Source organism: Bubalus kerabau, chromosome 11 (assembly GCF_029407905.1).
Source record: "Bubalus kerabau isolate K-KA32 ecotype Philippines breed swamp buffalo chromosome 11, PCC_UOA_SB_1v2, whole genome shotgun sequence".
NCBI classification, from domain to species: Eukaryota; Metazoa; Chordata; class Mammalia; order Artiodactyla; family Bovidae; genus Bubalus; species Bubalus kerabau.
In genome coordinates, this window is record NC_073634.1 from 96,636,513 (window position 1) to 96,704,690 (window position 68,178).

The window sequence follows — 68,178 nt, forward strand, 5'->3', positions numbered from 1 at the left end:
CAGGCTAGAGGACTTCCAAAGGAGTTTGTAGGTTGAAACACTATCACACCCAGGAACTTTATTAACTGGAGCTGTAAGCTAACTGTTTTTTCAGAGAGAGGTAATGGGGGACAGCCCCCTGTAAAGTCAGAGGTGTAGGTGAGAGCACAAAGCAGAAAGTAGGCAGACTCTGGTTTTGGGGGTAGATGCTCGAGAATTTCCAGGGGGACTCCTGAGGCTCGATCCCGCCTTTGCATATGCCAAGCCTCCTTCCTCATGACCTTTGCCACGGGCAGAGCTCCTGCTCCCAGTAGTCCCAGTGCACCAGCCCCAAGCATCCAGTATCGTGCATCGAACCTGGACTGGCGACTTGTTTCATATATGACATTATACATATTTCAATGCCATGCTCCCAAATCATCCCACCCTCTCCCTCTCCCACAGAGTCCACAAGACTGTTCTATACATCAGTGTCTCTTTTGCTGTCTCGTATACAGGGTTATTGTTACCATCTTTCTAAATTCCATATATATGCGTTAGTATACTGTATTGGTGTTTTTCTTTCTGGCTTACTTCACTCTGTATAATAGGCTCCAGTTTCATCCACCTCATTAGAACTGATTCAAATGTATTCTTTTTCATGGCTGAGTAATACTCCATTGTGTATATGTACCACTGCTTTCTTATCCATTCATCTGCTGATGGACATCTAGGTTGCTTCCATGTCCTGGCTATTATAAACAGTGCTGCGATGAACATTGGGGTACACGTGTCTCTTTCCCTTCTGGTTTCCTCAGTGTGTATGCCCAGCAGTGGGATTGCTGGATCATAGGCAGTTCTATTTCCAGTTTTTTAAGGAATCTCCACACTGTTCTCCATAGTGGCTGTACTAGTTTGCATTCCCACCAACAGTGTAAGAGGGTTCCCTTTTCTCCACACCCTCTCCAGCATTTATTGCTTGTAGACTTTTGGATTGCAGCCATTCTGACTGGTTTGAAATGGTACCTCATAGTGGTTTTGATTTGCATTTCTCTGATAATGAGTAATGTTGAGCATCTTTTCATGTGTTTGTTAGCCATCTGTATGTCTTCTTTGGAGAAATGTCTATTTAGTTCTTTGGCCCATTTTTTGATTGGGTCATTTATTTTTCTGGAATTGAGCTGTAGGAGTTGCTTGTATATTTTTGAGATTAGTTTTTTGTCTGTTGCTTCATTTGCTATTATTTTCTCCCATTCTGAAGGCTGTCTTTTCACCTTGCTTATAGTTTCCTTTGTTGTGCAGAAGCTTCTAAGTTTAATTAGGTCCCATTTGTTTATTTTTGCTTTTACTTCCAATATTCTGGAAGGTGGGTCACAGAGGATCCTGCTGTGATGTATGTCAGAGAGTGTTTTGCCTATGTTCTTCTCTAGGAGTTTTATAGTTTCTGGTCTTATGTGTAGATTTAATCCATTTTGAGTTTATTTTTGTGTATGGTGTTAGAAAGTGCTCTAGTTTCATTCTTTTACAAGTGGTTGACCAGTTTTCCCAGCACCACTTGTTAAAAGAGATTGTCTTTAATCCATTGTATATTCTTGCCTCCTTTGTCAAAGATAAGGTGTCCATATGTGCGTGGATTTACCTCTGGGCTTTCTATTTTGTTCCATTGATCTATATTTCTGTCTTTGTGCCAGTACCATACTGTCTTGATAACTGTGGCTTTGTAGTAGAGCCTGAAGTCAGGTAGGTTGATTCCTCCAGTTCCATTCTTCTTTCTCAAGATCGCTTTGGCTATTCGAGGTTTTTTGTATTTCCATACAAATTGTGAAATTATTTGTTCTAGCTCTGTGAAGAATACCGTTGGTAGCTTGATAGGGATTGCATTGAATTTATAAATTGCTTTGGGTAGTATACTCATTTTCATTATATTGATTCTTCCAATCCATGAACATGGCATATTTCTCCATCTATTAGTGTCCTCTTTGATTTCTTTCATCAGAGTTTTATAGTTTTCTATATATAGGTCTTTAGTTTCTTTAGGTAGATATATTCCTAAATATTTTATTCTTTTCGTTGCAATGGTGAATGGAATTGTTTCCTTAATTTCTCTTTCTGTTTTCTCATTATTAGTGTATAGGAATGCAAGGGATTTCTGTGTGTTGGTTTTATATTCTACAACTTTACTATATTCATTGATTAGTTCTAGTAATTTTCTGGTGGAGTCTTTAGGGTTTTCTATGTAAAGATCATGTCATCTGCAAACAGTGAGAGTTTTACTTCTTCTTTTCCAATTTGGATTCTTTTTCTGTTCTGATTGCTGTGGCCAAAACTTCCAAAACTATGTTGAATAGTAGTGGTGAAAGTGGGCACCCTTGTCTTGTTCCTGACTTTAGAGGAAATGCTTTCAATTTTTCACCATTGAGGATAACGTTTGCTGTGGGTTTGTCATATATAGCTTTTATTATGTTGAGGTATGTTCCTTCTATTCCTGTTTTCTGGAGAGTTTTTATCATAAATGGATGTTGAATTTTGTCAAAGGCTTTCTCTGCATCTATTGAGATAATCATATGGTTTGTATTTTTCAATTTGTTTATGTGGTGTATTACATTGATTGATTTGGATATTGAAGAATCCTTGCATCCCTGGGATAAAGCCCACTTGGTCATGGCGTATGATCTTTTTAATGTGTTGTTGGATTCTGATTGCTAGGATTTTGTTAAGGATTTTTGCATCTATGTTCATCAGTGATATTGGCCTGTAGTTTTCTTTTTTTGTGGGATCTTTGTCAGGTTTTGGTATTAGGGTGATGGTGGCCTCATAGAATGAGTTTGGAAGTTTACCTTCCTCTGCAATTTTCTGGAGGAGTTTGAGGAGGATAGGTGTTAGCTCTTCTCTAAATTTTTGGTAGAATTCAGCTGTGAAGCCCTCTGGACCTGGGCTTTTGTTTGCTGGAAGATTTCTGATTACAGTTTCAATTTCCGTGCTTGTGATGGATCTGTTAAGATTTTCTATTTCTTCCTGGTCCAGTTTTGGAAAGTTGTACTTTTCTAAGAATTTGTCCGTTTCTTCCACGTTGACCATTTTATTGGTATATAATTGCTGATAGTAGTCTCTTATGATCCTTTGTATTTCTGTGTTGTCTGTTGTGATCTCTCCATTTTCATTTCTAATTTTATTGATTTGACTTTTCTCTCTTTGTTTCTTGATGAGTCTGGCTAATGGTTTGTCAATTTTATTTATCCTTTCAAAGAACCAGCTTTTGGCTTTGTTGATTTTTGCTATGGTCTCTTTTGTTTCTTTTGCATTTATTTCTGCTCTAAGTTTTAAGATTTCTTTCCTTCTACTAACCCTGGGGTTCTTCATTTCTTCCTTTTCTAGTTGCTTCTGGTGTAGAGTTAGGTTATTGATTTGACTTTTTTCTTGTTTCTTGAGGTGTGCCTGTATTGCTATGAACTTTTCCCTTAGGACTGCTTTTACAGTATCCCACGGGTTTTGGGTTGTCGTGTTTTCATTTTCATTCGTTTCTATGCATATTGTGATTTCTTTTTTTATTTCTTCTGTGATTTGTTGGTTATTCAGCAGCGTGTTGTTCAGCCTCCATATGTTGGCATTTTTAATAGTTTTTCTCCTGTAATTGAGATCTAATCTTACTGCATTGTGGTCAGAAAAGATGCTTGGAATGATTTCAACTTTTCCAAATTTACCAAGGCTAGATTTATGGCCCAGGATGTGATCTATCCTGGAGAAGGTTCCATGTGCGCTTGAGAAAAAGGTGAAATTCATTGTTTTGGGATGAAATGTCCTATAGATATCAATTAGGTCTAACTGGTCTATTGTATCATTTAAAGTTTGTTTCCTTGTTAATTTTCTGTTTAGTTGATCTATCCATAGGTGTGAGTGGGGTATTAAAGTCTCCCACTATTATTATGTTATTGTTATTTTCTCCTTTTATACTTGTTAGCATCTGTCTTACATATTGTGGTGCTCCTATGTTGGGTGCATATATATTTATAATTGTTATATCTTCTTCTTGGATTGATCCTTTGATCATTATGTAGTGACCATCTTTGTCTCTTTTCACAGCCTTTGTTTTAAAGTCTATTTTATCTGATATGAGTATTGCTACTCCTGCTTTCTTTTGGTCCCTATTTGCATGGAAAATCTTTTTCCAGCCCTTCACTTTCAGTCTGTATGTGTCCCCTGTTTCGAGGTGGGGCTCTTGTAGACAACATATGTAGGGGTCTTGTTTTTGTATCCATTCAGCCAGTCTTTGTCTTTTGGTTGGGGCATTCAACCCATTTACGTTTAAGGTAATTATTGATAAGCATGATCCCGTTGCCATTTACTTTATTGTTTGGGGTTCGAATTTATACACCCTTTTTGTGTTTCCTGTCTAGAGAATATCCTTTAGTATTTGTTGGAGAGCTGGTTTGGTGGTGCAGAATTCTCTCAGCTTTTGCTTGTCTGGAAAGCTTTTGATTTCTCCTTCATACTTGAATGAGATCCTTGCTGGGTACAATAATCTGGGCTGTAGGTTATTTTCTTTCATCACTTTAAGTATGTCTTGCCATTCCCTCCTGGCTTGAAGAGTTTCTATTGAAAGATCAGCTGTTATCCTTATGGGAATTCCCTTGTGTGTTATTTGTTGTTTTTCCCTTGCTGCTTTTAATATTTGTTCTTTGTGTTTGATCTTTGTTAATTTGATTAATATGTGTCTTGGGGTGTTTTGCCTTGGGTTTATCCTATTTGGGACTCTCTGGGTTTCTTGGACTTGGGTGATTATTTCCTTCCCCATTTTAGGGAAGTTTTCAATTATTATCTCCTCAAGTATTTTCTCATGGTCTTTCTTTTTGTCTTCTTCTTCTGGGACCCCTATTATTCGAATGTTGTAGCGTTTAATATTGTCTTGGAGGTCTCTGAGATTGTCCTCATTTCTTTTAATTTGTTTTTCTTTTTTCCTCTCTGATTCATTTATTTCAACCATTCTATCTTCTAATTCACTAATCCTATCTTCTGCCTCTGTTATTCTACTATTTGTTGCCTCCAAAGTGGTTTTGATCTCATTTATTGCATTATTCATTATATATTGACTCTTTTTTATTTCTTCTAGGTCCTTGTTAAACCTTTCTTGCATCTTCTCAATCCTTGTCTACAGGCTATTTATCTATTTATCTGTGATTCCATTTTGATTTCAAGATTTTGGATCAATTTCACTATCATTATTTGGAATTCTTTATCAGGTAGATTCCCTATCTCTTCCTCTTTTGTTTGGTTTGGTGGGCATTTATCCTGTTCCTTTGCCTGCTGGGAATTCCTCTGTCTCTTTATCTTGTTTAAATTGCTGAGTTTGGGGTGTCCTTTCTGAATTCTGGCAGTTTGTGGAGTTCTCTTTATTGTGGCATTTCCTCGCTGTGTGTGGGTTTGTACAGGTGGCTTGTCAAGGTTTCTTGGTTAGGGAAGCTTGTGTTGGTGTTCTGGTGGGTGGAGCTGGATTTCTTCTCTCTGGAGTGCAATGAAGTGTCCAGTAATGAGTTATGAGATGTCTATGGTTTTGGGGTGACTTTGGGCAGCCTGTATATTGGAGCTCAGGGCTGTGTTCCTATGTTGCTGGAGAATTTGCTTGGTATGTCTTGCCCTGGAATTTTTGGCCCTTGTGTGGTGCTTGGTTTCAGTGTTTGTATGGAGGCATTTGATGAGCTCCTGTCAATTAATGTTCCCTGGAGTCAGGGTTTGGACTTAAGCCTCCTGCTTCCAGTTATCAGTCTTATTTTTACAGTAGTCTCAAAACTTCTCCTTCTATGCAGCACCATTGATAAAACATCATGGGGTTTTAATCTATTGCCTGTGGCTTCCAAGGCGGTTCCCTCTGTTATAGCTTCTTCTGTTTGCTGGTCTCTTCAGTGTCTGATTTCCACCCTGATATAAAGGGGGCGGTGGTGGATACCTTTTTTTAAATTTTTTTAAGGCTCACTTGTTCAGTCGTGCTGTGGGGAGGGAGGGATGCTGCAAATAAATAAGATTGGTGTGTGCTCGCAGTGCCTCAGCCACACTGGGCCTGCCCCCACTCACGGCACGTGTAGCCTCCCCGCCCACACTGCTCAAGCTCTAGATTGCTCTGCCGGAACCATTCGAGGCCGGCCCTGGGCTGCTTGCACCTCCCAGGTCTAAGCCGCTCAGGTTCAGGCACTTGGGTAGTCCTCAGAGGCACAGACTCGGTTGGGCCTGCGTTTTGTGCCCTTCCCAAGTCCGAGCAGCTCAGACAAGAAACACAAGACATATAGTTGTCTTTCAATGATGAGGTGTTTGGCAAGTGTGGTTGCTGCGACTTATCGCCTCCCCGCCACTCAGTTATCTGGGTGTACAACCAGCATACCTTCTCAGGCGGATGTTGACTGTCCAGAACCCCAAGAAGTTTTAGTTAGCAAAGAAGCCTGCTTACAGTTTTGTAGATAATGTCTCTCTGGGGCTGTGATTGCCCCCTTCCGGGTCTGGCTGCCTGTCACCAGAGGGGGACGGTCTGCAGCCGGCTATCTCTGTCCAGTCCTTTGTTCCATGCACGGGCCTGGCGGTGTCTTAGGTTAGGGCTGGCTTTTTGCGTGGTAGATATCCCACAGTCTGGTTTGCTAGCCCAAATTATTTCGCTCAGGTAGCACTTGGGGTATTCAGGCCAGATCCTTACTCTAAGCGATGCAGCCCGCGCGGCGCCTCCCTGCCCAGCCCCTCCCTGCCCAGCCCCCACTTGCTATCAGGATTATCTTTCTAACAGTTTGTTGTTAGTGTACAGAGAAGATACAGATTTCTGCATATTGATTTTGTATTTAAGATAAACTCAGTTTGGTTTTAGTACTTTTATGGTTTTATTAATTTTGTTTATATACCATATAATCTCTCTAACCTCATTATCATCTAATAAATTGTTGTTTTGAAATCCGGTATTTTTGTTGCCCGTATATGGAAACCCAGTAAGAAGGAAGTACACTTTACCTTGTTTGATAATAATGTTAGTATTTTTTAATTTTTCAAAACTTCTCTGTTTCAAAATCTTATTGAAATCTCTAAGCATTTTATAATTTAAGTTTTAAAAAATATTTGTTAGATTTTAATATTCTATTTACATTTTTCTTATATTTTCTTATACTTAACAGTTGGCTGAAATTGGACCATTGGCTCAAAAGAAGGAGATACAAGAAAATTCACTTTCTCAGCCCACACTGCACTATCTACATTTAAAACTACTAAAACAAATGAAACTGGCATATTAGAAGTTTTCTGAATCATGAAAGGGAGAAGTCTACCCCAGAGAAATTGGGTAACCCTGTAAATAAGAAATTTAAAAACGATAAAGCTATCTGTTCTTTGACTTTATAAATATTAATGACTTACATTTTTGTGCCATATAAAGCAAATAGTATTTTGATGTCAGTTAAGTTGTAACATTGTTTTAAGTCCAAATGTTTGGCATTTAAAGAACAAGGAAGTGAATATTTTAAACATGAATATTAGGAGCACTCTGGGTTAAAAATTGTATTATGTATAATTCACTACAATAAAAAAAATAAAAATTGCTTTTTCTAGTCCTTCAAATTGGAAATGAGGAAGCTATCAAGGCATCTTACAGGCTAACTAAGCTTCTTCCTGGGTAAGTACACACAGCAGTTGAGAAACAAATCCTGTTCCAGTTGACATGGCTGAATGCCTGCTGGATGAAAAGCCAGTAAAAAGAACCTCAGCTCTGTCATTCTCTGATACAGTAACTCATCAAATTAAAGATTCTGCTGCAAACATTAAGACTGAGGTTCTATCTGGACTGCAGAATTGCACTTTAGCCTTAAAAATGGATGAAACAAATATGCTACAAGATGGATGAACCTTGAAGACTCAAGTGAAATAAGCCAGATGCAAAAGGACAAATACTCTATGATTCCACTTCTAAGAGATACTTAGAATCATCAAATTCATACACAAATGGTAGAACAATAGTTTCCAGGGGCTGGAGAGAGGGAGCAATGGAGAGTTCTTGCTCAATGGGTACAGAGTTTCCATATAGAATAAAAAAGCTCTGGAGATGATGGTGATGATGGTTGCATCACAGTGTGAATGTACTTACTGCCACTTAATACATTTTAAAATGGTTACAATAGTAAACTTTAAGTAATATATAGCTTTTTAAGTGTTTGTTTTAATGGACGGATTGATAAGTGTGGTTATATTAGCACCAACTACTCTGCAAAGAACTTTTATATGAAGACCTGAACTCTTCTCTTGATACATTCTCCTCCGCATCTCGGGAGAGGCCCCAGGCTTTCTCTATGCATTTGCCTGTCTCCTTAAAAATCACTAGAACAATAAGCAGCTAATTATCTGGAACACTAAGAAAAACACTGCCATGGTAGCCTGAGTTTCCTTGGTTTCCACTGAGAGGTCCTACTTCTCTCCAAACATAGTGTTTAATGAGCTCCCTGGGGTTGATAACTGGGGAGGCTGCCTGGCCTCTTGGGATGAAGTCACGTGCAGGACAGTCAGGTACTCCCAGGTCCGCATCCTATCCCTTAATATCTGAGGAGCCTGAAGGAGTCAGGTGGTGGATAGTTGGGGATGGAAGAAAGGTTCATGATTCCAGTGCCAGGGGCTACACAGAGGAGTCACCTCTCAGGAAGGAGAAGAGTATCCACTTCAGGAATTCATAACTTCATCTCTAGGCTGAGGCAACCATCACAGGCACTCAGTATTGCCGGTCTTGACACCTCTTTCCAGAATATGGGGCTTTTTCCTTTTATTAACCTGATATGAGCATTCCTTCTATGCCTCAAGCCCTCCAATCCACCTCTAGACATCATGGTCAAGAGGACTAAGGAGAAGCTACTGAGACCTCCCACACGCACACATAAAGACCACCCTGGAGGTCACCATCCCTTACCTGAGTAAGTAGCTTGTATCTTCAACCATATTCAACCTAGAATAGGTCTACCTTAGAGGGTCAGAAACATTAAAGCCCTCCTATCTGATACACTCATTTTTACAGAGAAGGAAAACAAGTTGCCCAATTACATGCAGCAAGATAATGCCATAGCTGGGCTACAAGACAGGTCATCTGCTCCTCATCAACTTGCATCCCTTATTTCTTTATCTGAGAACCTCAAACTCCTCCACACACCTCTGTCTCCCTTCTCCATTCACAAAAAAGGAGGACTGGCTATGAATGAGTGAAACTCCAAGCAAAGGGATCAACTCTTTCAGAGGAAGAGTGTAGCTGTGCTAAAGCTGATGGGCCAAAGTTCAGCTTCCATCATTCCAGCCTGCCTTCAGAATGTCCCCAAAGCAGTCTTGTATCAAAGAAAAGTCTACCTCAATGGCTTTACCACAGCCTCAGAGCAGCACGGGGACACCACCTCAAGAGCTTCCTGGGTGAAATCTGAAACCAGCCCTGCCCCCACCCCCACCCATACACAGAGGGCAGGGAGAGAAGAAAGAGGCAGATGGGTAGGAGGGATGGGTAGGTGGCGGTTTTAGTAAGCCAGGGAACTTACAAGGTTTTCTTGCATGGCCTTAAGAGGAGGAGATCTCCACAACTGCCTGCCAGAATCTTAACAGTTTATACAGAGGCCTTAACTGGTTCAGTCCATGTATCAACAGATGATCCCAACATATCTTACTCTCTAAGGCTGTCTCCTTGGAACAGCTCCTATTGTGGGAACAGTAGGCAGAGTGTAATTGCCAAGGAAAGGTTGGGGGAGGAGCCTTTGATTGCCCAGGTTCAGCTCCAAGAGCCAAGCAGCAGTCATATCCTCCCAATGACCTTTTCCAACTCCTGGACTGTCACACTAGTCCTGCAGCTCACTGATGGTACAGCACTAAATGACCAACTTTGTTCTTGAGGCTTCAACTGTTGTTGTTCAGTCACTAAGTAATGTGTGACTCTTTGCGATCCCATGGACTATAGCAGGCCAGGCTTCCCTGTCCTTCACCATCTCCCAGAGTTTGCTCAAGCTCATGTCCATTGATTCAATGATGCCATCCAACTATCTCATCCTCTGTCGTCCCCTTCTCCTCCTGCCCTCAGCCTTTCCCGGCATCGGGGTCTTTTCCAGTGAGTGGGCTCTTCACATCAGGTGGCCAAAGTATTGGAGCTTCATCTTCAGCATCAATCCTAGCATCAATTTGCAGAGGCTTCAATTGGCTGTCTGCAAATTGATCATGTAGAGTAGAATTTGATTTTGAAACTTTTCTTTAGCACTGAAAGCTTATCTTCAAAACTATCTATCCTTTGTAAAAGAATCTGTAAAACACGTGAAGGCAGAAATTTTCTAATTAAAGAGGTAGAATCCTCAGACCCCTGGGTCTGTCTGTTCATACTATGCCTCACCAGTGACCTATCTGTTGACATGGGAGTGTCAACCATGGGGTAAAGGAAGAACAGGATGGGAGGTGGAGGGGGGGGTTGAAGCTGTGTCCTGGGGAGGGCCAGAGGAGGCAAGAGACAAATGACATGGAAATGGAAAGCTGTCCTCTTCCCCATCCCTCCCACTGTCTCAGCTCAGAAACAGCCTAACTTGGTATCAAGGGGGATGCATAGAAATAATGAGAAGAGCTGGGGAACTGATAGTCTATTACACCACATCAGACGGCTTTTGAATAAGTGAAAAATATTGCATGAAGAAAGGTCATCTGGCTTTGCTGAGCTATCTGAATCCACACTCAGTGACCATCTGATCCTGGGCTGGCTGTCAGTACCAGGCCCCTTAATTTATCTGTCACTGCAGCAGGAAAGACTCTACAAAGCAGGAAGCCCACTAGAATCTCTGTTCCTTCCCTTTCTCTGACCAGGAAATTCTCATACATCCCCATTCTGCAGCTCTCCGTGCTTTGATCTTGCTCCCCTTTCAGTGGTCATCTCATTATTTTACACACAATTACACTCTTCCTCACTTTCTTTTACCTTAACCAGCTTAACCAGTTATTATATATTAAGTATGAGAATTATTGGGCTTCACTGGTGCTTCAGTGGTGAAGAATTCACCTGCCAATGCAGGAGAAGCAGCTTCAATCTGTGAGACAGAAAGATCCCTTGGAGAAGGAAATGGAAGCCCACTCCAATATTCTTGCCTGGAAAATCCCATGGACAGAGGAACCTGGTGGGCTACAGTCCATGGGGTCACAAAAACAGTCACATATGACTTAGCAACTGAACAACTTGAGAATTATGATTTTTCATTGTTTTTTATATTACTTCTATCATTATATATGATTTATATAATACAAATTTTATAGCACACACTCTTTAACAAAGCACTTTTCACTCCTTTTCAAAGACATGTTCACCCATTTGATGCCCACGACATTCTGATGGAATAGGCATTGTACTTCCATATTTTCATGAGAAAAATAAACTAGACACAAAGACTTTTCAGGGGAAGCAACTGGTAAGTAACTAAACCAGGAGTAGAACCCAAATCCTGTACTATTTCCACTAATTCTCCTATCCAAAGAATCTGATTCAGGTCCCTATGCAACACGTCCCAGTCATTCAAGTGGCTGTCAAAGTTGCTTATTCTAATTTTGTGTGCACTCAGTCACCAAGTTGTGTCAGAGTCTTTTGGGACGCCATGGACTGTAGCCCACCAGGCTCCAATGTCCATGGGACTTCCCAGGCAAGAATACTGGAGTGAGTTGCCATTTCCTTCTCCGTGGGATCTTCCCAACCCTTGGATCAAACCCGTGTCTCTTACGTCTCCTGCATTGGCAGGCAGTCTTTATCACTGAGCCACCCGGGAAACCCATTCTGAGTTTACTCTGCAAATGAAGTCTGCAAGTACTTCATAGGGAGAGAATTAGTATAGTTTAATAGCTAAGAACAGGACCCTGAAACAAAACTGCTCTGGGTTGGAATTATAACCACTTACTCAGTGTATAATCTTGGGCAAGTTATTGAACATCTCTTAATGGTTGTGTAATTGCTTCTTCATCTGTATAGTGTGGGAGTTCTTAGGTGGATTAAATCATCGTACAGTGCCTAGCACATGGTAAATACTTTCATTGTGTTCAGTATTTTTTTTCTTTTAAAATCTGTTTTTTTTTTTTTTTGGAATGATAATTGCTTTATAAGATTTTGTCATTTTCTGTCAAACCTCAACATGAATCAGCCATAGGTATACATATATCCCCTCCCTTTTGAACGTCCCTCCCATCTCCCTCCCCATCCCACCCCCCTAGGTTGATACCGAGCCCTGTTTGAGTTTCCTGAGCCATATAGCAAATTCCCATTGGCTATCTATTTTACATATGGTAATGTAAGTTTCCATGTTACTCTTTCCATGCATCTCATCCTCTCCTCCCCTCTCCCTACATCCATAGGTCTATTCTCTAGGTCTGTTTCTCCACTGCTGCCCTGTAAATAAGTTCTTCAGTACCATTCTTCTAGTTCCATATATGTGTGTTAGAATATACTTATCTTTCTCTTTCTGACTCACTTCACTCTGTATAATAGGTTCTAGGTTCATCCACCCATGAGAACTGACTCAAAGGCATTCCTTTTTATGGCTGAGTAATATTCCATTGTGTATATGTACCACAGCTTCTTTATCTATTCATCTGTTGATGCACATCCAGGTTGCTTCCATGTTCTAGCTATTGTAAGTAGTACTGCAATGAACAATGGGATATATGTATCTTTTTTCAATTTTGGTTTCCTCAGGGTATAAGCCTAGGAGTGGGATTGCTGGGTCATACTGTGGATTTATTCCTAGTTTTTTAAGTAATCTCCATACCATCTTCCATAATGGCTGTATCAATTTACATTCCCACCAACAGTGTAAGAGCGTTACCTTTTCTCCACACCCTCTCCAGCATTTATTGTTTGTAGACTTTTTGATGATGGCCATTCTGACTGGTGTGAGGTGATATCTCATTGTGGTTTTGATTTGCATTTCTCCAATAATGAGCTATGTTGAGCATCTTTTCATGTGTTTGTTAGCCATCTGTATGTCTTCTTTGGAGAAATGTCTGGAGAAATGTTTTTCCCGCTTTTTCATTGGGTTGTTTGTTTTTCTGGCATTGAGTTATATGAGCTGATTGTATATTTTGGAAATTAATCCTTTGTTAGTTGTTTCATTTGCTATTATTTTCTCCCATTCTGAGGATTGTCTTTTCACCTCGCTTATAGTTTCCTTTGCTGTGCAAAAGCTTTTAAGTTTAATCAGTACTTTTTAACCACAAGGATACAATGGTGAACTGGGGATTACAGTGTTGAATAGCCAATAAGATCCCTGGAAGATGTCCTTGGAGAAGTAATACCCTGGCCTTCTCCTATGTCAATCAGGTCTCCTAATAGAGAAATCATCTTGATCCAAAGCACATTGGGGAGAAAAAGATGCTACAGGAACCTATGCCATTGTATCTTAGGAAAGTGCCAAGATGCAGACTGTGGGGATCCTTTCCAATGATGCAGAGATCCTTTCCAATGATGCAGAGAATTTCATTTAAGGGCTTGAAACATTTTTAAAAAATTAGTTCTCAGTGTCCTTGAGTGTAGACTTCTTCTCACTCATCTTTTATATATCTTTTTCACTCTATATCAGCAATCACTGAGAGACATCTGCAGATTACTTCCTGTGTTCGCTTCTGGAAATAATTCTGATTGTAGGAAAGGTGGACAGTAGGAACCCAAGTCCAGGCACAGAATGACTGACTCAGCCTCAGGTAGTTCTGGCTGATAACCAGGATCTGATCCTGGGTGTGAGGGCTGATAGTTGATTTCTGATCTTATTCCACTGCAGCTGAGTCTCCACCTTTATAATTGCTGAGCAGAGAGACAATTCCTTTCTGACAGGGGTCCTGCTTTGTTCTCTGGATCCTCTGTGCCAGTTTTCAGATTAGAATCCAGCTTCTGAAGCCCAGAACCTTGGTATCCAGTCCTCTCACTGTTACCTGCCAGTCTGCTTACTCCATTTATATAGTTCTTATGCTCAGATTACAATTTATGACTCAGCTCTGATCTACTGTCAATACACTCACCTGTTACTTCCATGATAACTTCCTAATTACCACCCACCTGAATGAAATAAAATAACCCAACCAAACAGGTGCTCTCTCCTGATGCCAGAAAGTGGTCTTCCCTTATGCCACACAACTCCAGAAACTGGTTCTGTCCCCGTACCAAAAAGTTTCATCTCCTGGAGGGTTGTAGACTTTCCAATTTCATGACACTCATAAACTGATTGTTACTCAAACCCCCAAATGCATTTCACAAACTTTTTCCAAAGAGAGTGGAGCTAGGAAAACCATCTGTAGGATGTATATGTTTTCTCATGGAGAAGTTAAGGTATTCTGATATTTGTTTTGAGGAAACGAAAAAGAATTCCTGTCCAAAACAGAATAGCCTGAGGAGGTAAATTTCATACTTTCTGTCTTTATGGATTAAGGTAATGAAAGTTCAGGAGGTGACTTTGTGCTGTGTGTCAGTCAGTGGCAGAGCCAAGATGGAAAGCCAGACATGTGTGACGCTAAAATCCATGTGCTTATCAACTATACCAGCCACTCATCAGAATTCAGAACTGGAGATTCCAAGCCAGGACTCATGCCTAGCATTCCCTTAGATTTTCCACTTGGGGGACAACAATGACAAGAGGAAATCAGAGTCACATCACTGAATTCCTCCTTCTGGGACTGACCAGTGACCACAAACAGCAGGTGTGGCTCTTTGCCAGCTTTCTGGTAATGTACCTGGTCAATGTGGGAGGCAACTCAGTCATCATTGCAGCCATCCAAGGGGATGTCCGCCTCCACACCCCCATGTACTTCTTCCTCTCCAACCTATCTTTTGTGGACATCTGCTTTACAAATGTCATTGTGCCAAGGATGCTGGCAAACATGCAGAGCAAGAGCAAGAAGGTCCCCTTCACCCAGTGCCTGACGCAGATGTATTTCTTTGTGGCCTGTGCAGTCACTGACAGCTTCCTCCTGGCTGCCATGGCCTTGGACCGCTACGTGGCCATCTGCCACCCCCTATGTTACACCACCACCATGAACCCCAGACGCTGCTTCCAGCTCGTGACAGCATCCTGGCTGGTGTCCCACCTCCACTCCCTCACCCACACCATCCTTATGGCCCGCCTCTCCTTCTGTGGGCCCAACGTCATCCACCACTTCTTCTGTGATGTCCAGCCTCTGCTGACGCTCTCCTGCTCTGACACCTCTCTCAATGAGCTCTTGGCCTTCACAGAGGGCTCCTTTGTGATCATGAGTCCCTTCATCTTCATTACTGTCTCTTATGTCTATATCACCCGTGCTGTCCTGAGAGTCCCTTCTGGGAGAGGCAGGTACAAGGTCTTCTCCACCTGTGGGTCCCACCTCACGGTTGTGGCATTATACTATGGGACTGCCATCTCAGTGTACATCCGCCCCTCATCCACCTACTCAGTGACAAAGGACCGGGTGGTCACTGTCATTTACACTGTGGTAATCCCCATGCTGAACCCTTTTATCTATAGCCTCAGGAACAGGGACATGAAGCAAGCCTTGAGAAAGCTGACTAGGAGAAAAGAACAGAATAAGCATTGAAGACAGAATGGGAAGGTAGTCTGAAATTGCATAAATAGCTCATCCCTCATCAAACTTCTTCCCATCTATTCATTTACTTATATTGGTATAGAGTTACAGTTTCCTGCTTTGTCCAGTGAGTTATAAGCTATTACTTCTGTGCCTGTTGATGTTTCCACCATTCTCTGAACACTTTCTTGCCTTCTGTCACATCAAGATATTCCAGACTCATCTTGCACTTTCTCTGCTCCAGTCCTGAAATCAGCTGTTTCTCTAAAAGCCAGGTTTCCCAACATGGATGTCAGCTTCACTCTGTGAAGACTCTCATAGTGAGGCAGGGGATAAATGGACCCCAGGATGAGCTGCTGAAATCTATCCCTTGTGGACAGATACTCAAAGATAAAGATAATGGCGGGAGTAGTTCAGTTCCATTCAGTTGCTCAGTTGTGTCTGGCTCTTTGTGACCCCACGGACTGAAGCACACCAGGCTTCCTTGTCCATCACCAACTCCCAGAGCTTACTCAAACTCATGTCCATCAAGTCAGTGATGGCATCCATACAACCATCTCATCTTCTGTCATCCCCTTCTCCTCCTGCCTTCAATCTCCTGTCTTCAATCAAAAGACCAGCATCAGGGTCATTTCCAAGGAGTCAGTTCCTCACATCAGGTGGCCAAAGTATTGAAGCTTCAGCATCAGTCTTCCAATGAATATTCAGGACTGATCTCCTTTAGGATCGACTGGTTGGATCTTCATGCAGTCCAAGGGACTCTCAAGAGTCTCAAGAGGAAGGAGAAGCTGAATCCTGCTTTGATAAGAGATAAAGAGACCAAACATTTCTCATTCTTGAGGTCAAGGAGACCTTCCAAATTACACATGTGCAGAAAGGTTCCTCAGGGGTCTGATATGTTTTGTTAACGTCCCAGAAACCCTTGTGCTGGAACCATCTTGGCTAAAAGACGCATGTACACACAGAAGAGGACCCTGAGTCAGACCAAATATGGACTCAAAGCCAGATAAAGCAAGATGAATGGCCAGAGGAAATGTGAAGAACTGCCCCCATATAAGTGATTTAAACCACCCCAAAGTCACAAAACTCTCCGATCCAATCTGTGTGTCTCTCCACAGCCACTTTTTTCTCCTAATAAACACTTTACTTGTTTCACTACTTTCCATCTCTTTGCGGAATTCCTTCCTCAATGCAGACAAAGAGCCAGGGCCCTAGTCCTATCTATTGATTCTAGTCCCTGGTGATATAGTGACTAAGATTCACCCTCAAGGCCTTTCTGCTTCTCCCACTTCTTGATTATATGAAATAGGCTTCATTCAGCATCCCTGACCTTCCCTGATTTCTAAGGAGCCGGTTCTAACAGTTGCTAATCAGGGAAGGGAGGGGATGCAGAGACAAGGGAGGAATAGTCAAGAAAAACAATAGTGCAGCCTTGGGGCAAAGTCCTGGTTTCCCGTAAAGGGCTATCCATAACAATTATTGCCAAATTCAGACTGAAATTGAAGACAGTAGGGAAAACCACTAGACCATTCAGGTATGACCTAAATCAAATCCCTTATGGTTATACAGTGGAAGTGAGAAATAGATTTAAGGGCCTAGATCTGATAGACAGAGTGCCTGATGAACTATGGATGGAGGTTCGTGACATTGTACAGGAGACAGGGATCAAGACCATCCCCATAGAAAAGAAATGCATAAAAAGCAAAATGGCTGTCTGGGGAGGCCTTACAAATAGCTGTGAAAAGAAGAGACGTGAAAAGCAAAGGAGAAAAGGAAAGATATAAGCACCTGAATGCAGAGTTCCAAAGAATAGCAAGGAGAGAAAATAAAGCCTGCCTCGGTGATCAATGCAAAGAAATAGAGTAAAACAACAGGATGGGAAAGATTAGAGATCTCTTCAAGAAAATTAGAGATACCAAGGGATAATATTTCATGCAAAGATGGGCTCTATAAAGGACAGAAATGGTATGGACCTAACAAAGCAGAAGATATTAAGAAGAGGTGGCAGGAATACACAGAAGAACTGTACAAAAAAGATCTTCATGACCCAGATGATCACGAGGGTGTGATCACTCACCTAGAGCCAGACATCCTGGAATGTGAAGTCAAGTGGTCCTTAGAAAGCATCACTATGAACAAAGCTAGTGGAGGTGATGGAATTCCAGTTGAGCTATTTCAAATCCTGAAAGATGATGCTGTGAAAGTGCTGCACTCAATATGCCAGCAAATTTGGAAAACTCAGCAGTGGCCACAGGACTGGAAAAGGTCAGTTTTCATTCCAATCCCAAAGAAAGGCAATGCCAAAGAATGCTAAAACTACTGGACAATTGCACTCATCTCACACACTAGTAAAGTGATGCCTTCTATCAAAATTCTCCAAGCCAGGCTTCAGCAGTACATGAACCGTGAACTTCCAGCTGTTCAAGCTGGTTTTAGAAAAGGTAGAGGAACCAGAGATCAAATTGCCAACATCTACTGGAACATCAAAAAACCAAGAGAGTCCCAGAAAAACATCTATTTCTGCTTTATTGACTATGCCAAAGCCTTTGACTGTGTGGATCACAAGAAACTGTGGAAAATTCTGAAAGAGATGGGAATACCAGACCACCTGACCTGCCTCTTGAGAAACCTATATGCAGGTCAGGAAGCAACAGTTAGAACTGGACATGGAACAACAGACTGGTTCCCAATAGGAAAAGGAGTACGTCAAGGCTGTATATTGTCACCCTGCTTATTTAACTTCTATGCAGAGTACATCATGAGAAACGCTGGACTGGAAGAAACACAAGCTGGAATCAAGATTGCTGGGAGAAATATCAATAACCTCAGATATGCAGATGACACCAACCTTATGGCAGAAAGTGAAGAGGAACTAAAAAGCCTCTTGATGAAAGTGAAAGAGGAGAGTGAAAAAGTTGACTTAAAGCTCAACATTCAGAAAACTAAGATCATGGCATCTGATCCCATCGCTTCATGGGAAATAGATGGGGAAACAGTGGAAACAGTGGCAGACTTTATTTTGGGGGGGGCTCCAAAATCACTGCAGATGGTGATTGCAGTCATGAAATTAAAAGACGCTTACTCCTTGGAAGGAAAGTTATGACCAACCTAGATAGCATATTCAAAAGCAGAGACATTACTTTGCCAACAAAGGTCCATCTAGTCAAGGCTATGGTTTTTCCAGTGGTCATGTATGGATGTGAGAGTTGGACTGTGAAGAAAGCTGAGTGCCGAAGAATTGATGCTTTTGAACTGTGATGTTGGAGAAGACTCTTGAGAGTCCCCTGGACTGTAAGAAGATATAACCAGTCCATCCTAAAGGAGACCAGTCCCGGTTGTTCATTGGAAGGACTGATGCTAAAGCTGAAACTCCAGTACTTTGGCCACCTCATGCGAAGAGTTGACTCATTGGAAAAGACTCTGATGCTAGGAGGAATTGGGGGCAGGAGGATAAGGGGACGACAGAGGATGAGATGGCTGGATGGCATCACCGACTCAATGGACATGAGTTTGAGTGAACTCCGGGAGTTGGTGATGGACAGGGAAGCCTGTCATGCTGCGATTCATGGGGTCGCAAAGAGTTGGACATGACTGAGTGACTGAACTGAACTGATAACAATATCTGAGCTCTTTTACAGATACTGAAACCTCCACCAGGTAAGAGAAGTTAACAGTATACTGCTCACAAGCAGTTAGACCCCAGGCCAGTTGAAACCAGAAGGTTGATGACACTGTCATTTACCTCACTACCAACCAATCAGAAGAATTTCCATGAGTTGATCACCTCCTCTTTGAATTGTCAGCTTAAAAACAATTGCAACCTAAAAGCTGAGAGTTATGTTTCATTCAGTGGACATTTTTAGGACTCCAGGCCTGGAAGACAGCATCTCAGGTAACCCTGAGAGCACTGCTCCAAGGAGGCAGGTGGAGGAATCAGGTTATATAGAAGTTTGCATCAAAGGGAAGGTAGTCTGATCAAAAGAATATTGCTAATTAAGGAAAACCAGATATCTCAAGTTAAGGAATGTAGCACTTTCTATGTATGGGAAGATGCAAGAGTCTGGGCTCACTGAAATCATTCCTTACATATGCCTCTCAGATATCTGGGGCCAGTATCCTGTTTTTCACACCCCCTCCCCACAAGCTCCTCAGTGCTCACCACAGGAAATGGCTGCAGCCTGATAACTCCCAGATAACAGGTATTATTCTCCTTCCTGGGTGCTCATGGGGCTCAGAAATTCAAGTTTGGAGGACTGGAAGTGCTGATATCTGTGACAGCCTAGTTTACTGATATAACAGGAAATACTCTATTTCTCAGAACCATTACTATAAAACTCCTCACTACCCCTTCCAGGTTGACACACAGTCCTGAGGGCCTTATCCCACTGTGACCCCTTTTGCCTGGCAAAGCAATAAAGCTATTCTTACCAACTTCACTCAAAATTCTGTCTCTGAGATATAGTTCAGTGTCGAGTACAGAGACCAGATTCCGCTTCAGAAAAGTGAAGTTGCTCAGTCATGTCTGACTCTTTGTGACCCCATGTGTAGCCTACCAGGCTTCTCTGTCCATGGGATTTTCCAGGCAAGAGTACTGGAGTGGGTTGCCATTTCCTTCTCCAGGGGATCATCCCAACCCAGGGATCAAACCTGGGTCTCCCACATTGTAGGCAGATGCTTTACCCTCTGAGCCACCAGGGAAGCCACTGCTTCTCCTGGGAAACCTCTGCTTCAGAAGCAAGACATTAGTGTGAGAAGAGGAAAGGGCCAGAAATTAAGAAATACAGGTGGTCTCTGGGAACTGAAAAAGGCAAGGAAACAAATTCTCCTCAGAAGATTCCAGAAGGAATGCAGCCTTACTCTTACATTAAATTTAGACTTCTGACTTTCATAAGTATATAAGAGAATACATTTGTATCACTTTAAACCACTAATTTGTTAGAACAACATCAAGAAAGTAATAAAGTAGTCAAGAGCCTGAGCTCTGGCTAAAAAGCTCTACTTTTGAATCTTAGCTCTACCATTGACCAGCACTTTGATCTAAGGAATGTCACTTCATGTCTCTGACCTTCAGTCTCTTCACAAGTAATATGGGTAAAATATGCAAATGAAATGATTGATTCAGGCAAGAGTCTTTCACCTAAAACTAAGATATAACCATTAAGTAGAAAGGTGTTAGGGGGAAAAAATGGATAGTCACACAGTTTCAAATACCCACCATTGCTGCTGCTGCTGCTAAGTCACTTCAGTCGTGTCTGACTGTGTGCGACCCCATAGACGGCAGCCCACCAGGCTCCCCCGTCCCTGGGATTCTCCAGGCAAGAACACTGGAGTGGGCTGCCATTTCCTTCTCCAATGCACGAAAGTGAAAAGTGAAAAGTGAAAGTGAAGTCGCTCAGTCATGTCCTACTCTTAGCAACCCCATGGACTGCAGCCTACCAGGCTCCTCTGTCCATGGGATTTTCCAGGCAAGAGTACTGGAGTGGGTTGCCATTTCCTTCTCTGATACCCACCACTGACTTCTTACTAATTAGAAAAGAGAAACTTTGCATTTACAATGAAACATCTGCTGGTCAGTAACTTAACAAAGTAATCAAACTTTCTTGAACAATAGTGGACCTGACCCTCTTTCCCGACTGATGCGATGGAACCAGAGATACACAATATCTCCCTTGTAGTATTCTGATCAAATATTAAATATAAATCTAATCATGTGCAAACAAATAGATAGTTAGACATTCAGCAAAGCAACTGACCTGGACTCTGCAATGTCAGGAAAAATGAATAAACCAAAAAAAGAAAATGTAGGAGGGGGGGATGTTTTCCCATTATTAAAAGAGACAAAAGAAATATAACCATCAAATGCAACACATTTACCTTGATTGGGGACTAGATTGAAAAAATTGGACCACAGGTTGGATATCAAGTAGGATCTATGTTTATTTTCTCTTATACGATTATTATTCTGGGGTTTTGTGGAAGATGCCTGCTGAAGTATTTAAAGGAGAAGGGCATGTTGTCTTCAATTTACTTTCAGCTAGTTCACCAAAAAATAAATTGTAGAAATTTATAGAAAGGGATAAAACAAGTGTGGGGAAAAAAGTTAACAATCTGTGGACCTATGTGAAGGATAGATAAGAATTCATTGCTATCTTCTCTCCATTTTTATGTGAATTTGAAAGTTTTCAACCTAGAATTTTGGAAGCAAAAATATAAGTTAGATCATGCTCTTCCACTGCTAAAACCTGTGCAATGACCCAAGGCTTCCTACTGCACTCAGAGAAATAGCCAAAGCCTTGTAACAGCACCAGATCCTACATGATCTGGCCCCTAGCTTTCTGCCTTCACATATTGTTGTTTGCTCTCTAATGTACTCCTGCACAGAAACATTGATCTCTGGTATTCGTTAAATAAACATGGATTGCTCCCACCTCAGGACCTTTAAATTGACTATTTTCACTGTCTGAAATGCTTTCCCTCAGACACTTGGGCATAGCTACACTTCTGTTTCTCTCCATGTTCAGGCTTTAATGAAATGACACTCAAAACCCATGACCTTTTCATCTTGAGTACACAAATAGCCCATATTTCCCAGCTTTTCTTATAGTTAAGTGTGGCCACGTAACTGAGCTCTAATCAAAAGAATGTGGATGGAAAGTATACACACCACTTTTCAGCCTAATCCATTCAAGTCTCCTCACCTGCAACCCTCTCTCTTAATACAAATATCAGCTGAAGAGATGCCCCTGAGGAAATAGATGGGGTAGAGCTGCAAGAAAGAGGAATCCTGGGACCCTGAAGGACTGCATGGAAGTCACATTCACATTGAACTTTGTATCAACAAGAAGTAAACATTTATTGTAGAAATAAAAAATAAATAAGTGTAATTCCCTGATGGCTCAGTGGTAAAGAATTTGCCTGCCAATGCAGGAGATGCAGGTTTGATACTTGGGTCAGGAAGATCCCCTGGAGAAGGAAATGGCAACCCACTGCAGTATTCTTGCCTGGGAAATCCCACGGACAGAGAAGCCTGGTGGGCTACAGTTTGTGGGGTTGCAAAAGGGCCGTACATGACTTAAACACAAAAATAAATAAATAACAGGACATCCCTCAGTGTGCTATTGTAGAGACTGAAAGCAGTGATGACTAGAAAGCAATCAGCACAAAACCTCAGAATGTACTCAATGCATATTATTTGTGGTAGTGAAAGATAGTGTATGAAATTATGAGAAAATAATATCTGATATGCATTAAAAGTGCCTCAATTGGTAATGTCTTAATTGTTAAGAATTATGCAAAGTTGGCCAAAGAGTACTAAGTTTCAGTTAACAAAGTGAACTCACTCAGTCGTATCCTACTCTTTGCGATCCTGTGGACTGTAGCCTACCAGTCTCCTCCGTCCATGGGATTCTCCAGGCAAGAATACTGGAGTGGGTTGCCATTTCCTTCTCCAGGGGATCTTCCTGACCCAGGGATCGAACCTGGGTCTCCTGCATTGCAGGCAGATGCTTTACCCTCTGAGTCACCAGGGAAGCCCAAGTTTCAGTTATGTCAGCAAATAACTTGCTGACATCTAATGTAGAGCATGGTGACTAAAGTTAATGGTACTGTCTTGTATACTTGAAATCTGCTAAGAAGGTAAATCTTAACTGTTCTCACCACACACGCATACACACAAACACACACAGGCACTAAAAGTAACTATATATGAGGTGATGAATGTTAATTAGCTTGATTGTGGTGATCATTTCACAACATACACATAAATCACAAAATCAAATAATATAACTTAAACATACAGTTTGTATTTGTCAAGTATAACTCAATAAAGCTAAAAAAATATGCATCTTAGATCAGTCTCCCAAGGAAATAGAAATAAAAGCAAGAATAAACCAATGATACCTAATCAAACTTAAAGCCTTCTCACAGAATGTGCTGTGTGCTAAGTCAGCTTCAGTCGTGTCTGACTATGTGACCCTATGGACTGTAGCCCACCAGGCTCCTCTGTCCATGGAAGTCTCCAGGAAAGAATACTGGAGTGGGCTGCCATTTCCTTCTCCAGGGGATCTTCCTGACCCAGGGATCAGACCAGCATCTCTTATGTCTCCTGCTTTGGCAGGCATATTCTTTACCTCTAGCACCACCCAGGAGGCCCTGGTCAGTCACATCTTTGGCATTTTCTCCCAGTTATTTTGGTATTTTCTCCCAGTTGCCATAAACAAAATGAAAGACAATCTATGGACTGGGAGAAAATGCCAATGAAGTGATTGACAAGGGCTTAATTTCCAAAATATACAAACATTTCATACAACTCAACAATAGTAACAACAACAAAAAAACAACTCAATAAAAAAAAATGGGCAGAATTCCTAAATAGACCTTTCTTCAATGAAGACATATAGATGGCCAACACATATAGACACATGAAAAGATGCTCAATGTCACTAATTACTAGAGAAATGCAAATCAAAACTATAATGGGATACCACTTCACAACAGTGAGATGGAGTGATCACAGACATTCTCAGGTGTAGTTTCTGCATGACAAAGTAGAGGAAGTGTGGAATTTAGGAGCAGGACACCCTTGAATTTGAACTTAGCTGCAGTACTTCTAACCTATGTGACTTTGGGCAAATTATCTGGTGAGATAGAGTCTCATTTCCCTCATTTGTTAAAACAAGGGCACTGCACTTGAAGAGCTGTATATAAAATGCCACATAATTGTTCAATACGTGGTTATTACTATGTGAACATATTCTCATTCTTGAACTTATGTAATTCTCCAGTCAATGCTCTCTGGTACACAAGTACTAAAAAACCCATAAATAACGAATCTAAAATTCAGAGAGGCTAAGAGTTTGCCCCAAATCACAACTAATTGGCTGATGAAAGCCCAGGAATCTGCACTCTCAAGATCCTTTCTATGGTACCACACATCATTCCTCCATCCCAGGGATGGCCCCAGGTCCAAGCCCTCTCTAGTTATCTACCTCCACACCCTTAAAATCATAATAATAATAAGCCATTAATTATCAAAGATTCGAAGAAACTTGTCACCCCAGAATCCTAAGTTTCCATAGTCTTTACTCTTCTCCCAAGCCTTCCTTCTTAATGAGCTCCCTGGGGGTGGTAGATTGGTAGATGGAATGCCTGTGTGTCTCCGTGGGGTGAAGTCATATAAAGGACAATCACCTCCTTTTGGGTCCCCACTCTTACTCATCATTGGAGTAAATCTTCAGAGGCCAGTGGTGGTAGCTAAGGAGGGGAGACAGCCTTGGGTCCCAGATGCCTGGGGCTACATTGAAAGATTACTTCTCTAAAGGGAGAGAGAGAGGTGTCTGAGATGACAACCACACTCACAACAACTCTCAGGGTCTAGTGAGTCCCATCAGCTCCCGCATGAAGCCTGGAAATTTTCTTTCCTCACTTCATATGGGCGCTCTACTGACTTCCATACCTCCGTCTTCCTCCCCTAATCACCAAGGCCAATGAGACTGAAGAGAAAATGCCTGGACTCGTTAATGGCCACCCCCAAGATCATCATCCCTTTTCTGAGTAAGTAGCCATTATATTGAGCCTCATCATTATGCCTAAATCCTACAAATTCTCATGTATTAGAAACTGAGAGATCATCTTGCAAAACACCCTCTTTTTACAAGGACATAATATGAAGCTCAGCATGGCTGAGACCACAAACCAGGTCCAATGTTCTCCACACTTCTCTGTTTCTCCTTCCCCATTTATATAAACACAAGAAGGATTTGTTCTTGGTGGGTAAGACCCCAAGGAAAGAAGCTCTGTACTTAAGATGGGATAGATGTAACTGCCCTGATGCTGTCAGGTAGAACCCAGCTACTGTTGGCCTAGCCTAGCCCCTGGTTGTCCCCAAAACCAGGGCTACTGAGGAAGACTCCAGATGCTATGGTCTCTGATATCTTCTGAATAGCATGGGCCATAAGTTGACCCATGACACTAGTAAGGGGATATTGAGCAGTGTTAGTCTCTCAGTCATGTCCGACTTTGTGACCCCATGAACTGTAGCCCACCAGGCTCCTCTGTCCATGGGATTCTCCAGGCAAGAATACTGGAGTGGGTTGCCATGCCCTTCTCCAGAGGATCTTCCTGACCCAAGGCTTGAACCCAGGATTGAGGTATTGGGTGAATCACTCCTTTCTAAGCCTCAAGTTCTGCCTACATAAAGTGAGTATGTTGTTTTCAAATACATCTTCCTAATGTTTCTTGAAGTAATGCAGTGTGTAAAACACTAGATAGAAGAATTTCTCCAGTAAAAGAGGAAGAGACCTAGAGTCTCTCCCATTCAGAATTCCGTTCAGCTTCTCAGCCCCTCCTGGTGTGGCCTCTGAGTCCCCCAAGAAAGCACAGTTCAGAAACCTATGAACTGCATAACTTCTTAAGATCATTTTCATCATCAGCAACCTAAAATTTTACAAATATCCCCCAGAAATTTACAGTCTAAAAGGAAATACTTGGCCATCATATAGGGAGCTTCAGCCATGCCAACCAGTAGTTCAAAAAGGTGACTATAGGCAGTGGAATGATGCCAAGTCCTACTGGGTAAGGTTTGGAAGAGACTGGGGAAAATTTCACCCAGAGAATAAGCCTGGGGACATGTTGCTATTTTCAAACATCAGAATGGCCATACTGGTTCTTCTGAGCTCCTTGGTTGGCATGCAGTGAAAATGTGCTGAGTGAATTATGAATTGGTGAAGCAAACCATGAAGGAAAAGCATAACTAACATCACTAGCAAAGAGTCAAGTCAGCTAACAGAGGATGCTGGTACTGCCAGGCTTAGTAGAATCCTTGGCTCTGGCATTTCAATCCAAGACATAGACACAATCCAGTTTTGTTTACAAAGGATCAAGGGACACAGTTTAGGAGGTGGTGGGCACTGTTTACCAGAAATGCTGCAGTTGGATAAACTGGCATCTGTGTTCCTGATGGGTTCATGCTCCAAGAAGTAGAAGGAAAAGAAGTCCCCTGAGTTCAAGTTAAGACTTGATACAGTATTCTCTTCCTACGATACAGTATTCATAGAGTTCAGATGCAAAAGAGTAAATTAACCACACACCTCAGTTCATATTGCCAACACTGGGCCCCTTTCTTATTTTATTTGCTTCCTCAATCACACATGAATTTATATACCAACACCCCACTCCCCCTGCCCTCATCCATGGTGACATGCTTAATGTTTAACTTTGTGTATAGACAGACTTCCTGATTTGTTGCATTTTTAAATATTTTAAGCTACATCATGTGATATTTTGGTATACACTATGAAATGACTATCACAGTGTTGCATTTTTAATGTATATAAACCATTTTGTGTTATAGATCTCATTTATTGTCTTACTTTTTCACTCAGATTATGTTTTCAAAATATACCAGTGTTGCTATCAATACTTCTCCTCAGTTGCTTCTAAACAGCTGCACTGGGGACTTCCTTCGTGGCACAGTGGTTAAGACTTCACCTTTCAATGCAGGGGACACAGGTTCCATCCCTGATGGGGGAGCTAAGATCCCACCTGCCCCGTGGCCTGGCCAATAAATAAAATTAAAGAAATAAATAAACAGGTGTATTGTACCCCTCAGTACTCTTCTGTCACATTTGCCATCCCAGTGATGGACACCCAGATTGCCATGAGCTCCCCATGACCTCGAATGAGTGTACAAGAATATCTTCATCCATAAGCTTTTATCTGCCTGGATGGAAATTTCTCTGGGATATCCATGTAGGAGCAGGATTACTGTAACATGAAATGTTCTTGAAACTTTGGTATAATTTACCTTAAAACCATTTGGGACTGAGGTTTTTTGAGAGGAAAATGGTTTTGATTACCATTTCTATTTTTTCAATTAATTAATACCTTGTTTCCCTGGAAAGACCAGTTTAGTCCTAGGTATGCACTCTGTTGTTCCTTCCTCATCTCCTTAGCACTTACCTGCCTTCCGATGACCACTTCAATCTCCTCCCCCTACACACACTAGCCCCTTTACCTTCTGCCTGGCTCCCTCTAGACTGCATCTACTATTTTTTAGCTGTACCCACTTTGGTACAGAATACTAGAAAGAAATATTAATAGTAGTATAAATAATATTTGCATAGAACCTTGTAGATTTCGCTCAGTCATGTCTGACTCTTTGCAACCCCATGGATTATAGTGCACCAGGCTCCTCTGCCTATGGGACTTGAGTGTAGATCTCACTTTTCAAATACGCCATTTTTTTTTTGTAACAATATATTCTTTTTTATTATGGTAAGATACATGTAGCATAAAATGGCCATTTTAACCATTTTTAAGTGTGCAGTTTAGTGGTATTCAGTACATTCATAATGTTGTACAACCTCACCACTATCAAATATGCCATCTTATTTGAACTGAATAATAAACTTCTAGAAATGATATTTTATTTTTCCCATTTTTCAGGTGAGAAAATAGATGGAAACAGAAATATTCCCAGGGGAAGTAGCAAGTATCTGAACCAGAACCAATTCCCAAATCTCCAAATTTTCCCATCAACACTCCTGATCCCTGGAGACTAGTCTCCAAGTTGCTAGTGTAAAACCCACAATCTTGCAAGGGGTGATCAGGGGTGATGTACCTGGTTCAACCTGTCAGGATTCATTATGCAGCTACCATTAGCCAAGTCCTATGCAAGTCACTTAAAACAATGGGGAGTGAAACAGACTTGAACCCTGCCTTGGTAGTGCTTTCATCATAAAACTCTCCAGGTGGCGTCCATGTCCTTGTGGTCCCTTTCAATTTGGACCAAGCACTAAGTATCTCAGAGAGAAAGGAAATGCTTCAGAAAACAATGCTACTGTATGCACCCACGTGTTAGTGTACTAAAGGAGAAATTAAAAGTCTGAGTTCTCCTAAGCAGGGCAGGGACTTTTATTCAAGATGGCTAAGCATCAAAAATGTATCATTAGTACTTCAGTTTGCTTTTGACCCTTCAAAAGGATCAGAAAGATTCTGAGGACACAAGGCATACAGGATGTGCCATACATGCACACTAATTCGCCTCAGTCGTGTCCAACTCTTTGTGACCCCATGGACTGTAGCCGGTCAGGTTCCTCTGGCTATGGGGATTCTCCAGGCAAGAATACTGGACTGGGTTGCCACACCATCCTTCAGGGGATTTTCCCAATCCAAGGATCAAACCCACCCCTCTTACCTGCATTGACAGGCGAGTTCCTTACCACTAGCACCACCTGGGAAGCCCACAGGATGTAGACTTCCTCTAACTCAAAATCTGCATCTCTAACTCTATCCTCTCTTTTCTGGGAGTATTTGACCACCACTTGTAGGCTTTCCATTCTGCTGTTTTCTATGAAGATAATCCTGTCCCTAGAAAGGGTGGACACAGGGAGTGGGTGTTCTGTAACTCAGTGGTCCCAGTATTGACCCAGATGGCTGCTGGCTGCTTCAAACTCTATGTCCCAATCAGTTCTGGTCTTGCTCCATTTTAACTGAGTTCCAACTTGGTAGATAGATGACTAGGGCATCAATTACTGCCAGACTGGAGCCTTGGCTCAGTGTCCCCTGTTCTTGCCTTTGGGGGACAGAAATGACCTATTCCTGAGGCTCAGTTCAGTTAAGTTCAGTCGCTCAGTCGTGTCTGACTCTTTACGACCCCATGATTCACAGCACGACAGGCCTCCCTGTCCATCACCAACTCCCGGAGTTCATTCAGACTCATGTCCATTGAGTCAGTGATGCCATCCAGCCATCTCATCCTCTGTCGTCCCCTTATCCTCCTGCCCCCAATCACTCCAGGATCAGAGTCTTTTCCAATGAGTCAACTCTTCCCATGAGGTGGCCAAAGTACTGGAGTTTCAGCTTTAGAATCCTTCCTTCCAAAGAAATCCCAGGGCTGATCTCCTTCAGAATGGACTGGTTGGATCTCCTTGCAGTCCAAGGGACTCTCAAGAGTCTTCTCCAACACCACAGTTCAAAAGCATCAATTCTTTGGTGCTCAGCCTTCTTCACAGTCCAACTCTCACATCCATACATGACCACAGGAAAAACCATAGCCTTGACTAGATGGACCTTTGTTGGCAAAGTAATGTCTCTGCTTTTGAATATGCTATCTAGGTTGGTCATAACTTTCCTTCCAAGGAGTAAGCGTCTTTTAATTTCATGGCTGCAGTCACCATCTGCAGTGATTTTGGAGCCCAGAAAAATAAAGTCTGACACTGTTTCCACTGTTTCCCCATCAATTTCCCTTGAAGGGATGGGACCAGATGCCATGATCTTCATTTTCTGAATGTTGAGCTTTAAGTCAACTTTTTCACTCTCCACTTTCACCTTCATCAAGAGGCTTTTTAGTTCCTCTTCACTTTCTGCCATAAGGTTGGTGTCATCTGCATATCTGAGGTTATTGATATTTCTCCCAGCAATCTTGATTCCAGCTTATGCTTCTTCCAGCCCAGCATTTCTCATGATGTACTCTGCATATAAGTTAAATAAGCAGGATGACAATACACAGCCTTTACGTACTCCTTTTCCTATTTGGAACCAGTACCTTCCTAATCAGGTTACTGTTTTTTGCCAGAATGCTGCATCTTCTCACATTTCCATGGCCCACACGACCACCCTATGGATGTTTCTTGCCTACCAGAGTACTTGCCTCTTAGTTCCTCTATTTCTTCTTTGATGTCCATCCACCTGCCTAAATCACCAAATTTAATGTTGGTTAAATAGGCTCCCTCTGCCAGAAACATTTCTCCAATTTGTCCTTCACCCTGACAGATCCCCACGCTGATGGAACTGAGTGTCCATCACCAAAATCATCTGGCCAGGAGGCAGCTGAAGATTAGCATACTGATTAATAACTGAGGCCAGACACAGCAAAATGATATCTTAGATACAGCTTTGGAAATCAAGCAAACTGATCCTTTCTGAACACTTTTTTTAGACCTTTACCATTTACCCAAAGGAGATGGATATTACAAGTTTTATCTTTTGGACAAGGAACAGGAATTGAAGCATCTTGTTCAAGACGAGTCAGAAACAAAGTTGGAATTGAAATCAAGGTATGCCAAGACCAACCATATGAAGTTATATCATAGAATATATGATGGTCTACATGAATGACTCCCTTTATGTGGTGCACAAGCTGGAATAAATTATGCAATATCTCCTCTAGCAGACTGAAGACCCCAAGCCACACAACACACACCTAATATTCCTTTATATTTTTTATTTGCAGGAGATCAATGATGAGGGGAAACCAGAGCCACATCACTGAATTCCTCCTTCTGGGACTGACCAGTGACCCCAAACAGCAGGTGTGGCTCTTTGCCAGCTTCCTGGCCATGTACCTGGTCAATGTGGGAGGCAACTCGGTCATCATTGCAGCCATCCGGGGGGATGCCCACCTCCACACCACCATGTACTTCTTCCTCTCCAACCTGTCCCTGGTGGACATCTGCTTTACAACTGTCATCGTGCCACAAATATTAGTGAACATGCTGACTCAGAGAAAGGCCATCCTCTTCGCCCAGTGTCTGGCCCAGATGTATTTTTTTGTGGCCTTTGGGATCACTGACAGCTTCCTCCTGGCTGCCATGGCCTTGGACCGCTACGTGGCCATCTGCCACCCACTACATTACACCACCACCATGAACCCCAGACGCTGCTTCCAGCTCGTGACAGCATCCTGGCTGGTGTCCCACCTCCACTCCCTCACCCACACCATCCTTATGGCCCGCCTCTCCTTCTGTGGGCCCAACGTCATCCACCACTTCTTCTGTGATGTCCAGCCTCTGCTGACGCTCTCCTGCTCTGACACCTCTCTCAATGAGCTCTTGGCCTTCACAGAGGGCTCCTTTGTGATCATGAGTCCCTTCATCTTCATTACTGTCTCTTATGTCTATATCACCCGTGCTGTTCTGAGAGTCCCTTCTGGGAGAGGCAGGTACAAGGTCTTCTCCACCTGTGGGTCCCACCTCATGGTTGTGACACTATTCTATGGAACTGTAATATCTGTGTACATCCGCCCCTCGTCCACCTACTCAGTGATGAAGGACCGTGTGATCACTGTCATCTATACAGTAGTCATCCCCATGCTGAACCCTTTTATCTATAGCCTTAGGAACAAGGACATGAAACAGGCTATGAAAAAACTGAGGAGGAAGACCGATTAGCATAACTTCTAGAGGTACACCTCAGCATTCATTCATTCAATGCGAACTTATGAAACAGGGACTTCCCTGGTGGTCCAGTGGCCAAGACTCTGAACTCCCAAAGCAGGGGACCCAGGTTTGATCCCTGGTCAGAGAACTAGACCCCACATGTCACAACTAAGACCTGGTGCAGCCAAATATAAATAAATATATACTTTTTTAAAAAAAAAAATTTATGAAACACCTGCTGTGTGCTAGGAATTGTATTCAGTTGCAAAATGGCAAAATATGAAAATATTGCAAGGATAAATCAATGGTAGCTCCTGTCTTCAAAATTAATCACAGATCAGTAAGGGAAAGGAGACACCTGCAATACGAGGTTATTATACTTTTGGTAAAAACAAGTAAGACATGAGTATTGATGACTTACTGCACTACACACACAGTTTCCTCCTTTTTCTTTCATAGTCTCAGGCTCCTGTGTGACACATACATGACCAGGACTGCAATACATGTCCTGATGGAAAGCAAGGAGAAACTTCCTGAGTCAGGTGTTTTAAATGTTACACAGGTCAACTCACAAATCTTCCCTTATCTCTTTGAAACAGTCCCTCAGTGCTACCTAAGAGGATGCCTCCCAGGCTTAAGGTCTCAGTATCCTAGCTAGTGGTGAAGAATCCACCTGCCAATATAGGAGATACAAGAGATGTGGGTTCAACCCCTAGGTCAGGGAAATCTCCTGGAGAAGGAAATGGCAACCCACTCCAGGATTTTGTCCAGAAAATTCCACACACAGAGGAGCCTGGTGGGTTACAGTCCACAGGGTCGCAAAGAATGGGACACAACTGAGCAACTGAATGCACACATACACATTTCTGCCCAATAAAACATAATTCTCAACTTTTGGGTTGTGCTTCTTCCTTTTTTCAGTAAACAGCACAAGCCAAGCTTATACAGGATTCTCCTAGCCAATGATTAAGCATGCCGGGGCACCAAGGCAGGCTTATCTCCAGAGAATTACAGGACTCTTCTGGTGGATAATTTTGATTCTGGGACACCTTCCCCACCACTCAACCCTGCATTGGCCTAGTCAAAACTTTCTTGGCATTTTGCTGCAGTCTGAGAATCTTCCTATCCCATCCTTTTTTCTTCTCTCTTTTCTTCCACAGGTCTCAAGGCTTGAAAGCTCTCTCTGATTTCTCCTGCCACCTCCTCAACAAATATCTCACACACCAAATCCTACCTTGGCATCTGCTTCTCAGAAGACCCAAACTAATGCATTAACCAATACCTTGCAAACAATTCTACTAGTTGGTAGATACCCTATGGAAAGTTGAACAGGCACACCAGGAGATTGCACAAGAATTCATGAGTGCAGACATTCCAAATGGAATAAATTGATGTTCTGACCTCATTTATTGTGCTTTTCCTGTCTCACCTATGAAACAATCTAACAACTTAAAACCAAAGAAATAAGGAGGAAAATTCCAGTTCTCTAGTCTTTTCTGCTAAAATAATAAAGGTTAGGCTGTCACTAAAATATCAGTAGTAGGACAAAGGAATGATAGATGATTGTTATTGTGGAGTTGTTCTCTTTAGAGGATGGTGGTCTGAAAGTTTCTCCAATTTCCCTGCAGAAATGTTTTTAAGAAAAAGTGAACAATGGAAAATGTCATTTTTTTCTCATTTTTTAAGGCTAAAAAGAGGAGTTCTACTTGAGATGAAGAATCTTTTGGTGGGAAATGCCAAAACCTGGTAATTCAAATGTCCATTAAGATTAGAATGGAGGGATTCCCTGGTGTCCACTGGTTAAGACTCCATGCTCCCACTGCAGGAGGCACATGTTTAATCCCTGGTCTGGTAACTAAGATTCCACATGTCTCATGGTGCGGCCAAAAAAAAAAAAGATCAGAATGGATAATACAGTACAATCACACAATATAATTAGAGTCCACACTCCCTTAGCTGCAGTCCTAAAATTCAACTGAATCACTTTGCTGTACAGCAGAATTTAACACAACATTATAAATCAACTGTACTTCAATTAAAAAAAAATGACCTGTAGCTACAAGCACTAATATAAATGAGAAAGTACGATTATAAACAGTTCAGAAAGAAAGAAGTGAAAGAAGCAAAATGATTCCAGTCATGCAAAAGACAAAAATAGGGAAACAATACACAATTTATGCATATGTGCAGAGTTGCGGCTATGTGTGTGTGTGTTTGTGTGTGTGAGCTCAGTACTGTCTGACTCTTTGCCATCCCATGGACTGTAGCCCACCAAGCTCCTCAATCCCTGGAATTTTCCAGTCAAGGACACTGGAGCAGGTTGCCATTTTCTACTCTAGCATAGAAAAACTATAAGAAAACTATTCCTATATAGTTTATAAACTCTTTTTCATATATGATGTATTTCACAATTTTAAAAATATAAAGAAAATCCTGTATTCAGAAGTGTCTCTATTATTTAGCAGATTTTCACAAATGAGCTTCATCTCTACCCTTTGAGTCACAGGGAACAACCTGTTCTATGTATCGAACTGTAGAAATTTGAAGACTATGATTGTGTGGCCCACACTTCATCAAATCTCTTCAGTTTCAATTGTTATTTTTTATTTTCTGGGACATGATAGGTGTTCTTTCTAAGGATTCTGGTTACAGCATGTGAACTCCACGGTAGGTTAGGGTTCAGGGCGATGCAGTCCTCTCCCTCCTGTGCCAAGGGAAGGGCATCAGGTAGAGTGCTATCCAGATTCCCAGGCCTGGTCAGTCTGACACTGCCAAGACTCAGGACTCTAGGGGCCCAAGGGGACAGCTGAGAGGCTGGACTTTTGCCCCATCTTGTCTAACTAAGAGATCAGGGAGTGAGTCCCAGGAGATACTCCATATGAAAAGCCCACAGCTCCGCCTAGCCCCTGTGCCTGAGGACAGACTGCTCCAGCCCTGGGTCTTTAGTCTGTGCTGCTGTTACAGGGAAGGAAAAAAACTGAGGTTCTAGCCAGTCCTCTTTAGGAGAAGACAGTAGGCAAACCAAACAAGTGAGGCAGACAAAACACCTGGTGATGGTGACGAGATCTGAGGATGGTCGGAAGTTCCAGGTAAGACCTGAGTGGTAGAGGTGGGAGACATTGGTCAACACACACACACACACACACACACACAAACACACATCTCCTCCCCTATTCCTTATTGCCCCTTCCTTGCTGCTGCTGCTAAGTCACTTCAGTCGTGTCCGACTCTGTGCGGCCCCATAGACGGCAGCCCACCAGGCTCCCCCATCGCTGGGATTCTCCAAGCAAGAATACTGGAGTGGGTTGCCATTTCCTTCTCCAATGCATGAAAGTGAAAAGTGAAAGTGAAGTCGCTCAGTCGTGTCCGATTCCTAGCCACCCCATAGACTGCAGCCTACCAGGCTCCTCCGTCCATGGGATTTTCCAGGTAAGAGTACTGGAGTGGGGTGCAATTGCCTTCTCCAGCCCCTTCCTTACTCTCAGCCAAATACTTCACTGGTGGTTCAGATGATAAAAAATCTGCCTGCAATGCTGGAGACCTGGGTTTGATCCCTGGGTTGGGAAGATCCCCTGGAGAAGGGAACAGCTACCCACTCCAGTATTCTGGCCTGGAGAATTCCATGGACAGAGGAGCTGGCAGGATACAGTCCATAGGGTTGCAAAGAGTCAGAGCAACTTTCACTCAAATACAATCTGGCTCTCTTATCCATCATGAGGAGGGTCTTGATTTAATATTCATGACCCTCTAGAGAGTCTAGCCTGAAGTCACTGTAGATTAGTGGTCCCCAAGCCCCTGGCAGAGGCCAAGACATTGTAGCTGTAATAACAGTGCTCAGGACCCCTACATGATGCTGGACAATTCACTCACAGCTCACTCTACCCTGAGTGACTTTCAGAATCATTCTTTGCCACCACCCAAAGACAGTAACAATCCCCACACCCACTGATAGTTCAGGAAGCCTTAGTCCATCTTCTTAACTTCAGTCCCAGAATGATGTGAAGTAGGCTTATTTAGGCTCATTTCACACCTGGTGTTCTTATAAGTTACATGGTTTCCACCAAGATGGTACAGCTGGGACTCAAACCTGGGTCTGCACATGTCACAGTGGATGCTTTGTTATGGTGCTCCTAGGTCAGACCATTGCCACCCAAGGTGATGATGACGCTGTTGACAGTGGCATGTACAATTCCATATACAAAGTTTTACAGGTTTCAAAGCCCAACTTCTCACAGACCATGCCCAAGTTCAACTTGCCCAGGACTGAAGGAGTTTCCTGGAAGTGAGATGTTTCATTTCAAAAGCAGGAAAGTCCTGGAAAAACATAAAGGATTAGCTGGTTGCCCCCAGAAAGCATCCTCCTTTTGTTAACTCCATCAAGGGAAAACAATATCAGAGGAAGCTCTATTTGAGGATCATTTGATATGAACCATTATTCTAGCTCAGGGCAATCCTTATCTAATTCAGTCCTGACCACAGTATTGTTACTTATCCTCCTTGCGCAGATACAGAAATTGAGGCCAGAAAGACTGAGAAAACTTGTTCAAGATTACAGCTCACAAGGGGGCTGCTGGAAAATAAAGGTGTGTTAGACCCAGAAGGGATAACAACATCATGACATTGGCCTGGCTGCCACTGCCTGTTTGTGTGCTCATCTTCCCACACCATCCAAATGCAGAAACTCTCATCGTGTATTTTATATCACAGGTCCTGAGAAAACATTTAAGTGAACCTAGGGTTTTGATATTCTCAACAGTCCTGTATGGTAGGTTTATGTCCATATCTTATAGATGAAAAAAATGAGACTCACAGATAGTAAATCATTCCCAAAAATATAAGATTCAATGAGGGTTTACTGTGGGGAGGCATGTCCTCTAATATTTTCTGGTGTATCAGGACACCAGGCTCCATTTTATCTGATTCTAGCAATATTAGTAACTATTATCACAGTTTATTAAAGACCTAGTCTGTGCTACTGCTTTGAATATGTCATCTCATTGATGAGCTACAGTAAGTATACAAAGTATGCACACAATTTACAGATGAGGAAATTGAAGCAAAAAGAAAATAGTATGTGGAGTTTGCAAAGGATTACACAGCCAGAAAAGAAGTCCATCCAGTCCATAGGACATCAAAGCCAACATTCCTAAGGACTGAAGATGTTGGCAATGTTGATGATGATAACTCTTGTTTCTCAAATACCTTTGAGCTTATAAAGTAATTTCATCCACTTTAGCTTATTTGATGGATCTTCAAAAGGAAAAGAGGATATTCCCATCATATGAAGAATATCTGAGTGACAGTTATGATCTTTCTATATAATTAGTATCCCTTCTCTATTCCTCAACAAAACACACATACGAGAGACAGAGAGAGAAAGAGGGAGAACTATCCTTAAGAATTTTCTAGTGGCTCAGAGGTTAAAGCATCTGCTCCAATGCCAGAGACCCAGGTTCGATCCCTGGGTCAGGAAGATCCCCTGGAGAAAGAAAGGGCAACCCACTCCAGTACTCTTGCCTGGAGAATCCCATGGAAAGAGGAGCCTGATGGGCTACAGTCCATGGGGTTGCAAAGAGTCGGACACGACTGAGCGACTTCACTTTCACTTTCATGATACCTTACTCAAATTTAGCAAGCCTGTGAAACTGATAGCTTTCCTATTTGAAATAATAGGCATGGACTAAGACTTGGGAATTTTCTTTTTTATTTTATTTTATTTTTTAACTTTACAATATTGTATTGGTTTTGCCATATATCAAAATGAATCCGCCACAGGTATACACGTGTCCCCCATCCTGAACCCCCCTCCCACATCCCTCCCCGTACCATCCCTCTGGGTCATCCCAGTACACCAGCCCCAAGCATCCAGTATTGTACATCAAACCTGGACTGGCCATTCATTTCATATATTATATTATACATGTTTCAATGCCATTCTCCCAAATTATCCCACCCTCTCCCTCTCACACAGAGTCCAAAAGACTGTTCTATACATCAGTGTCTCTTTTGTTGTCTCATATACAGGGTTATTGTTACCATCTTTCTAAATTCCATATATATGCATTAGTATACTGTATTGGTGTTTTTCTTTCTGGCTTACTTCACTCTGTATAATAGGCTCCAGTTTCATCCACCTCATTAGAACTGATTCAAATGTATTCTTTTTAATGGCTGAGTAATACTCCATTGTGTATGTGTACCACAGCTTTCTTATCCATTCCTCTGCTGATGGACATCTAGGTTGCTTCCATGTCCTGGCTATTATAAACAGTGCTGTGATGAACATTGGGGTACATGTGTCTCTTTGAATTCTGGTTTCCTCAGTGTGTATGCCCAGCAGTGAGATTGCTGGATCATAAGGCAGTTCTATTTCCAGTTTTTTAAGGAATCTCCACATTGTTCTCCATAGTGGCTGTACTAGTTTGCATTCCCACCAACAGTGTAAGAGGGTTCCCTTTTCTCCACACCCTCTCCAGCATTTATTGCTTGTAGACTTTTGGATAGCAGCCATTCTGACTGGCAATTTTCTTCCCAGCTAATCTCCTGTTCAACACTCAACCAGAAAGTCTACAGGACAACCTAGAATACAACTAAAATGCAGAGCCTCCAACAAGTCTCCCAATCACTGTGCTTAGTTCTCACATCTGGACATGTTTACATGCCTACCAGCAAGAGACACCTGTACATCTCTGTGAGCTTTGAAAAAAACAGAGAAAACAGAAAAGGCTTTGAACGATATAAGCTTTTGAAGCAGTATTTTCCTTGCATTTTTCTCCTTTAAATGAGCATTACAAATGAAACCAGCATCTCTGACTTCCTGATCCTCAGCTTCTCTCAGCACCCAGAGCAGCAGCCTCCCCTGTTCGGGCTCTTCCTGGCCGTGTACCTGGTCACCATGCTGGGGAACCTGCTCATCATCCTGGCCATCAGCTCTGACCCCCGCCTCCACACCCCCATGTACTTCTTCCTGGCCAACCTGTCCTTCACCGACACCTGCTTCTCCTGCACCATCGTCCCCAAGGTGCTGCTCAACATCCACACACAGCACTACACTATCTCCCACACTGGGTGCCTCGTGCAGACGTTCTTCTTCATGGAATTGACTCTGCTGGATGACTTCCTGCTGGCTGTGATGGCCTATGACCGCTACGTGGCCATCTGCCTTCCTCTCCACTACACCACCTTCATGGGGCCCCAGTGCTGCCTGCTGCTGTTCGCTGCATCCTAGCTCAGCTCCCACCTCCTGGCCTTCTCCCTCTGTCTCCTCATGTCTCAGTTCTCCTTCTGCACCTCCCATGCCATCCCACACTTCTTCTGTGATGTACCCCCCACTCCTCAAACTTGCCTGCTCAGACACTCAAATCTTTCAGGTCACCATGTTAACTGAAGCTGTACTTTCAGGTCTGATTCCTCTCACCTGTGTCTTAGTGTCATATGCCCACATCGTTTACACTGTCCTCAGGATCCCCTCTGCTGGGGGGAAACACAAAGTCTTCTCTACCTGTGGCTCTCATCTAACAGTGGTCACTCTCTTCTATGGGACACTCTTTCTGGTGTATTTCCAGCCCTCATCCTCCTACTCAGCAGACACTGGGATGGCAGCATCTGTGGTGTACACGATGGTCACCCCCATGCGAAACCCCTTTATCTACAGCCTGAGAAACAGACACATGAAGGGAGCTTTGTGGAGATTCTTCAGCTGGGGAAAATATTCTACTCAGTAAAAAGCCCTGTTCCAGATTAGAAGCTCAGGCTCTGTGATGTGTTTTATTCCCGGAGTCTTCATTTGAAAAAGATTGACAAAATCAGATTCAAGGTAGGATGGTGCTCTGCATCACAAGCAGATTTTATTTTATTTTATTTTATTTTTACCATTGAATTTATTTATTTTTTTAATTTTATTTTATTTTTAAACTTTACATAATTGTATTAGTTTTGCCAAATATCAAAATGAATCTGCCACAGGTATACATATGTTCCCCATCCTGAACCCTCCTCCCTCCTCCCTCCCCATTCCATCCCTCTGGGTCGTCCCAGTGCACCAGCCCCAAGCCTCCAGTATCATGCATCACACCTGGACTGGCGACTCCTTTCATACATGATATTTTACATGTTTCAATGCCATTCTCCCAAATCTTCCCACCCTCTCCCTCTCTCACAGAGTCCATAAGACTGTTCTATACATCAGTGTCTCTTTTGCTGTCTCGTACACAGGGTTATTGTTACCATCTTTCTAAATTCCATATATATGTGTTAGTATACTGTATTGGTGTTTTTCTTTCTGGCTTACTTCACTCTGTATAATAGGCTCCAGTTTCATCCATCTCATTAGAACTGATTCAAATGTATTCTTTTTAATGGCTGAGTAATACTCCATTGTGTATATGTACCACTGCTTTCTTATCCATTCATCTGCTGATGGACATCTAGGTTGCTTCCATGTCCTGGCTATTATAAACAGTGCTGCGATGAACATTGGGGTACACGTGTCTCTTTCCCTTCTGGTTTCCTCAGTGTGTATGCCCAGCAGTGGGATTGCTGGATCATAAGGCAGTTCTATTTCCAGTTTTTTAAGGAATCTCCACACTGTTCTCCATAGTGGCTGTACTAGTTTGCATTCCCCCAACAGTGTAAGAGGGCTCCCTTTTCTCCACACCCTCTCCAGCATTTATTACTTGTAGACTTTTGGATTGCAGCCATTCTGACTGGCGTGAAATGGTACCTCACTGTGATTTTGATTTGCATTTCTCTGATAATGAGTGATGTTGAGCATCTTTTCATATGTTTGTTAGCCATCTGTATGTCTTCTTTGGAGAAATGTCTATTTAGTTCTTTGGCCCATTTTTTGATTGGGTCATTTTTTTTTTTCTGGAGTTGAGCTGTAGGAGTTGCTTGTATATTCTCGAGATTAGTTGTTTATCAGTTGCTTCATTTGCTATTATCTTCTCCCATTCTGAAGGCTGTCTTTTCACCTTGCTAATAGTTTCCTTTGATTGCAGGAGCTTTTAAGGTTAATTAGGTCCCATTTGTTTATTTCTGCTTTTATTTCCAATATTCTGGGAGGTGGGTCATAGAGGATCCTGCTGTGATGTATGTCGGAGAGTGTTTTGCCTATGTTCTCCTCTAGGAGTTTTATAGTTTCTGGTCTTATGTTTAGATATTTAATCCATTTTGAGTTTATTTTTGTGTATGGTGTTAGAAAGTGTTCTAGTTTCATTCTTTTACAAGTGGTTGACCAGATTTCCCAGCACCACTTGTTAAAGAGATTGTCTTTAATCCGTTGTATATTCTTGCCTCCTTAGTCAAAGATAAGGTGTCCATATGTGCGTGGATTAATCTCTGGGCTTTCTATTTTGTTCCATTGATCTATATTTCTGTCTTTGTGCCAGTACCATACTGTCTTGATAACTGTGGCTTTGTAGTAGAGCCTGAAGTCAGGTAGGTTGATTCCTCCAGTTCCATTCTTCTTTCTCAAGATCGCTTTGGCTATTCGAGGTTTTTTGTATTTCCATACAAATTGTGAAATTATTTGTTCTAGCTCTGTGAAGAATGCTGTTGGTAGCCTGATAGGGATTGCATTGAATCTATAGATTGCTTTGGGTAGTATACTCATTTTCACTATATTGATTCTTCCAATCCATGAACATGGTATATTTCTCCATCTGTTAGTGTCCTCTTTGATTTCTTTCACCAGTGTTTTATAGTTTTCTATATATAGGTCTTTAGATTCTTTAGGTAGATATATTCCTAAGTATTTTATTCTTTCTGTTGCAATGGTGAATGGAATTGTTTCCTTAATTTCTCTTTCTCTTTTCTCATTTTTAGTGTATAGGAATGCAAGGGATTTCTGGGTGTTGATTTTATATCCTGCAACTTTACTATAGTCATTGATTAGTTCTAGTAATTTTCTGGTGGAGTCTTTAGGGTTTTCTATGTAGAGGATCATGTCATCTGCAAACAGTGAGAGCTTTACTTCTTCTTTTCCAATTTGGATTCCTTTTATTTCTTTTTCTGTTCTGATTGCTGTGGCCAAAACTTCCAAAACTATGTTGAATAATAATGGTGAAAGTGGGCACCCTTGTCTTGTTCCTGACTTTAGAGGAAATGCTTTCAATTTTTCACCATTGAGGATAATGTTTGCTGTGGGTTTGTCATATATAGCTTTTATTATGTTGAGGTATGTTCCTTCTAGTCCTGCTTTCTGGAGAGTTTTTATCATAAATGGATGTTGAATTTTGTCAAAGGCTTTATCTGCATCTATTGAGATAATCATATGGTTTGTATTTTTCAATTTGTTAATGTGGTGTATTACATTGATTGATTTGTGGATATTGAAGAATCCTTGCATCCCTGGGATAAACCCCACTTGGTCATGGTGTATGATCTTTTTAATGTGTTGTTGGATTCTGATCGCTAGAATTTTGTTAAGGATTTTTGCATCTATGTTCATCAGTGATATTGGCCTGTAGTTTTCTTTTTTTGTGGGATCTTTGTCAGGTTTTGGTATTAGGGTGATGGTGGCCTCATAGAATGAGTTTGGAAGTTTACCTTCCTCTGCAATTTTCTGGAAGAGTTTGAGCAGGATAGGTGTTAGCTCTTCTCTAAATTTTTGGTAGAATTCAGCTGTGAAGCCGTCTGGACCTGGGCTTTTGTTTGCTGGAAGATTTCTGATTACACTTTCAATTTCCGTGCTTGTGATGGGTCTGTTAAGATTTTCTATTTCTTCCTGGTCCAGTTTTGGAAAGTTGTACTTTTCTAAGAATTTGTCCATTTCTTCCACGTTGTCCATTTTATTGGCATATAATTGTTGATAGTAGTCTCTTATGATCCTTTGTATTTCTGTGTTGTCTGTTGTGATCTCTCCATTTTCATTTCTAATTTTATTGATTTGATTTTTCTCCCTTTGTTTCTTGATGAGTCTGGCTAATGGTTTGTCAATTTTATTTATCCTTTCAAAAAACCAGCTTTTGGTTTTGTTGATTTTTGCTATGGTCTCTTTTGTTTCTTTTGCATTTATTTCTGCTCTAAGTTTTAAGATTTCTTTCCTTCTACTAACCCTGGGGTTCTTCATTTCTTCCTTTTCTAGTTGCTTTAGGTGTAGAGTTAGGTTATTTATTTGACTTTTTTCTTGTTTCTTGAGGTGTGCCTGTATTGCTATGAACTTTCCCCTTAGGACTGCTTTTACCGTGTCCCACAGGTTTTGAGTTGTTGTGTTTTCATTTTCATTCGTTTCTATGCATATTGTGATTTCTTTTTTGATTTCTTCTGTGATTTTTTGGTTATTCAGCAGCGTGTTGTTCAGCCTCCATATGTTGGAATTTTTAATAGTTTTTCTCCTGTAATTGAGATCTAATCTTACTGCATTGTGGTCAGAAAAGATGCTTGGAATGATTTCTATGTTTTTGAATTTACCAAGGCTAACTTTATGGCCCAGGATGTGATCTATCCTGGAGAAGGTTCCATGTGGGCTTGAGAAAAAGGTGAAATTCATTGTTTTGGGATGAAATGTCCTATAGATATCAATTAGGTCTAACTGGTCTATTGTATCGTTTAAAGTTTGTTTCCTTGTTAATTTTCTGTTTAGTTGATCTATCCATAGGTGTGAGTGGGGTATTAAAATCTCCCACCATTATTGTGTTATTGTTAATTTCTCCTTTCATACTTGTTAGCATTTGTCTTACATACTGTAGTGCTCCCGTGTTGGGTGCATATATATTTATAATTGTTATATCTTCTTCTTGGATTGATCCTTTGATCATTATGTAGTGACCATCTTTGTCTCTTTTCACAGCCTTTGTTTTAAAGTCTATTTTATCTGATATGAGTATTGCTACTCCTGCTTTCTTTTGGTCCCTATTTTCATGGAAAATCTTTTTCCAGCCCTTCACTTTCAGTCTGTATGTGTCCCCTGTTTTGAGGTGGGTCTCTTGTAGACAACATATGTAGGGGTCTTGTTTTTGTATCCATTCAGCCAGTCTTTGTCTTTTGGTTGGGGCATTCAACCCATTTACGTCTAAGGTAATTACTGATAAGTATGATCCCGTTGCCATTTACTTTATTGTTTTGGGTTTGAATTTATACACCGTTTTTGTGTTTCCTGTCTAGAGAATATCCTTTAGTATTTGTTGGAGAGCTGGTTTGGTGGTGCAGAATTCTCTCAGCTTTTGCTTGTCTGAAAAGCTCTTGATTTCTCCTTCATACTTGAATGGGATCCTTGCTGGGTACAATAATCCGGGCTGTAGGTTATTTTCTTTCTTTTATATTTTTTCCTACCTCCTTTCAAAGAGTTGGGTTGCTTTTCTGGGTGCCTGATGTCCTCTGCCGGCATTCAGAAGTTGTTTTGTGGAATTTACTTGACGTTTAAATGCTCTTTTGATGAATTTGTGGGGGAGAAAGTGTTCTCCCCGTCCTACTCCTCCGCCATCTTGGCTCCTCCCCACAAGCAGATTTTAAAGATGGAGAATGCCTGACTTGGTGGGACTGGAATATCATCAACTAACCAAGGACAAGATAAAGCCTGCAAGAGAAGTAACCAGCAATCCCTGCAAGGTGACTTGATTCCTGGATATAGGTGACCAAGCAGATTCAAACCACAGATTCAAATTATCAAAAGGTGACATCAGACAGAATATAGGTTCTTGGAGGAAGCTAACCTGTCCATTCAACTACAAGAAATGTTGACAATATCTAGAAGGGTCAAGTGTCTGAGTTTTAGGGTTCATTTCCAAACCCATCTTTGGAAACAACTCATAGGGATTCAGCTACACAGGCAGAAAGCTGAACCAAAAGACATACTATTCACTGGGAATATCAAGCGAAACTAATTCTAGGAGAAACCTGGCACTGGTAGGTGGGGGCTAGTCCAAAATCATACACCTGGGATTAGAAATAGGCCTGTGACCATTAGTGATTATGGCTTATTGGAGTAGATTCATTAGTTTTTTACTTTTAAGCTGTGGCTTAGTTCATTTTTCTGTAAAAAAAAAAAAAAACAAACAAAAAAAAAACAGAGGAAATTTGTAAAACATACAAATAGGAAAAAGAAGAAAAAGAAACATTCACTATTCATACATTTAAAGACAACCACTGATAATATTTCCCTCATTTCCCTCCTGTCTCCTAAAATAGCTTTTTGTTTTTTATTGTGTTGAGAAAGTACTGGACATACAATTATATAGCGTTTTTGCCTAACTTCATAACATAAGTTGTCTCCACATTAATGCCTCCTGAACATTTGGCTCTCTGAGATGACAGAAGGAAGGATAATGTTTCCCCATTGCTGGATGATTAGGAGATTTCTCTGTGTTCACTATTACAAATAATAGTGCAACGAAAGTCTCTGAAAAGAAATGATTCTTATGTTCATAGTCTGTAATTTTAATATTTTCAAAAGTAGAACATCAAAGGGTAACATTTTGGGGGCTCTTTTATCCGTGCTGCCAAAATGTCAAACAAGAATGTTCTTTTGTCTCTATCCACTCCATATGTTGATGTTCACATTTTCCCCTAAATGTAACAAATATGGTAGTGAAATGGTATCTTCTTACCCTGGTTTTAATTTCTTTGTTTATTAATAAGGGGACTATTTTCCAGCATCCATTAACCAATTTTTAAAATTCTCTTATTAATTGTTTATTCATGTCATCTACATATTACCTTCTGGGATTTTTTTATTGACGTGTATGGGCCTGTTTATATTAAAGATATTACATCCCTGTCTTCGTCACCTTGTTCGTAGTTCATTCTTTATCTCTTAACTTTGTGATTTTTTTTTTTTTTTTTTTTTTTTTTTTTTTTTGGCCATTCTGCATAGCATGTGGGATCTTAGTCTTGTGACTAGGGATAAATTCTGTGCCACCTGCATTGGAAGCATGTAGTCTTAAACACTGGACCACCAGGGAAGTCCCTTAACTTGGTGATTCTTTTAAGTGTAAGGAAGCTTTTATTTTATTATCCAATCAAGAAATATTCTTTGTAACTCCTTTTACTACAGTTAAATTTGAAATCCTGCCTTCTTCAGAATTCATGCAAATATTCAACTTTTTTCACTTTCTTGTGTAATACGGTATTTTTTGTATAACCATACGTTAGTTTAGGGTGAAATCATATTGTTAAAGTGGGAATAACACACAATGAGTTTGAGTTTGAGTAAACTCCGGGAGTTGGTGATGGACAAGGAGGCCTGGAGTGCTGCAGTCCATGGGGTCATAAAGAGTCGGACACAACTTAGTGAGTGAACTGAACTGAACACACAATTATACTGCTGATGTTAAAGAAAAATATAATAAATAACTCATCAAAACAATTTAGTAAGAAATATACAACCTCAATAGACCTAAGACATATGAGGAAATTGAATCAGTAGCCAAAAACCTCCTCAAAGAAAATTTCAAGCCCAGGTGGTTGCAATAATTTTATAAACACTTCAAGAATTCTACTTTGCAAAACTCTTTCAGAGAATAAAAATAAAGAAACATTCACCTATTCTCTTTTAGACATTATCACAACTTTGATACCTAAAGCTAATGCTGCTGCTGCTGCTAAGTCGCTTCAGTCGTGTCCGACTCTGTGCGACCCCAGAGACAGCAGCCCACCAGGCTCCCCCGTCCCTGGGATTCTCCAGGCAAGAACACTGGAGTGGGTTGCCATTTCCTTCTCCAATGCATGAAAGTGAAAAGGGAAAGTGAAGTCGCTCAGTTGTGTCTGACTCAACTGACTCAAATGAAGTCCCACCAGGCTTCTCCATCTATGGGATTTTCCAGGCAAGACTACTGGAGTGGGATGCCATTGCCTTCTCCGAAAGCTAATGAGAATATTGCAAAAAAAAAAAAAAAAAAAGTACAGAGGCGGAGCTAAGATGGCGGAGGAGTAGGACGGGGAGAACACTTTCTCCCCAACAAATTCATCAAAAGAACATTTAAACGCCGAGTAAATTCCACAAAACAACTTCTGAATGCCGGCAGAGGATATCAGGCACCCAGAAAAGCAACCCAAGTCTTCGAAAGGAGGTAGGAAAAAATATAAAAGACAAAAAAAGAGACAAAAGAGGGAGGGACGGAGCTCCGTCCCAGGAAGGGAGTCTTAAAAAGAGAGAAGTTTCCAAACACCAGGAAACCTTCTCACTGCCGAATCTGTGCCGAGCCTTGGAAGCACAGAGGGCAACATAAGAGGGGGGAAAAATAAATAAACAATTAAAACCCACACATTGCGAATCTGCCATTTTCTGTCCCTGAATAAGTCTCTGGCGTCCTGAATTCCGTCTGTTTTTCTCACAGGCTGTGTCCCGTCCGCTGGCCCACCACCTCAGGGGAACGATGGCCGCAGAGTCCACAGCCACTGCCACCATCACCGCGGAGCTGGTTTCTGCCGACAAAATTGAAGAAGATGCCCCTGCTCCTTCTACTTCTGCAGATAAAGTGGAGAGTCTGTATGTGGATAGTGAAGCTAAGAAACTCTTGGGATTAGGACAGAAACATCTGGTAATGGGTGATATTCCTGCAGCTGTCAATGCCTTCCAGGAAGCAGCTAGTCTTTTAGGTAAGAAGTATGGAGAGACAGCTAATGAATGTGGAGAAGCCTTCTTTTTTTATGGGAAATCGCTTTTGGAGTTGGCAAGAATGGAGAATGGTGTGTTGGGAAATGCCCTGGAAGGTGTGCATGTGGAAGAGGAGGAAGGAGAAAAAACAGAAGAAGAATCTCTGGTAGAAAATAATGATAACATAGATGAGGAAGCAAGGGAAGAGTTGAGAGAACAGGTTTATGACGCCATGGGAGAAAAAGAAGCCCAAAAAACAGAAGACAAGTCTCTGGTAAAGCCTGAAATGGATAAAGAACAGGAAACTGAAATGGAGAAGGGTGGAAGAGAAGATATGGATATCGGTGAGCCTGCAGAGGAACTACAGGAGAAAGTTAAATCAGCTCCAGATCAGTTAACTGAAACCACTGAAGAAGGAAAAGGAGCAGCGGCACCAGAAGGATTGAGTGAAGCTGAAGTCACTTCTAAGAAGCCAGATCAGGAAATACCGGGTGCTGAGGAAGGAAAATCAGTTTCTGAAACTGATGTCCAAGAAGAGTGCAGAGAAAAAGGGGGTCGGGGAGAAGTAATTGTGAGCATAGAGGAGAAACCAAAAGAAGCTTCAAAAGAACAACCTGTTGTGACTCTAGAAAAGCAGGGCACTCCAGTGGAGATAGAAGCAGTCAAGCCAGTGGATATGGGTGGGGATGAGCCAAAGGAGCAGGTAGCTGCCTCTGAAAGTGAACCAGGAAAGGCTATTCTTGAGCAGTTGGTAGGACAAGAATTGCCTTCTGCCGAAGAGTCACCGGAGGTGACAACACAGGCTGAAGATGCCTCAGCTGCAGAAGCCGGATCAGAAGTCTCTGAGAAGCCTGGAGGGCAGGACACTGTTCTCCCTCAGGATGGTGCAGTCAATGGACTGTCAGCTGCAGGGGATCACGCCTCCACTAAACCACAGACTAATGCAGAAGGACTGATAGGAACAAAAGATGGCTCAGCACTAGAGAAGGGCAGGGCAGAGTTGGTTCCTAGCCAGGAGACTAAGCTGTCTGTAGAAGAGTCTGAGGCAGCCGGAGATGGGGTGGAGACTGAGGTGGCCCAGGGGGCTACTGAGCAATCCCCTGAAGACAAAGTTAAGATAGCTGCTAATGAAGAAGCACAAGACAAAGAAGAACAGATGAAAGAGGGTGAAGAAACCGAGGGTGAAGAAGAGGAGGATAAAGAAAATGACAAGGCTGAAGAAACACTAAATGATTCAGCTCTTGAAAACAAGTCCCTTCAAGAAAATGAAGAGGAGGAGATTGGGAACCTAGAACTTGCCTGGGATATGCTGGATTTAGCAAAGATCATTTTTAAAAGGCAAGACACGAAGGAGGCTCAGCTTTATGCTGCGCAGGCACATCTTAAACTTGGAGAAGTTAGTGTTGAATCTGAGAATTACCTCCAAGCTGTGGAGGAGTTCCAGGCTTGCCTAAACCTGCAGGAACAGTATCTGGAAGCCCATGATCGGCTCCTTGCAGAGACTCACTACCAGCTGGGCTTGGCCTACGGGTACAACTCCCAGTATGATGAAGCAGTAGCACAGTTCAGCAAATCTATTGAAGTCATTGAGAAGAGAATGGCTGTACTAAATGAGCAGATGAAGGAGGCTGAAGGATCACCTACTGAATATGAGAAAGAAATTGAGGAGCTGAAGGAGCTGCTCCCTGAAATTAGAGAGAAGATAGAAGATGCAAAGGAGTCCCAGCGTAGTGGGAATGTAGCTGAACTGGCTCTGAAAGCAACTCTGGTGGAGAGCTCTACTTCAGGTTTCACTCCTAGTGGAGGAAGCTCTTCAGTTTCCATGATTGCCAGTAGAAAGCCAACAGATGGTGCTTCCTCATCAAATTGTGTTACTGATATTTCCCACCTTGTCAGAAAGAAGAGGAAACCAGAGGAAGAGAGCCCCCGGAAAGATGATGCAAAGAAAGCCAAACAAGAGCCAGAGGTGAATGGAGACAGTGGGGACACTATTTCCACTGGAACCGAAGTTGCCGAAAACATGGAGGAGGAGGCTGAGAATAAAGCTGAAAGCCGGGCAGCAGTGGAGGGGACAGTGGAGGCCAGAGCTACAGCTGAAAGCACTGCATGTTAAGAGAGGGAGCAGAGCCTTCCTCCCAATGGAAAGTGTTTTTGTATATAATGTATTTTTTCACTTTTTGGGGATTCTTTTTGTATAACTTCAATAAAGATTGTAAGAAAAAAAAAAAAAACCCACACATTGCAAGTTCTACGGTAACTCCCCCAGCGGAGAAGCAGCTCAGACACCTGTATCCGCCATTAGCAAGCGGGGGCTGGGCAGGGAGGCGTGGCGTGGGCTGCATCGCAAGGATCTGGCCTGAATACCCCGAGCGCTATCTGAGCGAAATAATCTGAGCTAGCAAACCAGACTGTGGGATATCTACCACGCGAAAAGCCAGCCCTAACCTAAGACACCGCCAGGCCCACGCACAGAACAAAGGACTAAACAGAGATAGCTGGCGGTAGACCATCCCCCTCTGGTGACAGGCAGCCAGAGCCGGAAGGGGACAATCGCAGCCCCAGAGAGACATTATCTATAAAACTGTAAGCAGGCTTCTTTGCTAACTAAAACTTCTTTGGGGTCTGGACGGTCAACATCTGCCTGAGAAGGTGCGCGGGTGCACACCTAGATAACCGAGTGGCGAGGAGGCGATAAGTTGCAGCAATCGCGCGCACCAAGCACCTCATAACCTGAGCTGCTGGGATCTGGGAAGGGCACAAAACTCAGGCCCAACCGAGAGTCTGCGCCTCTGAGGACTATCCGAGTGCCTGAACCTGAGCGGCTTGGACCTGGGAAGTGCAGGCAGCCCAGGGCCGGCCTCCAATGGTTCCCGGAGGAGCAACCTAGAGCCTGAGCAGCGTGGGCAGGGAGGCTACACGTGCCGTGAACTGGGGGGCACACCCAGTGTGGCTGAGGCACTGCGAGCACACGCCAGTGTTATTTGTTTGCAGCATCCCTCCCTACCTCCCCTCAGCGCGACTGAACAAGTGAGCCTAAAAAAAAAAAAAAAAAAGTGTCCTCCACTGTCCCCTTTGTGTCAGGGCGGAAACCAGACACTGAAGAGACCAGCAAACAGAAGAAGTTATAACAGAGGGAACCACCTTGGAAGCTACAGGCAATAGATTAAAACCCTGTAGTTAGTACCAACTACATAGGAAGGGGCCTATAGATCTTGAGAAATATAAGTTGGACCAAGGAACTAGCCAAAAATGAACTGAACCCAAAATACTCACAACAAAACTGGAGAAAGTCCTAGATATATTTTTACTATTTTTACGATCATTCTTTCTTTCTTTTCTTTATTTTTTTTTAATTTTTAAAAAAAAAATTTTAAGTCCTCTATCATTCCTTTAATTTTCACTTTTATAACCGATTACTTTGCAAAAAAAAAAAGACCCTATTTTTTTAAAGCAAACTTCATATATATATTTTTTATAATTTTTTTGACCTTGTTTTTTTTTTCCTTCTTTTCCTTAACATTGTATTTTTGAAATTCCAAACTCTACTCTAGATTTTTAATTTTAGCTTTTTGGTATTTGTTATCAATTTTGTACCTATAGTTTTTTTTTTTTTTTATAATTTCTGTGACCCTTTTTTATTTTTTTTTCTTTTTCTCTGTTTCTTTCTCTTCTTCTTTTAAATAACATTGTATATCTGAAATTCCAAACTCTACTCTAGATTTTTAATTTATGCTTTTTGGTATTTGTTATCAATTTTGTACCTGTATTTTCTTTATAATTTATGCGACTTTGTTCTTGTTTGGTTTTTTTTCTCTCTCTCTTTCTTTTTTGTCTTCTTTTTTTAACATTGTATTTTTGAAATTCCAAACTCTACTCTAGATTTTTAACTTTTGCTTTTTGGTATTAGTTATCAATTTTGTACCTGTATTTCCTTTATAATTTTTGCGACCTTGTTTGTTTCTGTTTGTTCATTTTTTCTCTCTTTCTTTTCCTTCTTCTTTTCTTTAACATCATATTTTTGAAATTCCAAACTCTACTCTAGATTTTTAATTTTTGCTTTTATGTATTTGTTACCAATTTTGTACCTTTAAGAACCCAATCTTCAGGACCCATTTTTCACTAGGGAGCGAGATTACTGGCTTAACTGCTCTCTCTCCCTTTGGACTCTCCTTTTTCTCCACCAGGTCGCCTGTGTCTCCTCCCTAACCCTTCTCTACTCTACCCAACTCTGTGAATTTCTGTGTGTTCCACACGGTGGAGAACACTTAGGGAACTGATTACTGGCTGGATCTGTCTCCTCCCTTTTCATTCCCCCCTTTTATCCTCCTGGCCACCTCTGTCACCTTCCTCCTTCTTCTCTTCTCTGTATAACTCCGTGAACAACTCTGAGGGGTCCAGTTGTGGAGTGCACATAAGGAAGAGATTACTGGATAGCCCACTCTCTCCTCTATTAATTCCACCTCATCTCATTCGGGTCACCTCTAACTCCCTCCTCCCTCTTCTCTTCTCCATGTAACGCTGTGAACCTCTCTGGGTGACCCTCACAGTAGAGAAACTTTTCATCTTTAACGTAGATGTTTTATCAATGGTGCTGTATAGAAGGAGAAGTTTTGAGACTACTGTAAAAGTAAGACCAATAACTGGAAGCAGGAGGCTTAAGTCCAAACCCTGACTCCAGGGAGCTCCTGACTCCAGGGAACATTAATTGACAGGAGCTCATCAAATGCCTCCATACCTGCACTGAAACCAAGCACCACAGAAGGGCCAACAAGTTTCAGGGCAAGACATACCAAGCAAATTCTCCAGCAACATAGGAACACAGGCCTGAGCTCCAAGATACAGGCAGCCCAAAGTCACCCCAAAACCATAGACATCTCATAACTCATTACTGGACATTTCATTGCACTCCAGAGAGAAGAAATACAGCTCCACCCACCAGAACACTGACACAAGCTTCCCTAACCAAGAAACCTTGACAAGCCACCTCTACAAACCCACACAGAGCAAGGAAATACCACAATAAAGAGAACTCCACGAACTGCCAGAATACAGAAAGGACACCCCAAACTCAGCAATTTAAACAAGATGAAGAGACAGAGGAATACCCAGCAGATAAAGGAACAGGATAAATGCCCACCAAACCAAACAAAAGAGGAAGAGATAGGGAATCTACCTGATAAAGAATTCCAAATAATGATAGTGAAATTGATCCAAAATCTTGAAATCAAAATGGAATCACAGATAAATAGCCTGGAGACAAGGATTGAGAAGATGCAAGAAAGGTTTAACAAGGACCTAGAAGAAATAAAAGAGTCAATATATAATGAATAATGCAATAAATGAAATTAAAAACACTCTGAAGGCAACAAATAGTAGAATAACAGAGGCAGAAGATAGGATTAGTGAATTAGAAGATAGAATGGTAGAAATAAATGAATCAGAGAGGATAAAAGAAAAAAGAATTAAAAGAAATGAGGACAATCTCAGAGAACTCCAGGACAATATTTTTTTTTTTTTTGCTTTTGTGTAATAAAGTTTTATTAAAGTATAAAGGAGCTAGAGAAAGCTTCTGACATAGGCATCAGAAGGGGGCAGAAAGAGTACCCGCTTGCTAGTGTTAACAGTGAGGTTATATAATCCAAAGAATGTCTGGAGGTTGTAAAGACCTCATCAGACCTACTCCCATAATTTACATTTTAAGATAACAGAAGGTTGAATCCAAAGACTGTCCTTAGGCAGGATACATTATTGTTATATAATCCTAAGGAATGTGGAGAAAGAAAAAAAGTTTGTCCTTTCTTCCTCCTTGCGAATTCCAGACCCCTCTCTCCTTGGGGACCCCTAGACTCCCTATCAACCTGCCTAGGAACTGACTCTCTCATTCCCCCCTTTTCTTTTAGGAGAATTATGTTGCCTAGGGAAAAGGGGCGTTGTTCTCATTCCATAACTGCTTCCCAGCTGACAAGGGGCGTTGTCCCTAAATTGGTGAAGCAACATATTCTCCTAATCCTCATATTGAGGATATCTGATCCAGGGGCCCCAAATAGTTGTTGGAGGAAGCTACAGCAGTAGCAGGAGTTTGAGCAACCATTTGCAACTTAAAAGCTTTCATGCGGCTAGAAACAAATCCAGTTATACAATTACAGATACAGGCAACATAGTCATTAAAACAAGTTAAAATCGAAATTAAAAGTCACATTATGTCCATAGTTAAAGTAGAAAGTGTTGCACGAGTCCATTTTAGGGTTGGTAGATGTCATCAGATGAAGAAGAGGCATCGCATGTGATTGTTGTCGAAGGTATTCACAGACTTGGAGAAAGTCTTTTCCTTGAAGTGGGGATGTCCACCATGGGAAGCCTTCCACTGATGAAGAGGGGAGCGCTCCGCAGACCCAGCAGTTAGACGGATTGTGGAATGTAGCATAGGAGTGAGCCCAGGACAGGAAGACATTGTCTTGAGGATCCAACGGCAGACTCAGGATTTTTGGAGTCAGCAGAAGTAGACTCACATAGATTATCAGGCCCATCCGCTGCCCTTTGCTTAACTCTAGAGCTCGGGTCAGAGCCACAAGCTCCGCTAACTGAGCACTGGTTCTCTGGGGGAGAGATTTTGCTTCCAAAACCTGTTCAGCAGTCACCACAGCGTAACCTGCTTTACGCTTTCCATCCCAAACAAAAGAACTGCCATCTGTAAATATTTCCATGTCAGGATTGTCTAATGGGGTATCCTTTAGATCCTCCTGAACTGCATAGTTCAAAGTTAGGAATTGAGAACAATCGTGATCAGGTGTTTCATTTTCCTTTTCAGGAAGGAAAGTGGCAGGATTTAAATTTCCACAAACTTTAAGCTTAGTTACTGGTCCTTCTAACAACAATGACTGATACTTAAGAAGCCTACTGTCTGTCATCCAAATATTAACCTTAGAATTTAAGATTCCACTCACATCATGAGAAGTCAGTACAGTAAGTTTTCGTCCATTAATTATTTTTAAAGCTTCAGGTGCTAATAAAGCCACTGCCCCAATTACTCTTAGGCAGTGGGGCCACCCACGTGAAACTACATCTAATTCTCTTAGATAAGCAATAGGTTGCTGGTGAGGCCCTCGGGGTTGTGTCAAAACTCCCAATGCCACACCTTTTCTTTCAGTGACAAACAAATTAAATCCTGACCCTGTGGGCAAGCTCAGAGCTGGAGCTTGCAGGACAGCAGTCTGAAGAACCTTAAAAGCCTTTTGAGTTTCTGGAGACCAAACCAGTTTGTCGGTTTGGGCCTGCTGAGTTTCAGCTATAAGTTTATATAAAGGCCGGGCAAGTTCCCCGTAACCCGGAATCCAAATGCGACAGTATCCTGTGATTCCCCAAAATCCTCTCAATTGTCTTAAAGTCATAGGTAGGGGGTGATTTAGTATAGGTTTAATTCTCTCAGGGCCTATGGCCCTAGTCCCTTCTGATATGATTAGGCCCAGATATCTTTGTTGACAAAGCTGAGCCTTTTCTCTTGATGCCTTGTAACCACAGTCTGCCAGAAAGTTTAAGAAATCTTCTGAGGCTCACGAACAAGCTTCCTCTGTCTCAGCACAGAGCAAAATATCATCTACATATTGTAACACCACTGCTTCAGAGTTATTAAAGTTTTGTAGATCCCGTGACAAACTTTGTCCGAATAAGTGAGGACTGTCACGAAATCCCTGGGGCAAAACTGTCCAGGTTAACTGAGAAGCTGGCTGCGTAGGGTCTTCAAAGGCAAATAGAAATTGACTTTCTTCCGCCAAAGGCACTGAATAGAAGGCATCCTTTGAATCAATTACTGAGAAATATTTGAGAAAAATCAGGAATTTCAGACAATAGAGTATAAGGATTAGGTACCACGGGGTGTAAAGGAACTACAGCCTCATTTATTATTCGTAAATCTTGAACTAGTTTCCATTTACCATTCGATTTCTTTATACCCAAAATAGGAGTGTTGCAAGGACTGTTACAGGGAATTAATAGTCCCTGCTCCTTTAAATTTTTGATGATGGGTTTTACCCCTTCCTTAACTTCAGGTTTCAGTGGATACTGCTTCTTATGTGGAAATACGTGTGGGGTCTTTGAGCTTAACAACTACAGGAATAGCATTTTGTGCTCGACCCACAGATTTTCCATCAGCCCATACTCTAGGATTTACATTTTGTTCAACTAAAGGGAGAGAAAGGAAGGGCTCCATATTCATGAAAACAGAGGCATGGACCTTGCTCAGTATATCCCTTCCCAAAAGGGGTGAGGGAGATTCTGGCATGATCAGAAACTCGTGTGAAAACAGCACAGAATCCCAGTTGCAAGATAAAGAATAACTGAAATAATACCTTATGGCTCGTCCAGACAGTCCCATTACGGAAGCGGATCGGGAAGAAAGTGGGCCAGGGGCTTCAGTAAGCACAGAATAAGTTGCCCCAGTATCTAAAAGGAAATCGACGGATTGGCCCCCCACAATTATTAATACCCGGGGCTCCTCAGGTGTAATTAGGACGGGAGCTTGTGTGGGGACCCCCGGGCACCTTCAGTCCTGATTGTCTTGAGAGTCCGACCCCGGAGACCTACGCCTCTGGGGGCAGTCTCTCTTCCAGTGTGGTCCTTTGCAGACGAGACATGGAGCCAGGGGCGGCTTAGATGCCTGAGGGCAATCCCGCTTGAGGTGCCCCTCCTTTCCACAGTAATAGCAAGCCCGTCCCTTTTCACCTGGGTCCCTCTGGGCATTTTTCTCAGGCTATTTAAGAACGTTTTTCATAGCCATGGCGAAGGCTTCTGCCTTTTCCTTTGTCTTTCTTTTCCTCATATTCCCTACCATAATAGACTGTCTGAGCCAGTTGTAACAGAGTATCTAAAGACTAATTTGGTCCATACGCCTGTTTTAATAGCTTACGGCGGATATCTGGAGCCGACTGAGTGAGAAATCTATCCTTTAAGATCACTTTTCCCTCTTCACTTTCGGGATCAATCTCAGTGAACCTGCAAAGGCCTTCTCTCAGTCTATCTAGGAATTTACCAGGAGCTTCCTTCTCCTCCTGTTCTATGTCTGCCCATTTGCCATAGTTTAAAGGCTTAGAACGCGCCTGCCTAAGTCCTTCAAGAATACATCTAACAAAATGACTGATCCCATCTTCCTTTAGCTGTGTTGTAGTCCCAGTCTGGTTCTATAGTTGGGACCGCCTGATTCCCAGTGGGGAGGGCCACTATCTCATTCTCCCTCTTCCCTACTGATTCATTACCAAGCCATTCATCTCCATAAGCAACCGCTTTTCCCAAAATTCGAGTCTTTGACTTGGGAGTCAGCGTTTGTCCCAAGATATACATCACATCCTTCCAAGTGAGGTCATAAAGCAGAGTAACACCTTTAAAAGCTCTAATATATTTTTCTGGGTCCTCTAAATAGTCTCCCAGATCCTCCTTGATTCTTTGTATTTCTTGATAAGAGAAAGGCTTATTAACTCTCACAGACTGATTATTTCTCCTGGTGGGTGTTTCATAAAGATGCAACAGTTTGTGTGGCTGTTCCTCAGTCTCTCTGGCTGCTCTGCTCATATGATCCCAGGGATAGATTGGAGAAACCTGTTTTTCCTCTTTGTCTCCTGTCCTCCATCTCATCTCTTACTTTGATGGTCTGAGTTTCTACTGAAACCAGAGTAGTCTGAGGTCGTACTGAGATAGGAGTTGTTTGGACCTCCATGTGGGCAGTTTGAATCCCAGTTTGGAGTCCCAGGTAAGGGGGAAAAGTAAGAGGACAGGAGGGAGCTGAAGGTTTCACGCCCAAATCTATACCCTTAGGACATAAGTCTGGCATATTTCGCAGAGAGAAAAAGGGAAACACATATGCTACTTCTACCCATTTCCCTTGTTCCTTACAGAACCGGTCTAATTGTAGAACAGTATTATACTTAAGAGACCCTCCAACTGGCCACCGTTCGCCATCCTCCAATGGATACCGTGGCCATGCAGTATCACATAGGAAGACCAGGTGTGTCTTCTTTAAGCCCTGGGGATCAAATCTATCCCAGTTTTTCAGGATACAGTTCAAAGGAGTGAGGCTGGAATTGTTAGCTCCCATCTGTAAGAGAGAAAAAAAGTGACCAAGGCCATTTTTCTACCGGAGGCGTCCCTCCCTGCTCTAGATGGGGGTGTAGACAGATGTTACACCAAAAGCTTTTTCTTCCTGGTCGGACTTAGTCTGTCCCTTACCGACGCAGGCACAGTACTCGTCCCCCCCGGTTCTACCACCGAGATGGGGTGAGGATGTACCAGGGGTAGACTTGATAGCATCCCTACTTGACGTCCAGCTCTTCACCTTTAACCTTGCTTGCCTCTGATGTCACCCGGGGTGAATCAGAGTAACCTTACGGAATGCCTCCCAAGCTAAGACTACTAGGGGAAACATTCGTCACCTGAGTGCCTGTGCACAACCCTGAGTATTTCCTGACTACAATAAGACCGACTCGAACATAAAACTGAGATGTTCTTTCCAAGCATCACCGCACCAGTACATCTAACATGTACTGGTTAGCCTCCTCTGATCCACTAAGAGCCGGCGTTACCAAAGAAAAAAACCCATCGCAGTCCCAATCTGAGTAACCTTTAACCTCAGAGATGTTCTGGGAGCTAGAGCTCCATCTAGTTTCCAAACTTTCGATTCCTAGTGAGGCTAGGCGCTTTATTGGCTACCAATCCAAGTTTGGGACCTAAGCCACAGTACACAATAACAGTATAGATCACAAGTCCCTTGAAAGTCTATGATCCAATAGATTAGGTTAGTACTTCTAATTCCCAAGGAGTTATGAAATGGTCAAAGAGACTGAAAAGTTTGACCGAGAAAGGAGAGTTCGGTCCACATGCTTTGTTCATTTCTGGTTGGTTCCCGAAGGAGACAGTGGGTGCCTCTTGGCATTGGCAGGTCGGTATAACGCCCCAACAGGTTTCTGCCATAAGCCATATGAGATCACTGTGGAACCGCAGAGCAGGGCTCCTTACTTGCTTCACGCAGGGCATGCCATTCATTCACACAAGCACACGGTAGAGTTAGTAAAGCACAGCAGAAAACGTGTTCGCTAAGAGAACAAAGAACTAAAGCTCCAAGCATCCTTACCTTGTCCTGAAGGATCCTGGACGAGACCCCAAGATGAAAGGTTGTTGTTGAATCACGAGAATACACCAGGATTCTTGGCCCCCGGAGGAGAAGAATGCAATCCGGGGCCAGAGACGAGGCTTGATCGCTCAGAGCTTTTGTGTAATAAAGTTTTATTAAAGTATAAAGGAGCTAGAGAAAGCTTCTGACATAGGCATCAGAAGGGGGCAGAAAGAGTACCCCTCCAGGACAATATTAAACGCTACAACATTCGAATCATACGGGTCCCAGAAGAAGAAGACAAAAAGAAAGACCATGAGAAAATACTTGAAGAGATAATAGTTGAAAACTTCCCTAAAATGGGGAAGGAAATAATCACCCAAGTCCAAGAAACCCAGAGAGTCCCAAACAGGATAAACCCAAGGCGAAACACCCCAAGACACATAGTAATCAAATTAACAAAGATCAAACACAAAGAACAAATATTAAAAACAGCAAGGGAAAAACAACAAATAACACACAAGGGAATTCCCATAAGGATAACAGCTGATCTTTCAATAGAAACTCTTCAAGCCAGGAGGGAATGGCAAGACATACTTTAAGTGATGAAAGAAAATAACCTACAGCCCAGATTATTGTACCCAGCAAGGATCTCATTCAAGTATGAAGGAGAAATCAAAAGCTTTACAGACAAGCAAAAGCAGAGAATTCTGCACCACCAAACCAGCTCTCCAACAAATACTAAAGGATATTCTCTAGACAGGAAACACAAAAACGGTGTCTAAATTCGAACCCAAAACAATAAAGTAAATGGCAACGGGATCATACTTATCAGTAATTACCTTAAACGTAAATGGGTTGAATGCCCCAACCAAAAGACAAAGACTGGCTGAATGGATACAAAAACAAGACCCCTACATATGTTGTCTACAAGAGACCCACCTCGAAACAGGGGACACATACAGACTGAAAGTGAAGGGCTGGAAAAAGATTTTCCATGAAAATAGGGACCAAAAGAAAGCAGGAGTAGCAATACTTATATCAGATAAAATAGACTTTAAAACAAAGGCTGTGAAAAGAGACAAAGATGGTCACTACATAATGATCAAAGGATCAATCCAAAAAGAAGATATAACAATTATAAATATATATGCACCCAACATGGGAGCGCCGCAATATGTAAGACAAATGCTAACATGTATGAAAGGAGAAATTAACAATAACACAATAATAGTGGGAGACTTTAATATCCCACTCACACCTATGGATAGATCAACTAAACAGAAAATTAACAAGGAAACACAAACTTTAAATGATACAATAGACCTGTTAGACCTAATTGATATCTATAGGACATTTCATCCCAAAACAATGAATTTCACCTTTTTCTCAAGCCCACATGGAACCTTCTCCAGGATAGATCACATCCTGGCCCATAAACCTAGCCTTGGTAAATTCAAAAACATAGAAATCATTCCAAGCATCTTTTCTGACCACAATGCAGTAAGATTAGATCTCAATTACAGGAGAAAAACTATTAAAAATTCCAACATATGGAGCTGAACAACACGCTGCTGAATAACCAAAAAATCACAGAAGAAATCAAAAAAGAAATCAAAATTTGCATAGAAATGAATGAAAACACAACAACCCAAAACCTATGGGACACTTTAAAAGCAGTCCTAAGGGGAAAGTTCATAGCAATACAGGCATACCTCAAGAAACAAGAAAAAAGTCAAATAAATAACCTAACTTTGCACCTAAAGCAACTAGAAAAGGAAGAAATGAAGAACCCCAGGGTTAGTAGAAGGAAACAAATCTTAAAAATTAGGGCAGAAATAAATGCAAAAGAAACAAAAGAGACCATAGCAAAAATCAACAAAGCCAAAAGCTGGTTCTTTGAAAGGATAAATAAAATTGACAAACCATTAGCCAGACTCATCAAGAAACACAGGGAGAAAAATCAAATCAATAAAATTAGAAATGAAAATGGAGAGATCACAACAGACAACACAGAAATACAAAGGATCATAAGAGACTATCAACAATTATATGCCAATAAAATGGACAACGTGGAAGAAATGGACAAATTCTTAGAAAAGTACAACTTTCCAAAACTGGACCAGGAAGAAATAGAAAATCTTAACAGACCCATCACAAGAACGGAAACTGTAATCAGAAATCTTCCAGCAAACAAAAGCCCAGGTCCAGACGGCTTCACAGCTGAATTCTACCAAAAATTTAGAGAAGAGCTAATACCCATCCTGCTCAAACTTTTCCAGAAAATTGCAGAGGAAGGTAAACTTCCAAACTCATTCTATGAGGCCACCATCACCCTAATACCAAAACCTGACAAAGATCCCACAAAAAAAAGAAAACTACAGGCCAATATCACTGATGAACATAGATGCAAAAATCCTTAACAAAATTCTAGCAATCAGAATCTAACAACACATTAAAAAGATCATACACCATGACCAAGTGGGCTTTATCCCAGGGATGCAAGGATTCTTCAATATCCGCAAATCAATCAATGTAATACACCACATTAACAAATTGAAAAATACAAACCATATGATTATCTCAATAGATGCAGATAAAGCCTTTGACAAAATTCAACATCCATTTATGATAAAAACTCTCCAGAAAGCAGGACTAGAAGGAACATACCTCAACATAATAAAAGCTATATATGACAAACCCACAGCAAACGTTATCCTCAATGGTGAAAAATTGAAAGCATTTCCTCTAAAGTCAGGAACAAGACAAGGGTGTCCTCTTGCACCATTACTATTCAACATAGTTTTGGAAGTTTTGGCCACAGCAATCAGAACAGAAAAAGAAATAAAAGGAATCCAAATTGGAAAAGAAGAAGTAAAGCTCTCACTGTTTGCAGATGACATGATCCTCTACATAGAAAACCCTAAAGACTCCACCAGAAAATTACTAGAACTAATCAATGACTATAGTAAAGTTGCAGGATATAAAATCAAGGCACAGAAATCCCTTGCATTCCTATACACTAATAATGAGAAAACAGAAAGAGAAATTAAGGAAACAATTCCATTCACCATTGCAACAGAAAGAATAAAATACTTAGGAATATATCTACCTAAAGAAACTAAAGACCTATATATAGAAAACTATAAAACACTGGTGAAAGAAATCAAAGAGGACACTAACAGATGGAGAAATATACCATGTTCATGGATTGGAAGAATCAATATAGTGAAAATGAGTATACTACCCAAAGCAATTTATAGATTCAATGCAATCCCTATCAAGCTACCAAAGGTATTCTTCACAGAACTAGAACAAATAATTTCACAATTTGTATGGAAATACAAAAAACCTCGAATAGCCAAAGAGATCTTGAGAAAGAAGAATGGAACTGGAGGAATCAACCTACCTGACTTCAGGATCTACTACAAAGCCACAGTTATCAAGACAGTATGGTACTGGCACAAAGACAGAAATATAGATCAATGGAACAAAATAGAAAGCCCAGAGATAAATCCATGCACATATGGACACCTTATCTTTGACAAAGGAGGCAAGAATATACAATGGATTAAAGACAATCTCTTTTAACAAGTGGTGCTGGGAAAACTGGTCAACCACTTGTAAAAGAATGAAACGAGCACTTTCTAACACCATACACAAAAATAAACTCAAAATGGATTAAAGATCTCAACGTAAGACCAGAAACTATAAAACTCCTAGAGGAGAAAATAGGCAAAACACTCTCTGACATTCATCACAGCAGGATCCTCTATGACCCACCTCCCAGAATATTGGAAATAAAAGCAAAAATAAACAAATGGGACCTAATTAAACTTAAAAGCTTCTGCACAACAAAGGAAACTATTAGCAAGGTGAAAAGGCAGCCTTCAGAATGGGAGAAAATAATAGCAAATGAAGTAACTGACAAACAACTAATCTCAAAAATATACAAGCAACTCTTGCAGCTCAATTCCAGAAAAACAAATGACCAAATCAAAAAATGGGCCAAAGAACTAAATAGACATTTCTCCAAAGAAGACATACAGATGGCTAACAAACACATGAAAAGATGCTCAACATCACTCATTATCAGAGAAATGCAAATCAAAACCACTATGAGGTACCATTTCATGCCAGTCAGAATGGTGGCAATCCAAAAGTCTACAAGCAATAAATGCTGGAGAGGGTGTGGAGAAAAGGGAACCCTCTTACACTGTTGGTGGGAATGCAAACTAGTACAGCCACTATGGAGAACAGTGTGGAGATTCCTTAAAAAACTGGAAATAGAACTGCCTTATGATCCAGCAATCCCACTGCTGGACATACACACTGAGGAAACCAGAAGGGAAAGAGACACGTGTACCCCAATGTTCATCGCAGCACTGTTTATAATAGCCAGGACATGGAAGCAACCTAGATGTCCATCAGCAGATGAATGGATAAGAAAGCAGTGGTACATATACACAATGGAGTATTACTCAGCCATTAAAAAGAATACATTTGAATCAGTTCTAATGAGGTGGATGAAACTGGAACCTATTATACAGAGTGAAGTAAGCCAGAAAGAAAAACACCAATACAGTATACTAGCGCATATATATGGAATTTAGAAAGATGGTAACAATAACACTGTGTACGAGACAGCAAAAGAGACACTAATGTATAGATCAGTCTTATGGACTCTGTGGGAGAGGGAGAGGGTGGGGAGATTTGGGAGAATGGCATTGAAACATGTATAATATCATGTATGAAACGAGTCGCCAGTCCAGGTTCGATGCATGATACTGGATGCTTGGGGCAGCTGCACTGGGATGACCCAGAGGGAGGGTATGGGGAGGGAGGAGGGAGGAGGGTTCAAGATGTGGAACACAGGTATACCTGTGGCAGATTCATTTTGATTGTGGCAAAACTAATACAATATTGTAAAGTTTAAAAATAAAATAAAATTTTTTTAAAAAGTACAATAAGCTGAAGAAAATATGTTATCATTACCAAGTTGAGTTTTCCCAGAATGCAGAGTTGGTTTAACATTCAAAAGTCAACCAAAGTAAGTCACTATTTTACAAAACAAAGGACAAAAAAAAAAGGACAAAAATCATATGATTCAAGAAAGCAATACTTTTGAGATGCAAGAAAAATTTGGATATAATCCAACATACACTTATTAAAAAGTCAGGTTAGCAAATAGACATAGAAGCAAATTTTCTTAATATGAAAAAGTTCTTTTTTCAAACATATAGCATATAATGTGTCATAATCATACATTAAATCCTTCCTGTCCACATGAGGAACAAGACAAAATACCAACACTCAGTGCAACTATACCACATTGTACTTGAAACATCCAGTGCAATGGGATAAGAAAAACAAATAAAAGATATTTTTTTTCTAATGGAAGAAACAAAACTGAATTTTATTTACACCTGATAGGTTTGATGATATTGAAATTCAAAGGAGTCTAACATTCAAATTATTAATTAGGTGTCTTGAGGCAAAAACAAGTAAAACATAGACACCTTAGTACTCAGTTCACAAAATACACAAAATCTATTTCAGAGTGACTAAAGCAGTAACTGTTAAAAAAAAAAATTCTAAGGATTTTAGAAGAAAATGCTGAAATATACTTTCCTGAACTAAGGGAACAATGGACAGCATAAATCAGATACTAGTAAAGCATTAAGAAAAAAGGAAAGAACTGAAGAATTCACTAAATTAAAATTTAAAACATTTACTTGGCAAACAGACTGTAACAAGAGCGAAAAGACAAGCCATAAAAACAGAGAAAATATTTGTAATACATATAATGCACAAAGGAATGGTATCTAGAATATTTAAATAGTTCTAGACTGTGTGGATCACAATAAACTGTGGAAAATTGTGAAAGAGATGGGAATACCAGACCACCTGACCTGGCTCTTGAGAAACCTGTATGCAGGTCAGGAAGGAACAGTTAGAACTGGACATGGAACAACAGACTGGTTCCAAATAGGAAAAGGAGTACGTCAAGGCTGTATATTGTCACCCTGCTTATTTAACTTCTATGCAGAGTACATCATGAGAAACACTGGGCTGGAAGAAGCACGAGCTGGAATCAAGATGGCTGGGAGAAATATCAATAACCTCAGACATGCAGATGACACCACCCTTATGGCAGAAAGTGAAGAGGAACTAAAAAGCCTCTTGATGAAAGTGAAAGAGGAGAGTGAAAAAGTTGGCTTAAAGCTCAACATTCAGAAAACAAAGATCATGGCATATGGTCCCATCACTTCGTGGGAAATAGATGGGGAAACAGTGGAAACAGTGTCAAACTGTATTTTGGGGGGCTCCAAAATCACTGCAGATGGTGACTGTAGCCATGAAATTAAAAGACACCTACTCCTTGGAAGGAAAGTTATGACCAACCTAGACAGCATATTAAAAAGCAGAGATATTACTTTGCCAAGAAAGGTCTGTCTAGTGAAGGCTATGGTTTTTCCAGTGGTCATGGATGGATGTGAGAGTTGGACTGTGAAGAAAGCTGAGTGCCAAAGAATTGATGCTTTTGAACTGTGGTGTTGGAGAAGACTCTTGAGAGTCCCTTGAACTGCAAGGAGATCCAACCAGTCCACACTAAAGGAGATCAGTCCTGGGTGTTCATTGGAAGGACTGATGCTGAAACTGAAACTCTAGTACTTTGGCCACTTCATGGGAAGAGTTGAGTCATTGGAAGAGACCCTGATGCTGGGAGGGATTGGAGGCAGGAGGAGAAGGGGATGACAAAGGATGAGATGGCTGGATGGCATCACCGACTCGATGGACATGAGTTTGAGTGAACTCCAGCAGTTGGTGATGGACAGGGAGGCCTGGCATGCTGTGATTCATGGGGTCCCAAAGAGTCGGACACAACTGAGCGACTGAACAGACTGAACTGAATAAATAAATTAGAATTTTAAAAGTTAACTAAAAAAGAAAAATGAACAAAAATTTAGATAAACAGTTTCAAAATTAAGCATTACAAACACTAATAAGTATATCAGGTACCCAATCTCATTATTAATTACCAAAAGATAAAGTCAAGCCATTGAGAGATGCCCCCCAACACACACACACACACACCAAGTGACTACAATGAAAAAACCAACACCACCAAGTGTTATCAAGAATGAGCTGCCACCACAACCTCACTTATTGCTGATGGAAGTGCAAATTGGTATAATCTATTTGGAAGACAATTTGATATTGCATAGTAAAATTAAAGATGGAGATTTCCTAAAACCATGAAATTCCTCTCCTGGGTAGGTATGAAAGAGAAGGAAATGCATGTGTATACGAAGAAACATATATAGGAATGATGAAAACAGTACTGTTCCAAATAACCAAAAAAAAAACTATTCTTTCAAAAATAGTTTGCATGACTAATGTGTGGTATTATACAATGTAGCAACTCACAGCAATGGAAGTGAACAAACACCCACCACCTAGAGCTGTCTTGATGATCTCACAGAGAAACAACTGAACGAAAGAACCAGAAAAGAGAATACATAGTGCATGAGGGCATTTATATAAAGTTCAAAAAGAGGCAAGACTAAAAATCAAGTGTTAGAAAGATAACAGGGATCATTTTCCTTCAAGAAGGAGGGAAGAGTGATGACAAACCTGATAACACAAAAGGAATTTCAGACAAGCTGGCAATGTCCTACTTCTGAATTTGGGAAGTGATACATAGGGGATTGGTTCCCAGTAATTTCTTGGGCAGTATGCTAAGAGAATGTCAGACAAAGACAAAGACTGTATGATATCACTTATAAGCAGAATCTTAAATAGTGCAACAATCCAGTGTGTGAAACAAAAATGAAGCTGAATCACAGACACAGAGAACAAGCCAGTGGTTAGCCATGGAAAGGGGAGAGAGAGGCAGTGTGGAGGGTGGGGAATGAGAGGTACAAACTCGTGGGTGTAAGACAGGCTCCAGGATGACTGGTACAGAACTGAAAATATAGCCAATATTTGTAGCAACGGTAGATGGAAAGTAACCTTTAAAATTGTATTAAAATTTTTTAATTCAAAACAAGCATAAATTAAAAAAAAAAAACTATCCTGGAACAATAAGTAAATAAAGTATTGCTGGTGCTGCAAAGTCACTTCAGTCATGTCCGACTCTGTGCAACCCCATAGATGGCAGCCCACCAAGCTCCCTCGTCCCTGGGATTCTCCAGGCAAGAACACTGGAGTGGGTTGCCATTTCCTTCTTCCAATGCGTGAAAGTGAAAAGTGAAAGTGAAGTTGCTCAGTCATGTCCAACTTTTAGCGACCCCATGGACTGCAGCCCACCAGGCTCCTCCTCCCATGGGATTTTCCAGGCAAGAGTACTGCAGCCGGTTGCCATTGCCTTCTCCGAAATAAAGTATTGATCTGTATACTATATAAGCTAAGTGATGGGGGAATAGGCATTAATTTTATTAACATTCTTAAGAGAATATACATGTTATATACATTCTTTTTATGGAAGATACATTAAAATAAAAACAAACATATCCAAATTGATTTATTTTTAGAAAGAAAGTATTAGGCACCATGTGTCCAATAGAGAATCTAAATATTATTCATATCTCTGTTCTCTGAGATCATTAAATAAGAATGTGTCCTCGTCTACATGACTTCTAAAAGCAAAGATTATGACCTCTGATCTATTCTATCTTTATTTTTACTTATTTACTGGGACATACTGTATTATATCCATAGGGCCAGGGCTCTAATAAAAAAGTAGGGACTCCAGGACTGAGATGGACCAGTTCAGGGTAAAGGCTGGGAGGAGGGATTCACGCTGCACCTCACCCGAAGGAGAAACCAGGGGTGCTGCCCATGGAGCCTGGTCCATCTGAATGGAGTCATCACTGACGTTGCAGCAACACAGAAGGCCGCTGTCCAGAGGGGACAGCTGGCAGGTTGGACAGTTGCCCCAACGAGTCTAACTAGGAGGTCTGGGAACAGATCCCAGGAGACACTGCCTGTGAAAAAGCAGTGGCTCCTCCTGGCTCCAGTGGCTGGGAATCTCTAGTGACCTGAGTCTTCAGTCTGCGCTCTTCCTACTCACAGGGAAGGGCTCTGTGCCTCCAGCCCTTGTGACAACAGAGTAGCGAACACAACCTCCTTCGAGGAAGCATCACAGATGGAGGCTGGTCAGCACCTCCAGGTGAGAACAGATGCTTAGGGATGGGGAGAGAGTCTACCTAAGGGTGCACACTGACACATATACACACATGTACACACGCTGACACATATACACAAGCAGCCTGTAGAACCTCTTCCTTTTCATTTTGCTACTTTCTTCTACATCCCTATCTGCCAATCATTTTCTGAATCTTCTGATCACTATGAGGGGCACCCAGTTCTGGGGTTCATCACATCCCTGAAGGTGCAGACTGAAGGCACTGTGGAGAATGGGTATCAGAGCACCCTTTCACAACCCCATCAGTGACCAGCACACAGCACCTGTGCAAGAACAGAGAATAATCAACCCTGGTCCAGTGGAAGAGCCTGGTTCCCAGAGTCACTCTCTGCCACCTCGCCATGTCAGTACCCATAATTTACTCTCTACGTCCATTTAGTTACCAACCTCGGTCACACCCTTCCTTTTTTACTAAACTTTGTGCTAAATCATTTAGGACAAAATTATTTATTCCTATAATAATATTATAATCAGGGAGCTTTATGATTAAGTTATTTGACCCAGTTTCTACTTGGTTTCCAGCTGGCAAAACAACAGTTTGCCACTGACAGTTGTAAGTAGAGTCAGAGGTGGTGCTGCTGGGCTGATATTGGTGATAATGATGATGACTTTTTATATTGACACCTCATAACCTACAAGCCCAAGATACAGGCAGAGACTGGATTCACAAAAACAACAGCCT

General features: G+C 41.5%; 3 protein-coding genes and 1 pseudogene across 4 annotated transcripts; all 4 read left to right on the forward strand.

The window, feature by feature from the left end:
* The first annotated feature begins 14,568 nt into the window (after positions 1-14,568).
* On the forward strand, positions 14,569-15,510 carry LOC129622599 (olfactory receptor 1L4-like). Its single transcript, XM_055539198.1, has one exon. The coding sequence runs from the start codon at positions 14,569-14,571 to the stop codon at positions 15,508-15,510; it is 942 nt and encodes a 313-aa protein (XP_055395173.1).
* A 15,227-nt stretch (positions 15,511-30,737) lies between these two features.
* LOC129622600 (olfactory receptor 1L4-like) lies at positions 30,738-31,667 on the forward strand. The gene has a single exon (XM_055539199.1). It carries the CDS (start codon positions 30,738-30,740, stop codon positions 31,665-31,667), a length of 930 nt encoding a protein of 309 aa, XP_055395174.1.
* A 6,769-nt stretch (positions 31,668-38,436) lies between these two features.
* On the forward strand, positions 38,437-39,379 carry LOC129622602 (olfactory receptor 1361-like; annotated as a pseudogene).
* A 7,484-nt stretch (positions 39,380-46,863) lies between these two features.
* LOC129623520 (nuclear autoantigenic sperm protein-like) lies at positions 46,864-49,421 on the forward strand. Of its 2 annotated transcripts, XM_055541067.1 has the most exons (2): positions 46,864-49,156; positions 49,223-49,421. In XM_055541067.1, exons 1-2 carry the CDS (start codon positions 46,970-46,972, stop codon positions 49,301-49,303), a joined length of 2,268 nt encoding a protein of 755 aa, XP_055397042.1. In that variant the 5' UTR covers positions 46,864-46,969; the 3' UTR covers positions 49,304-49,421. The 2 variants fall into 2 exon arrangements, with proteins under 2 accessions (XP_055397042.1, XP_055397041.1); XM_055541066.1 differs by having other exon boundaries at positions 46,864-49,421.
* Positions 49,422-68,178: the final 18,757 nt, after the last annotated feature.

Excerpts from the sequence above, each read along its gene's own strand:
- LOC129622599 (XM_055539198.1), top strand. The coding sequence starts at position 14,569 with ATGACAAGAGGAAATCAGAGTCACATCACTGAATTCCTCCTTCTGGGA.
- LOC129623520 (XM_055541066.1), top strand. The coding sequence starts at position 46,970 with ATGGCCGCAGAGTCCACAGCCACTGCCACCATCACCGCGGAGCTGGTT.
- LOC129622600 (XM_055539199.1), top strand. The coding sequence starts at position 30,738 with ATGATGAGGGGAAACCAGAGCCACATCACTGAATTCCTCCTTCTGGGA.